General features: G+C 38.6%; 1 protein-coding gene across 1 annotated transcript; it reads left to right on the top strand.

Annotated features, from left to right (window-relative positions):
• Positions 1 to 33,356: 33,356 nt before the first annotated feature.
• WDR75 (WD repeat domain 75) lies at positions 33,357 to 51,211 on the top strand. Its single transcript, XM_082313178.1, has 21 exons — positions 33,357 to 33,464; positions 33,634 to 33,763; positions 34,660 to 34,725; positions 35,402 to 35,495; positions 36,241 to 36,365; positions 36,695 to 36,765; positions 37,303 to 37,419; positions 38,007 to 38,095; positions 38,922 to 39,080; positions 39,416 to 39,475; positions 39,565 to 39,680; positions 40,168 to 40,340; positions 41,137 to 41,300; positions 43,464 to 43,647; positions 45,524 to 45,618; positions 46,041 to 46,136; positions 46,711 to 46,880; positions 47,393 to 47,452; positions 48,562 to 48,705; positions 48,786 to 48,877; positions 50,881 to 51,211. Exons 1-21 carry the CDS (start codon positions 33,379 to 33,381, stop codon positions 51,086 to 51,088), a joined length of 2,499 nt encoding a protein of 832 aa, XP_082169304.1. The 5' UTR covers positions 33,357 to 33,378; the 3' UTR covers positions 51,089 to 51,211.
• Positions 51,212 to 72,089: the final 20,878 nt, after the last annotated feature.

The raw sequence follows: 72,089 nt of genomic DNA on the forward strand, positions 1-72,089 counted from the left end.
TGTAATGATTGCATTTCGATAGCACTTTTCATCTGTAGTTCAGTTGTAGGCGATGTCAGCTCACCCGTAGGTTGTCACCATTTTGAGCTGTTGAAGCACTTGCTCAGCCTCTGGTGCAGAGGGGGACACACAGATGTGCCCTTCCAAGCTTGCAGCGCAGACCAACACTGACATCTGGTGCCAGCAGAGCCATTTTACACTGGGGCAAAGATTCAACTTTACAGCTCACTGAAGAGTTGCTAGTTTGACGCTAAGATAAATCATCACCTCCTATTCAGCACCAAAAGAGGTTGACTACAGGGAAAAGAAAGGAAACAGTAAAAATACCAAGGATATACTTAAAGGCAGGAGAAAAAAGTGAGAGTACGTTCACAGTATTTTTTCTGCAATGCACTTTTTCCAAAATGGTGGTATTGGCTGTCATATCTCAAAATAATTTTAGCTACTGCTGAAACAGGGAGTTGACTGGTTTTATGAGAACAGTATTAGTATTATCTTTGCCAGGATGTGCAGAGCTTGCACACTAGAAAAGCACAACAGTTGTCTGTATTCTGAATGTAAATGCTGAAATTGTGGCTGGCATGAGTTTACCTTGTTTGCATCACCCCCTACATGCCCCATTTTGTCGGCTGGGGAATCACCCTGTGCCAGGACTTTTGGCTACTTGCCCAGAGCAAATTGTCCCTAGGCAATGGGGTGTTCAGCCCAGTCCTTATCGATAAGTCCCACATGGTTAGGGTTTGGGGTACACTTTTCGTATGTACAGGTAATGGCTGTCTTCTTGCAGGATACTGCCTATGACCACCAGGAATATGAAAGACAGGCTGACAAACCAGAGAGGATGATCCCAGTATAATGCAGTGACTTTTTCCAACGCTGTGAAGAATCAATTACAACAGAGTACACTGACTGTCTTAACTAATAAGAAACCAAACTTTTACACAGCATTTGGTTCTGCTACCAACTGCTAGTTCAAATATGTCCATGAAAGATGCACAAACCTGCCATAATTACAAGCCAACCTCACTTTTCTCTCATGCAACTAGCCAACAGAGAACTATTTCCAAAGCTGTTCTGTGCATCAAAACGCTTTGCAACATGTTCTCGTTCCCATAAGGCACTCTGCAGCCAGCAGACTGTTGTAATAATATTATTTGCAAGAACAGACTTGGAAAAAAATGTCTTTTTATTATTGCATCTTTGTGCCAGTGCAGACAGTATCCTAACTTACCAGATGTTTCTTATTTCTCTTTTTTCTAAACTGCACTTGGGCTTTCGGTATTTCTAGAATTTGAAGGTTTCAAACAAAGAGGTTTCTGTTACCTTAAGAAATCCAGTTTAACACTGCCTCAGAAATCTGTGATTATATGAGTAAAGCTCAATTGCGAGAAACGCACCAAGCCTCCATCCAAAGCGAACACTTTGGGTAACTCTTGTAACCCCACCTCCTTAAAAAACATGGAAACAGTAATAAGCTCTGCAAGTTCCATGAATGGAAAAGCATTCATTATGTGCAGTTTTGAGGTTTTGGGAGGGACAGTTGTGCTTGTGGGGCTTTTGTTTTGTTTTGTTTTTAAATTGAAACAGTGAAAAATACTGACATCCCAGAAATATGTAGGGCCCTATATTTTGCACGGAAAAAAACAGAAAAGTATTGAGGATTTTGAATGTGTGTGCAGGGAAGGGGGTAAACCAACGTGTCACAACTAATAAAATGAAGTACGCTTTGGTGTCAGTCAGTCAGTCAGTCAGTCAGTGCAAAGTGTTACAGATTAGTTTTCGTTTCATCTTAACTGAGAAGGCAAGATCTTTTCTAAGTACCACAGCTACTTCAGCAGATGTGCGACTAAAGTTTTCAATTTTCTTGCTTGCAAGAGATGCCAGTACATTTCAGTTCTCTAATCCCTAACAAGCAGCAGCTCCTGCTATAAGAAAATATGAGCAAGTATAGAAAGCATACAGTTTACAGCACATTATTTTATTGACTGCTTTTGGAATTCGGTGTGCAGCCATTACAAGGATAGTACTTGAATTATGGATGGTCTCCAAGCCCTACATTAGCAGTCTGCATCACGTTTGAAAAATAACTGTGACTCAAAAAATGTGGAAACAAAGTGAAACTCTGATTCTCAAGATCATAGATAAGACAGAATGAATTCACTGGGGGAGGGGAATTAAAGCAATCCAAGCACAGTAGCAAACAGTTGGGCAAGAAGCAATGGCAAACGAGAAAGTCTCCACAACTACTGCAAAAGCTCACCATGCTGTTTACAATTTAAAATAGTGCTACATTGCAGTGAAGACTCAATCTGTCCTCTTTGGTTCATTTTCCGTCCCACTTCCAGATTTTCATCATCAGACTAACAGCTTATTAAACCAGGATGGATCATTTGTTTTCTTACTTAATGACCTGCACTACAAACAGGCAGATGCAGCTGGCTGCTTTACCACTTGTCTAACTACAAAATATTGCAGTTGCATCCTCAGTGCCAAAAAAACTCATCTTTTTGAATTATGCCTTTACTTACTGCTTGTTGACTTTTCTATCTTTAAATCTACTACTAAGTATAAACAATGAGAAATCAGCATGGGTAACCAGGTTCTCTGTGATACGATCTTCTGGCATAGTGAAACGAAGCCTCCCTATGGTTTCAAAACATTGCACGACAATGAATAATAAAACATTGAACTACAAATTTACATTAGTTTTTATATTCTTGCAATCTCACATACATTTTTTTTCTTATGCCAGTATGAGTGGAAATTCAGGACGTACCATTACACAATTTTAGATTTGGGCAGAGTCTCCCTGAAGTAAATAGTATCATGTCTGACTGTAAGACTTCCATGTAGTCATTCTTTAAGGTCTCATTTGTGTTGCCTTCTTTTCCTCCTTTACTCACCCTTCCCACAGTTAGGACAAGGGGGATTCCTGGTAGGTCTTTATAAACCCAGATTTCTGGAAAACAACTGTAAGAAGTAGGAAGGGGCCTGCTTGTGTTATCCCACAGGCATTTCCAAAACATGCTCAGTTTTGGGGCCTGTCGAGGCCTAACACTCAACTGTCTTCAGATTTCAAATAAACCAAATAGAAAAAAAAAGTACGGTCTCTACTACAAGAGCTAAAAATTTAATGAATACTAAATTGATCCTGTGTGTAACGTTAGCAAACATCTGTGTCTTTGAAGAATTCCCATTCACAGAAGCTGTCCAAGCTTGCTTCTGCTCCAAACCCTTCTCATCCTGGTAACCGTAACATGAACTCAACTACCATAATAAATACTTGTTCACTCATCTTCTACCTCCTTCTTATGTCCGCTACAACACAAAATGCTGCTTTCTTACCAATGGTACTTGCACAAAATTTTCACTTCTGTGTGACCTTTCTTATCCAGCGCAGCTTGGAACCACCCAGTGTCCTTCGCAGGCTGGGCTGGCAGTCTCTGAGCCCCACCATAGCAGCCACCCTCCCAGCTAGCGCCCTCACCTACAGCTACAGCAAAGGTGACAGGCATGGGGATGGCCCCAGGACACTGCACTTTTGACCAATACAGGATTGTTCCCAGGGCAGAGGCACAATGCCAGAGTGAAACTTTTGCCCTTCCTATTAGTCAGTGGCATGAAGGCCTCGCCAAGGCAAGGTTCAAGTTTCCACTACCAATGACCAGAACTCTTCACAGGCACTGTGAAAGCAAGACAGGTGTTGCTGCTCACTCTGTAATTTCTGCAGTGGGACAGCTGACTTCTGAATAAGAAGTTATTAAACTCAATACACAAGTGGTGTCTAAAAAAGTTGATAGGAACTATAATAAGCATCTTGAGACCAACTTCAGTCTACTGTGCTTATTTTTTAAGCACAGTTTTATCAATTTCAGTTAAACCTGAACACAATATAAACAATAAAATTGTTGGTTTTCGATGGATTTCACTGGGATGTGATTTTAGTCTGAGATGTAACATTTTAGTATCAACTGTTCCACACATTAATGTGTGTGAAAATGCACACATTAATTTCTCAGCGTTCTAGATGGGTTTTAGAGCAAGATAGCTCCAGCTGTCTATACAGCAGGTTAGCCAGCTCTCAAACTCCAAGAAGTGCTTGGAATGCTTTTAAACCAACCTTGTATGCATTTGCAGAAGCCTCTAGCTGGCTTACGACTCTGCCTGAAGTTTGTGCTTTGGGCACTCAGGAATCTCAGACCAGGCCTGAAATGCCATATGAGAACATGGGGATCATAAAAGAACAGCCAAACCCAAACCCAGTTACGCTGCCTTCGGAAGTTGAATGTACGTAGGCAAATTGTTCTCCTGTCTCTACTATTTATATCACCTACCTTGCTCAGCCTTATTTATAAATTAGGTTCTCAAAATTCATTTCTAGAGCTCTGCTGATTCCTTACTTAGAAGCCATGTAGCAGCAGCTATTTTCACTTTGGCTACTTATTCAAAACAGATCCTAAAAATGCAGAGATATGCGCCTCCAAAACCTTCTCTCAACATACCCATGCATTCCCTGATGCACACTAGTTCAAGGGTAATTTGTTACAAATGCATGTAAATCTTCAAGAGATTACCAGGGGAAACCAAGAGTCTGCTGCCCTTACAAGCTTCGCACCCTTAAGTCAGAGGCACAGCATGCTGCCCAATGTAAAATATTTGTTTCAAAAAGCACCTTTACACTTGCACCAAAAAAAATACAGGAGAAACAGGGGGTTTTTTTCCTACTTATGTTCAAATTAAAAAAAAATTATTACAGCTCCTTCATGTAGTTTGGGAAGTGTAATAGCTGTGGAGAGTTTTGTTGTTACTTTCCATGAAAACAGGTGGGCTGACGGTGGAACATACATGTCACCTCATTGCTGATAGCAATGGAAAAATCATCTGCTGTGCGACAGGTGTATTGAGTAGGAAGCTGCATGGTGGGGATGAAAGTCTGGAGCGTATCCACGCCTGGAAGGTTTTATTACATCCATGTGAACAGTGACATGCGGAGGATAGCTAGGGTTGTCCTAGGTTTGACTTCCTAGATGGTCAGAGAAAGTATTTCTTTCCTTACCTCTTTACAGCTGCCCTTTCTGAAAGCAGATTTCTAGCATACTTCAAGAAATAAGACCTACAACACTAGATTTTCTGCCACTACCATTCATGCATTCCTCCTGCTTTCCTCCCTGACATTTGACACAGAAGCCTGAAAAAAAGGGTCTGAGTTTCATGTGGTATCTGTTGCAGAATATAAAAATTTAGTAAACAATGGATTTTTTCCCTTATTTCAACCATGTGTGTTCTGCTCTGTAATCTACAACAGATGGTACTTTTCTTGTTACATAGATGTAGCATCCACTACTTTTAAGGAATTATAAGTGTGTGTTTTATGAGGGAACAATATAATACCGTGAATTCAAGCAAACATCTTTAAAACCAACTTGAAGGGCAGTTTATAAATTATAGGGAAGCAAAAAGCTACCTGGCATTGACGTATACACGGAAGGGCCATTAAGGACAATAGAACAACGATTTGACTACAGCAAGAAAAGGCCAGACAAGTTCAGATGCTGATTCTTTTTGAGCATACTCAACATTTTTAAGTGTTCAGAGACACAATTCCACTTCTATTTTCCACACTAATTACCAGGCTGTTGATGATTTCTTTGGTTTTAATTCAGAGCTTGCAAAAAAAAAAAAAAAAAAAAAAATCAAGCATACCCTTTAACACCTGTAAAAATACTGCAATTAATGGATGCCTAGGAGAGTGGGTCAGAAGAGAATATTTGAACACAGATAAAAGACATTTCCTTTAGCCACAATAGATATTTTTATTAGATACATATTTGAGGTCCTTTATTCAAATCCTGCAGATTTTGAAAGACGCTTTAGACTAAAAGTTAGTCAACTGGGCATTAGGAGATCTATGTGGTTCCTCTGACGTAGGATTAAATGAATTAAGGGTGTAGATATATTTCAGAGACATACTACTTCGAAGCATATTGCTGTTAAAAAATGGTTTTGATTTACAAATATAAGAGGAAAGATTTTTGAGAATTAGATTAAATTTCTGTGGCCATCAGATACTAGGAAGCAACAAGAACAGAAAACCCTACCTATTACAACAGCAGTCACCACTAATGTATGTTTTGAGGGAATTTTTAAGGTATTGTGTCTTTCTGTAAGGGATTTCAGATCCAACATGCAACACAAGCACATATACATTTTGATAGCTTAAAAGAGAAAATGAAATTAACAGCACACATTAATGCACTCAATTGACCATTTGATTTACTTCGTTTTTTAATTCTAAATATATCTCTGCAAGCTTAACATTTTTACTTACCAGTTTTCAGAGAAAGAAAATTCATTGTAGTGGCTGAAGAAAGGTGAGCATTTTGAGAGTGTTTCTTGATGCTCCTTAATCTATGTAGTTACGACAAGAGGTGATCGAAGTCCAGTTAATGAATGACATCAATACTTCTTCTCTCAGAATATACAAATACTTCATTGGTCTCCTACAAACAATGGAGAGAGTTTCAAATATGTGGATGAACTATGCCATCACAGGAAGTTAAAAGAAGCGCTGTTAAGCTTGCTTTGACATTGCAGTCCAGGCTGTGAAAAATTGGTAAGCTACTTCCTTATATTAGAAGCAGGGAAAACTATTTAGCTGTGTTTCCCGTATCTCACATACATATGTGGTTTCTCAAACGCATATCAGAAAACTGTCACTTTAGAAGTGAATAACGCAGATTAAAACAAAGTTTCACCTCCACATCATTTTAGGCTGCCTTGGGAAGCACCTACAGAACAAACTGAAATATATAAATGACGTTTAACCAAAACAACAGAAGTGATTTGTCAGTCAGGTAAACAGATCCGTCATAAACTTCTGATATTAGCAAACCAGTTAAAACTTACTTTACCACTACTAGACACTAGTAAAACAGCTTAGCTTTATTGAGGATCAAAAAAGAAATCCAATCCAGATTAAGAAATATTACTTTAACTAGCAAACACTACTGCTCTATTATGTTTCTATAAAAATTATCTTGTAGACCATTGGGCTGCTTGTAAAAACAAAACTTCAAAGAGATTCAACATATGGTTTGCAGATCAGACAGTTCACAGCTTTGTAGTTAAGAGTTTTGTTTTGATTTTAAGAAACAACTTGTACTTCATATACCATGTTTATTGATGGGCATAGACTAACCATCTGGTGTGTAAGCACAGCCTAATTCTTTAACCCTTATCCAGCCCAGTTGATACATTACCATTTTTCTCCTGTCAATTTATGAAGCTTTCATTCAAATGTCAATCATTCAAATGTCAATTATTCAATAACTAACAGAGCCTGAGATAGGAGGGGAATTCACCAAACTGAGTTTTGGAGAAAATCTGTAGTTACTGTAGTCATTGCCCTGGAATAAGTTCAGCTTTTTTTTTTTTTTTTCCCTTTTTTTTTTTTTTTAATTAAAGCAATTATTCCCATTCTTTTCACACATGTGCAAATCCTAAGTAACAACTGAGAGGGAGTGCAATCAACGGCTCTAATGCTTGAAAACAAAGAATTCTAGAGAGTAACTTCTGCCCCTAGATACTCATCTGAGTATAGCTGCATATAGTAGAAGTTACCAGTGCCCCATTTATTCCACTAGGACTAAGAGTTTACACAGGTAAGCATTCGTCCATGTAATTTTCCTTGTGTTACTGAAAATGAGCATGTATAGATCCTTGGTGGCCCATTTCACAAATGGCTGTAAAATTCAAGAAATCCAGGGGGCTTTTTGTTTTTTCATACTATAGGATTTCACCTCCTCTCCATCATTTCCAGTGAATTAGTTGGGAGTAGAGAAATCAACAATACATATATTAGTTTCATAAAATATTAATCCTTGTTTCTGGGTATTGTTGCGAAGTTTTACTGTACAAAAGAACTCATAATTCATGTGCATTTGTGGGTAAAATCTAACATTAACATCTGCAGAAACTAACTCCAAAAAGATCCACAGGTGTCTGGTACACTAAGGCACAGCTATTACAGCATTCATCTCATGTCAAAAATAATGATTTCACACACTAGGAAACTCAGCTTACATTTGAGAAAAATACTTCTTCATATGATTCACACTTCTTCATATTTCTTCTTGGCCCTCCCACAGAGCTAAGTCCTATTAATTACTGACTTTCTTGGACTAGCTTGTGACAACACTTCTCAAAGACTTCTTAACTCCTACTACGTTTCAAAGCTCCATATCTTCTCCAGAGATGACTTCTCAGTGCAATTAATATTTTAAAAATGTGAATATTTTATCTGTCTGAAATTGCCTACTTATTAGAAAGAGGTAATAATTTCCAATAGTAAAAACCTAGGCTTTGCTGGTAGGTTTTGTCATGGAAAACTCTACCATGAGAGCACTATGTGTTGTTTCATTGTCAAAAAGGACCATAAGCATAACCAGATGGAGAGATCTACTAGAAACCCCTTATTATTTTTCTTTCTCAAAAACCATTTATTGTGGTGGCAGTTTAGCATTCAGTTACCCAGTGATTCTGGGGGTAAATCCATTTTTGTGAGGAAATGGTCCTGCAATACACTTCTGTAAAGTGCCAGACCAGGCATCAGTGCTGACACTTTACAAACACACTGGTCTGGAGCACAAGTCTTATGAGGAGCGGCTGAGGGAGCTGGGGTTGTTTAGTTCGGAGAAGAGGAGGCTGAGGGGAGACCTTATTGCTCTCTACAACTCCCTGAAAGGAGGTTGTAGTGAGGTGGGGGTCGGTCTTTTCTCCCAAGTAACAAGCGATAGGACAAGAGGAAACGGCCTCAAGCTGCGCCAGGGGAGGTTTAGGTTAGATATTAGGAAAAAATTCTTCACAGAGAGAGTGGTCAGGCATTAGAACAGGCTGCCCAGGGAAGTGGTACAATCACAGTCCCTGGAAGTACTCAAAAAGGCGTGTGGATGTGGTGCTTAGGGATATGGTTTAGAGGCAGACCAGGCAGTTAGGTTAACAGGTTGGACTCGATGATCTCGGAGGTCCCTTCCAACCTTAATGATTCTATGATTCTATGAACTCTGAGCTCAATAGCAAATTCATCATAAGCAAGGGTACGATAGTTGTGTTAACACCAAGCATGCAATAAAACTACTTAGTAAGTCCTCAAACTCAGAATTACAGTCATAACATGGCAAAGGGAGGTAGTGCAGAAGGTGATATGTGAACAAATATAAGCACCTCTGCTAAGCATAGGGTAGCGCTGGCATACTAGAGAAAGATTTACAGGACAGACACAAGTCCATGAAAATGCTTTCCATTGATCCACATATGAACTTTTATAAATACTTGAAATCAATGGGTAAATAAAGTTCTTACTGATTTACAAAGCAGTGGCAGCTGCTATGCTATATACCCGGTCCATGCAGTTCCAAGGAATATCAATGAAGTTCAATTTCAGGGTATTTTTTGTTTGACTGACAAGAGCTTTAGATGGTTCCTGGATTTTTTTTTTTTTTTATGGCATCAAAACCAGTTGGACATAATCTCTGGAATATCTACTAGTGTTTATCCAGTTTTATTCTCCTCCTGCAGTTTTATAGCCCCGATTAAGGGCAAAAATGAAACACAACTTTCCATTCCTCATAACAAAGCTTTTCCAAATTTTGTCTTGCTGTGCTTCAAATCTACCCAAATGATTTGTGAAGCAACTTTGAAAGAGGGAGAAACAGTGCCTCAGCACTAAGTTATTGTTACTTGCAATAAGGTAAATCAACTGTAGTTTGAAAATAAACCCTCAACAGAGCCAAAAAGCTGGGTAATAGAAAGAATAGAAAGGTAAAATACTCTACAACAGCCCATTCAAGAGGTTCAAAAGCTTGCTTCATTTTAATGTCTTGGAAAGCTGCTGGTATGTATCCAACCAAGTTTTGCTTGTCTGTATATGAAGCTGAAGAAGGTTAAACCTACAGTGTATGAACACTTAAAAAACTGTTGGTTGCTTGGAAACTTCATGCATAGGGTCCATCAGGCTCTAAAAATCTGTATTATAGGAGCAGACTTAATTTATTGTATTTTTGAAAAAAAATCAACGGAATAATGAGGGGAAAAAAATGAAAACCAGAAACTACAGTACATAGTTGAAGCCCAAATTTAAAATGTTTGCTCAAAAAGGTATAACTAGTTCTATGGTAAAACACACTTAAAGAAAAGCTAAGAAACAGAGGCATCTTCTGTTCAGTGATGTATGGGATGACCTGCAGATTGCTCCTGCAATTTTGCAACAAGTGATTAGTTATGTGCTAAGTGTGGTGGGCTTCCTATATGGCATATATAAAAAAAGAACATTCAGGGAAATCCCAATATTATGAGACTATCCTTTTTTTTTTTTCCCAAACTTTCAAGGGGAAACAATAAAGTAAAATCATTGTACTAGTTTTCTGTTAGTCCCAGTGTTTTTTCTGAGGAAGCATCACACAACCAGTTCAGCTCTAGCATAACAGAAAATAAACTGAAAAAAAACAGAGAAAAAAACAAGACTAAATTGACTAAGTGAAGGTTTATAGAGGAAAAATTAAAGTATCTCTATGGTTTCTTGTAAGAGAAACCAAGGAAGCAAGCAGAATATGACAGTCCAAACATAAGAAAGGTTTAAACATCGAAGGGGAAATGGTAATCAGAAAATACTACTTAGGAACACTGATATAAAGTTCAGAGGTACACACGCTTCCTAATAATGAAATTGAGGGATTTCACTGTCAGCTGATATAATTCCTTCTGCCAGTAAAACTACTTAAAGCCCTGTTAACAAAAAGCAAAACCACACTAATGTGAGCAAAACACAAGACGTGTCATGGACCCTATAATCCTATGCTTTGCAAGAAAGCAGGCTATGACTTATAATACGTAGCTCTCAAGTCTGACTTGAAAGAGATCTTTGGAGGCTGGTTCTGAAGGAAAGAATAGTTCATTTATTAAATTAATATTGTTTTCACATGTCTGACCTTTTACAAACCTGTGGCAAAGTTTGGATTCATGTTTGTATTGAGAGTTTTGCTGGAACCAGAAGTGGGATTACAAAACCAGAAGTAGATTTTTAGCTGTAATCTTTTGCCACTGAATACACTGGGGATGGAAAGAGCTGTAATAAATAGCACAGAATGTTCCAAAGGCTGGTAGAGATGAAAAATGTTGTTTGTTTTGGGGTTTTTTTTATCCTGCTTGGACTAAGCTTTGTAAGCACAGACAAAAATGTGAGCAAGTCGCAGCTGATTCAGATATAAGTAGATTTCAGCTCCAAACTGAAATGCAATGGGGTTTTGTTAAATGCTTTAGCCACCTTTATTCACAATTCTGAAGCAAAGGCAACTTCCTTTCTGTAACTGAAGCCATGGGAACAGATCACAGTAGGACAGAGAGTATACAGAGCTAAGATGCAGTTTGATAATTTTCACATAAAATACTTTAAATTTTAAGATTGAAGAAAAAATATTCAAAAGTTTCCTGGAAAAGAGTTTTGAGAGCTCCATGGGTAACTCCATGCTGAGAAAGAGGGGGAGACATCACCAATTGTCCTGCAGCAGCACTTTCAGATATGTGCAGGAGGCCAAGTCTTCAACACTTGGAAGTTATCTCCAGCTCTAGGACTCTGTCGCTCCCATTTTCATTACCTGATAGTGTTGTCTGAGATGCCACAGATTTCCCAAGTCTCTTCAAAGAGGCTTAAGAAATAAATTCACCAGTGCTTGTCTCAAAGACTTAGGCAGATTGACAATAAATAGTGCCCCATGCTGCAATAATAGTGATTTTAAAAAAAAAATTCTTATATATATATATGTAAAAATTATATACATATATAAATAAAAACTCCATTAACGAGATAAAACTTGGATTATGTATTGCTTCCTCTGCTTTGCAGTAGTGTTTCTAAAGCATAAACTGTAACTAGAAGATTAGAGGAGTTATGGAAAACCTGACCTTTCAGTTGAAAAAAATCCACTGGCTTATTTTAGAAATTATTTAACTGGCAGTTGCTACACTTGGCCTTTTATCTGTTCCACAGCATAAGCTCTGACAGTCTAACACACTCTTTCTTTCTCTCACTGCTGGCCAGTTCAAAGTGTGCATTTTCCAGTGACTATGTAACTCTGTTTTGGACTGATGTCATGGCTGCCGCTCCAGCAGACCCATTCAAAATATAAAACACACACATCTAGAACTTAAGCTGTTATCCAAACCAGAAACGTGATTGCAGAAGCAAGCTACACCACCTTATAAATGGGGTTTGTTGTACAGCATCTGTTTTACTGAGAAATGCTGTAGATTCTTAACACCTAAAAGTACAGACAGTTTAAGAGTATTTAAACTCCAGAAAAACAACACTGTGCAGCATTACAAGAATACCAGATTCCCCCCCCAGACTTTCTCTGATTGCAGCTGTAGCCATAAAAACATAATAAATTGATGCAACAGTAATACTTAGCAAAAGTACTATTCTACCGACATTCTATCATGCAGTCCTATTTTAATTCGCTGTAACACAAGATTAAAGAGTGACAAGGCTGCTGCTTGAAAAAAGCTTAATAAGGCATCAAACTAGGACTAAAATACAGAAGAAAATTTAGTGTTCCTTCAAAATGGAATCTCTTAGGGAATGTTGCACAAAAGGGGAAGAAAGATTAAAAGCTTTTAAAACGTGTACTTGATGATGCTGGTCGGAAGACAAGTTGCCAAAACCCCATTTTCATGCACAAAAAACTCTTTTCACAGCACATGCATATCTGAGAAGAGATGGACAGAAATAATTCAAAGGCATGCTTTGGCAAATGCTTAATGAATATGCTTCCTTTCCTCTTAACTTAAAAAAACATGCCATAGACATGAGGTTCTGCACTTTGTCATAGCAAGGCCAGGGAACAGATAAATACAGAAGAGCTTTACTTTAGATTTATGAATCAGAAGATTAGTAGAATTTCTAAAAAAGAAGATATGTGGTACTAAAACTCTCGGCAAGAAGCAATTGCTAAAAATGCTAGAAAAAACATTTATTAAGGCTATTTCTGTCAATGATCTTGCCCAAATATACACAGGCCTACACAAGTGTGCTTTGAACTCAGATGGTGCTAGCTAATTAATGTAGCTGCCATAGTGGAAGAGTCACCAGGGTTAACTAGCTATCTAGTTTTCCTCAGAATGTAGAGTACACCAGCTCAAGCAAAAGCACATGACAGGTTAAAGAAAAATATATCATTCACTACCAATCCACAGAGGCGTTAATGGATGCTGATGAAGAACTACAAATTCTCAAGCCTGACAATGAAAAGCTGCCTGAGTCAAAGACAGAAAAGGCATCAGCGGTTCATCATTTCTGAACTGTTCATGGTTAGGTAGTGGCTAGTAATGATGAAAATCATGACAAGAAAACAAAAGCCAAAAAATTTACATTTTCATACGGAAATATTTCATGGTGTCATTAGCTAAGTCAACACGTGATATCTGGGACACCTGGACATGGACAGCTAACAGGTCATAACGGGCTGCTGATGGATCTTTAATGCAGATAGTTTCTTAAATATATTAATCAAGGAATTCTAATGAGCAATCAAAAGGAACAGAGATCTTGAAAAAACTATGTATCAACTCATCTTTGGTTTTGTTAACACAAATTTTAAATATTTATGGCTGACTTGTATTGCATAAACAAAGCAACCTTTCCCTAAGTCAACTTTCTGACAAAAGGTTTTTCAAAAGAGGTTCGAAACATACCAATGCTAATTTACACCTAGGGGTAGGAGCTTGCCATATGCTTTCTCTTCCTATCCATCTCAAACACGTTAGGCAAAAATAATAGTCAAGTCAGTAGTGAAAATTTTTCTTTCGCTACAGCCACTTACAGAAACAATCCCCTTTAAACTACTGTAATGATGTACACAACAGCAGTAGAGCAGTCAGAAGATATCCTAAACAGCAGAAGTGAAGGTACTAGCAAGCACAGATGATTTGCTGCCTCTGGTTGTATCTATCTTTGGAGACAGATGGACAGAAAGTATAATACTTTCTTAGATGTACCTTCTTAGGAGCACACCTACTTGTGATGCCAACTATATACATCACACACCTGAATGATGTTTAAGAAAAGAAGACAGTAACCCAGGTAATAACTTTGTTGACTCCAGGTGTCAACAAAGTCCCACTTGAAGAAAAGTTACATGGCACCGATATCCATAAGGGAAGGAGGAAAGCTTCAGAGAGGTCCAGAGAACTGTTTAAATTATAGAGCTAACTTTTCTGAATTATTGCCAGTAAGTGCATTAAACTGAGAACATTCCAACGCCATAATGCAAACTACATGACACGCTACTTCATTTTCCTTCAGCCTCCCATCTCCTTTTCCTCCATCCTCGTCCTTCATGAAGAAAAGAGATGGTCACTAAAGCCTGCTTTCAGATACTTAGGGTTGAAGTATTTCCTTTTCCTTGCTTTGGTCATTTCCTGGAGAAAAACTACACCAAAGTACAAAGCCGGTGACCTGGCACAGCCAGAACACACACAAATCAAAGTGATCTAATTATACTTTTAAAGCAACACATTTCAAAGCAAGGATATCCTAAAACTGTGATGACTGCCTTTACACTGTAGTTTATTTCATCATCCTAAAACTGTAATGACTTTTTTTTTTTTTAAAGAAACCTTCACACAGCAATTCTTAACAAATGTGCAAATATCACTTGTGATTTTTCCTTCTGCTTTTGAGGGTGGGTATTTTGTTTTGGCATGAATAATTTAACCTCTACAGTTCAGATGCCACAGTGTCTCGGAGTTAAAAAAGTTTATTGATTAGCCTTCAATAATTACTCTTATTTCTGCATATTCTGAAAAAAGTATCTGTAAAGAATCAATAAACGAAACAAGAGGAAACTTCACTTTCCTCATGAAGAGGTTTACTACCTGGCTGACACATGCCAGTGACTAACAGAGCATGACACTGACTGATAACATCACCTGACTTTTCCAGTGTCTCTGTACAGGTACAGCTGGAAGACGTTATTTGTCTCATTTACAAACTGAGTAGCTTCAGTGATTTTAGTAAATTAGGTGAAAAAACACCTCTGAAGCAGGAATTCTGAGTAACCCTTAAAGTTCAGGCACAATTTGAGCTGAAATTATCATGTGCATCACATGACAAATTCCATCCTTAATGCTATTAACCAGGGAACATCCAATATTTTGTGCAATAGAAAGGAGAGTGAGTGCTAAGACACTTCTAGAGGAGTGCCAAATAACAAAAACGAGGGAAGGTTTAGCCATCGGCCATGTTTATTTTGCCTTCCCGCTCTTGACAAATGCAGTTGTCATTTCTTCTCCAGAGCAGTAGTAGACCTTCCAGCACTTCCAGCCAGCAAAGAATAAAGTGAAGTTACTGCTGGACTGTTATTTCTATTCAGGGGGTAAGTGCTGACCAGGTACGCTGGAGAGAGTTAGAGTACGATAAACACCGTACAGACTGCAAAGTTGCCCATTATATGTCACATATAACAAGATACCTAGAGACTGGAGAGAACACTAACTGGATAATGCAGCCCATGGATCTTTGTTATCTTTGTTAATTTACCAGCTGTTTGTTGTTAAAAAACAAACCCTAGAACACAAAGCTAAACCGTTCTGGTCCCATTAGCCAAAGGCACAAACACAGACAAGAGCCAAGACAGTACAGATTTTTTAGAGATTAAGCTCAAATGATCAGATAGATGACTGGTTTTCAGTATTCTTTTTTTAGAGCAGTACTAGCTACGTTTGCAAGAAATGACAACCGAATAAAACAGAAAACTGAAAAGAATCTACTGTGGAGTCAAGGAGATTTATTCCATCAGCACATTCAGCATCTCTCAACTACCAATTATATTTTGTATTCTGTATTTTATTTTGAGAGCTTTGAATCAAGAAGAATTTAAATATCAGCTAAAATGATCATTCTTAAAGGCCAAATAAGACACATCTATTTTCATTTATTTTTAATAAATGTCTCAGGAACACAAAACAAAGCTATTCTTTTAGGTATCTAATACTTAAGTGTCTTTTTTAAAATGCCACATTTTCAGAAAGCAGCGTAGGGGATTAAGAGAAAATAATCCCACTACTGACCAAAGCCAGATGGAAGCAAGAATGCAAAATATTTGTGTTAAGAGCATTTTGTTGGAAAATCCCAAACCTCTTTACAAAAAATAAGACATTTAGTGCTCACACATGGAGTCTGTGAAGTGCAAAGATTATCTAAATAGTTTAGTGAAGAGCACTGCAACATGAAAAAAGCAACAGCACGAGGATGGCAGTGCAGTATACTGTGTTGCTCCTCCTGAAATTTCTATACTTTCTCTTCTGTGCATTTGCTTGCAAACATATTCCATAAAACTGCCTTTACAACTGAACTAGTCTGAAGTTTGCAAGGTACAAATTACTTTTGTTTTCAATTTGCCTCCTGAATACATTTATTCTAGCATTACTGCTGTTACTCTGCAGGTGCAAATCCAGTTTAGAGGATTCCAGTTACTCCCATCCCCACCTTTTATGGCATCATCTCAGTATCAACCCCAGTCGTACATCACAATTTACAACACTAACTGCTGTATAGTGCAGTGAAGTCAAAAGAGCTACGTGGGGGGTTCAACAATATTTAAGAGTACCAAACCCCTACACCAAATTGAACACAAAAGAGCCAAAAATTAAGATTTATATCTCTATTTGTAATCTTAAATTTTAAAGCCTGGTTCTCAAAATAGGTGGATCATGTATATTTCCCAGTGAAGACGGGTGGTTGTGACCAAACTCAGAATTGGCAAGTGTCACTTGATATGGCATTACATTAAGTGCTTGGAAGATGCTGGCTTTGCCCTGTTCAATACAGGAAGGTATTCTGTATGTGTCTGGATTATGCAAAATAAGCAGACATCTTTGTTTTCTAAAAATATTCTAATGTTTACACTGATTTTCAAATAAGACCTCAGGAAAAAATAGACAACAAATTCCCCCCCTACTGTTACAGTCACTAATACAAATACCTATTTTGTGGTATAGCTAAAACATCAGGACACCTCCTTGAGTAGGAATACAAGTCTTCTCTTTTTCCTACTAAAAGCCCATATATTATTTTGATTAATAATGTGTCACAGATTTGCTTGGCTGGTCTAACAACATGATGGAATGCTTTTTCCGCTATAACTAGAAAAAAGTTATTCCTATTCAGCAGATGAATTATGACTTTGCTTTCCTCTAAAGAATTGGCTTTGAAATGGGTTTAGGCAACACCTTAAAAATAACGAGGGCTGGATACTTCTTTTACCCTCTGGGAGCGTCAGTTCTACTAGACATCACTCTGAGTAAATGCTGAAAACAGAATCAGGCTTTAAGATGCTCAAAATAACTACAGCTAAAATATTAAAGAACAGTTTATATGCCCAAGTAATCTACATGTATAATACTGGTAAACTACAAGTTTCACCACTCAGAGAAGGTGGGATATGTAATGACTGATGTAGGTAAGAAAGAAATAGGTTTACAGAATACATATTGTTAAAATATATACATTAACCAGTGTAGCTGTAGGCTCCCAATGTACGTCCATGTCAAAATTTTACCTGCAAGTTAAACCCAGCAGTCTGATGTTTCTTTTTTCAGTTCACAAATAGTTCATTATGACTCACAAAATAACAAAAGGAACACAACAGATTCACTGCTAGAGAACTACCAACTACTGAATGCCGTTCTTGTTTAACAGGTACTGTATCTCTTTCACCTCAGAAGGACTTCATGTAGGAAATGCAGAGTAATGCACAGCTAGAAGGAGCTAGTTTATTTAGGATGAGATACAGACTTTGCCCTTCTCCTACCTAAATACCATACGCTTTAAAGTTTGAATATTTTGGCACTTATGTTTCAGTACAGAACAAGAAGTGATACACATCTCCAAGCAAAAGGATTTGTCTTGGAGAAGTAATCCTTCCGAGTCTCAGCTGTATTCCTAAAGGCTGAATGGAAACGCACACAATTCAGGCTTCTCCATAGGTTTTGGCTGGTGCTTCAGATTTTAGGGGATTTTTACTTTTCTTAAAATTAAATCCATAGTCTCAAGACTCTTGACTACACAATGTCTGTAGACTCCCCTCAAATTTCCTAAAGTCAAGAACGCTATTGTGTGGAGAGGACTAAAAGGAATTCATTGAGGTTTTATGGAAGACTGTCTTGAAGACCTCTTGCTTGACCAGTTGGTAATTAGTATTTTATTTCCTTTAAAAAAAAAAAGTCACATTCTGGAAAGCGGATCCTGTGTTTGCCAGGGGACAGGCCTAAAAGAAAAGTTAAGCCTTTAGGCAAAGGGCAAGTTATTCCTAATATTCTCCTTCCTTATGGTAAGGTCTCCTGGAAATAAAGAGCACAGCTGGCAATGAGTTGAAGGGCACTGTTATTTCATGAAAGGGAAGTAGAAGACTAAGTCTTTCATTCAAAACGAAAATGCCACTATTTTGTTTTCAATTAACTGATCAACATAAATCTTACTTAACAGCTGGGTATGACTTATTAGGCTCCAGCCACTCCTCTTTTGTATGCCAAAGCATCTTCCAGAGTGTGGGAAGGATGACTTAGGAGCTGACTTCATGTAAACTCAGTCAATCAGGGCTGTCCGCTAAATCCAAAAACAGGAGCTGGCACAAAGAAAGTAGAGGAATGGATTTTGAAACCATGTAAATAGATAAAGGTGAACTAATAAACAAAAGGGAACAGTATGATCTGATGCAGGTTCCCTAATATATATCACTGGTGTACTCTTCCTAAAGCTGAAATACCCCTGCACCTGCTATAGTGACTATTGAACAGCTATCAGTATCTACACAGTGTATATTTAAACATATATCCTATTGCTGTACACAAATTATAACTTCCTCGCATGCACGTTCTGAGAGCTAATGTATTAAACACCAGTGTGTAACATAAGGTGCTCAACAGTTAGCTCAGTGGAAAAAGTGATAAAATTGTTCCTCTGCCTGCTTCTCCCTCAGCTGGGCAGCTGCCAAGCGGGAGTGCATAGCAGTCACGTAAGTTGATCATATTCTACAGCTCCTGTAAGGATCACAGGAGACTGTCTCAGAGAAAGCTGTAGGTGAGCAAAAACAAGGTCACACGCTCTTGACAGTTGCAGAGCAGTTAAACTAGCATCCATCCCTCTGAGGTTCCCTGCTTTAGCAACTCCATACCTTTAACAGTTTGAACAGGAACCAGGATTTCTAAGGCCAACCCAGACAAAAAACAAACAAACAAACACAAAAACAAACAAACACAAAAACAAACAAACACAAAAACAAACAAACACAAAAACAAACAAACACAAAAACAAACAAACACAAAAACAAACAAACAGAAAGCTGCGCAGAAGTTATTCTTCTACCTCCTTTCTGTCTTCATTCATTTTGAGACATTTTGTATTAGTCCTCCTAGCCAAAGAGCATCCAGCACTTTCCTTCCCTCCTCCTGTCTCCCTCATTTAGGCTTTTAACAAATTTAGACCACACAAAACTGTCTTTTGATTTTTCTTTTTCTTTTCATTTTTTTTGCCTTGGCAAACAAGAAAACGCTGTTGCCAAGGTTCAGGCAAACAGGTCTTCTCTGTCAATATTAACCTAGTTAGTTGAGAGAATATGCCTTACCAACATCATGCCTGCTCTTAGTTTTAGTTTCTTTAACACATCTTAAACTAAATGTATGCATTTAAACTGAATAACTTGAGAAGGAAACGTTACTTAAGAAAATGCAAGTATTACCACGTCCTCCCCAGGACCAGTTATTTCTCTTAGCTACAGCTGTACACGACTGTTCATCACAGTCACCTAATGGTCCATCACTTCCAGCTCCTACAGACAATCACCATTTCCTCAGACTGTTCTCATATGCCTGTACCAACGATAATTGTTTCTGTCTACATGACAGAAATACGCATTATTTGACTTTAACCTTTTGATGCAGAGATCCAGAATATTCTGCATCTGTAACCTGTCCTTCTCCTCATTAATCACGATGCCAGTCTCTGCTATCTGCAAACTTTGGTAATATGCGCTATAGGCATTATTAAACAACCTGTCTTTGCCTCCGCTTGCCAGATCTATATGCTGCAAGAGATTGCTTCAGTTCTGGCACTGTCATCAGGACTTCCCCAGCTCTGGGGCAGTGTGTAAGTACAGCCACATTCAGCAAGTCAGCATAGCGTGCTTCAGCATTTATGAAAGTTGCTCTCAAAGAATAGAAGGGCCTCAGTATCACAGATAAAATGACATGGAAAATATATCTGTTAAGATAGATGCGCCATGAGACAGTAACATTAGTCCCAAGCAAAAATAGGCCAAATCAATTCTAGATAAAAATCTAACTTAATACAAGACCGAGTTTCACATGAAAAAATTTGAACTGAGTAACAATTAAAAATGCTCATCACACACCACTTTTACATCAGAATTGAAGATGCTATTATCAAGTTCACTTATAGTTTGATCTTCACACTTTAAAACTTGTTTCACATGCTTAGTAGCCCACTTTTTATGTAAACTTCTCTGTTTGAATTACTAAGCCATTTTATAGATAAAATAAAACTACATTCTTTTTCACTACATAATTCCCAGTCAAAACATTTCCAGCACTTCCATTTCTAATGGAATGACCTAATGAAGGCATCTGAAAACAGATGCTTTCCATATTAGCCTCAGGAAAAAAGGGCTGGTATCCTCCCAGTCTGCATGACACTGCCAGTGGCAAGGTCCTTTCCTAAAAAGGATTATCACCAAGCTCTCGCTCAGGTAGTTCCACTTTACGCTGTGTAAGTTGCATCATCCACAGGCAGTATAGAAATAAACCTCTGTAAACCTCCTTCTCTTCTCTCATTCAGGATAAACAGTACCTACACCATAAGTAATTTGTCCATTTTGATGGAATTGGGGCATGGTTGCGTGTGGTTCTGTGATTATTCAGTGCAAACTGAAGAGTTAGATGTTCATACTCCATGCTGTAGTAAGATTGCTAGTGAAAAACCTTTGGAAGGGATACAAAGACCCTGATAAAAAGAGGCCTGCCTTTGCTGCCAGGAACATGCTCATTTCGTTATCTGTGAAAGATTAGGCTGGCAATTTCCACTGTTTCATTTAAAAGTTCTCTTTTTTCAGACTATATGTAACTTTATGGCTAATGAAGTGGGAGACAATGGTGAAAACTAGGAACTCTGACTTCACCCGCACAGCACAGGCAGTTGGCAGTATAGTATCTCTTTAACTGTCTCCACAGATTGCCAAAATTCTGGGCCAGTTACCATCCCTAGAAAAAAATCAAACAAAAGTAATTCAGCTTCACACCGTTCTAGTCCTTTGTACTTCTGCTGATTCTGCACCCCAAGTACAAACTGCTTCTTGGTGTGCTGATGACATTCCATAAATATCTTGTCTGTACATTGACCTTAGTCTTCTCAGATCAAGACATTCCTTGTTGCTAAGTCTTGAAAGTTTCAACCTAGGGCCTGCCTTTTCAGTCTGTAATTATAGTTTACAACATTCAGCTTTGAACATTTGTCTTTCCCACTTTTCCAAAAGCCTCACCTTTTTCCCCCAAATGTACTGTTCTGCTCAGGATCTTCTAAGAATTCCTGGTGTACTTAATGAGTCAGAAAGCTGTAAAATCACGTTGAGATTTGTTCCCTCACTTATATGCTCTGTTCACCTATTGCCTTTTCAATATTGCCAAAAGAAAAGACTGTTGATATTTTTATCTTCACACTATGTTGCTTCTCTGTCTCGACTCTCCCCCTATTTTTCATACATTGCTTCGTTTGCTGCTGGAAAACTCAGCTGTCCTCTAGCTTTCAAAATCACAGTGAGACAAAAAACTAATCTATTCAACAAAAATTTTTCCTCTTGTCCTTGAGGAGAGGAGGTTCTTTTTCATCCTTCTGTACCTAATATTAACATGCCTCTTAGGAATCTAGCATAAAATATTAAATACATTTGAAGGAAATGCTTGATAGATACCAAAAGCTATTTTTCAACTTGAAGTTTTGAAGTAAAATTATTATTACATATGCATCCACAAATAAGAAAGGAAATGAAAGCTTTACTGATTTTTTTTTTTCAAGATTATTCCATTTTAGTTTCAGGTGACTGTTTTTGACATCTGGACAATCTGGGTCAAAGCAGCTCTGTACTGGAAGCCTGTGTAATCCAAAGTGTGACAAAGTAAGTATAAACCTTATTTATTTCCTTTGGACTTCCAAGGCAGCAAACAGGCTAGCTTGCAATTGAAGTGTAGATAGTATGTTTCAAAGAGAAATATTTTTGTTGATTTCAGCCCATATCAGAGGGGTTCGTTACAGAACTTTCATATTTATTGCATTTTATTTTGGCTTATGTTTCAGTTTCTTCCACATACCTATAAATCAAACGCTACTCCTCCTGCACACACCCATAACAGACTTACCACCACAACACGGGGAACAAGAGGGTGAGAAATCTTTCCTATGGCATCAACACACGTACCCAAAAAAGAGAACAAGAAGGACAATTACCCAACAAGCCAGTTTGTGCCAGGTACCTGCCTACCCTACACAACTAGCAAGGTCTGCCAGTGTGATGGAAACAAAAATGCTTCTTGTTGCATTATAAGAGTGACACTCAGAAATTGCCCTGCATTGGTAACATTCAATCAGCTTCAAGTAACAGCAAATAGGAAGAACCTGCAGCATTGCCCATGGGAATAGTTTAGAAATACAGTAGTACTACAGTTCTTTTCCTTGTGGGCTCTTAGTAATAAATAGCAGCATCCAAGTAAAAGTAAACTGTATGAAATTTCACTCAAACCATTTAATATGATATTCTTTTACACCATTTGCCTTTTTTTTAATCTAAATTGAAAACTTGTAATCCACAAAGTTAACAGTTGGTTACTTCTGTGGGTCTGAAGCACACCCATTCAAACAAAATGCAGGTGTAAGGAAATTTCAGCATTTGCCATAAGGCTGACAGCAGCCTGGCTTTCTAGATTTGTACAGGAAACCTTTGTTGTATTTGGCAGCCACTCTTTTGTGGAGCTCTCGGGATATTTTTTTTTTTCTGTCTACAGACATAATTTCTCAATAGAGGAAGAAAATTTAGCCAAAAAAGTCAGTTGCAGATACCTCTGCTATTTTACTTTGACAACCTTGATTATTTTGGATATTTCAAAAGCTACACATCCTCTAGGACAAGATGATTTAACACTGCAAACTAACCTTCGGTCCTGCTCCTCAGGCCTGATACTTAAACAACACATTTTATACAGAAGCTGAGTACTTATCAAACTCTCTGCCTTGCTAGCAGAGTACTTTAGTCTCTGCTAGCCAAGTACTTTAGTTCCTCCTATACCATCATGTAAGAGACTAAACATTTCCGATGCCTTTTTCTCCTCCACGCAGAAGGGACTGGAAGCACTGCAGTAACAATATACCTAGTCTCTGGGGGAAGGGAGGGCCTCAATTGCTCAACAGCTAGTCTGCTGGCTGACCAAAGAGAAGATTTTAATGGCTCTGGCAGGAGCTCTGTCTGGCCTTTCACAGCCAGTAACCATGAGCTCTCCTAAATGATGACAGCTGCAAGTCTTAGGGAAGAGCAGAGACAAAATATTTATCTACAAATGTCAAATATAATCTTATTTAATCATCTTTGAAATAGGAAATACCTGCATAATATGTCACTATAACTGATAAAAGTAGGCCAATGGCAGAATCTTACTATAATTAAAGGACTATAGCTACCTAGACACCTATTAAACAGCAGGACACGCTATCCTTGAGTTTATGGAATGTGTTGGGGATGTTTTTCTTCAGAGACAGAGGAATTTGCTAGGGAGTATCAGTTTCTTTACCTCTGATATTGATCAAGAAACTATTCAAAAAATTGAAATTTGGAAGAAAATAATTTGGAAATGAAAAAGTTTAGTATTCGAAGCAGGAGAGGTGTGGCAGTAGCACAGGAAAGACAACGGGCTTCAGAAAAAATAAACACATTTAACAGTTTTATTGCCATTTACAAGCAGAATAGCACTGAAGACAATGCAAAGCCTACTATGGCTCTTGAAGTAAAACTACACAGAACATATCACAAGAATTTATACGAATGACCTTCAAAGAGGGTGGAATAAAAGTTGAAGTAGCAAGGTCAAACTGAAGTCTGCCATGGAAACCATAATAGCTTGAGGTTGTATTAATTTATGCAGAGCAAGCCATGAATTAAATACATAGTCAAGATAGGAGAATGCATTGAAATAAAAGAAAAACAGAAATGGAACCAGCAAAAACAAGCAAATAATTCCAATTAAAAATTTTGGAGGGAAAGGATTTAGAGGAACAGGTGTCTCAGGAAGATTCTCACAGGAATAACATGTATGCAAAACCCAGGTAAATCAGATTAACATTAATTTTATCACAATGTCCAAAGAATTTTAATTGGCATAAACTGACCCAGATGTCCTAAAACAGTACAGCCTGAGGTGTTTATTCATAAAAACAAGACATTTTAGTCCAACAGAAAGAGAGCAAAATTCGATTAAGTACAATTTGGAACAGGAGGCTGACGTAGTGTTCATGAACACCAAGGTACCCCAAATAAATGCCTTCATTCCACAGTGTGTTTTCTCTCACCTCCATTTAACTAATTATAAATTGTATCAAATACCTGGTAAACTCCACCAGTTCTGTAACTCCTAAAAGTAGGTTTCTTTTACAGTGTTCTGGTCCAGATGGACCAGAAGCACGGTTTGTAGCAACCCCAGGTTCTTTCTGCAGGAGTACATTTGAAGGCTGTCATGAAATAGTCCAGAAGTTCATGCAAGTACTCATGCTGGGATCCTTCAATAAGACATGCCATCATTTGAAGGCAGCAAAGATGTTGCTACTTCTGCCTGCAAAAATATGGCGCTATACTTATTAGTTCATTGGAACAATACCTTCCTGCTAAGTCATGAAATCAGCTGGAGTTCATTACTATGAACTTGTTACTGTCAGTGCCCTGCGAGTACACTGCGTGGATCAGGAGCACACCGTGCCAATACAACGCACAGTCTCCAGAAAAAAAGGGCCAATAAAAGCTACAAAACATCAGCAACACAAATGATAGCAACAATTGCTAAAGGCAACATGAACCTACACCCAAAGACAATCTTTGCTGCACCAGCTGCCAAGTTCTAGTAAACTTTGGGAAAGGGTATGTGAAGTATGTAATGCATTAATATGTGCGTAACATTTTATAAGATCCTTTAGTTAGCTTTAGTGCCTATGAATTAAGATTGTGAAAAGAGCAGGCATGCAGCAGTACAACTGAGCAACTGTGTCTGGGTTAGGCAGAAGAGAATTTGGAGGGTGTCGTCCCTAAACCACACTTCACACATTCACATAACCTGCTACTTGCATGTAAGCTAGGAGATATTCTCCTGTTAATTTATGCTTATCAGTCCAATAGACTTTAAAATACAAACTATTCCACTATGACTGACTGTTGTTTCTAATAGCTGAAAAGCCCTAGTTCAGAATAGAGCAGTTTCAGGTGTTTATGTTGTTTTTCTCCTGCTACTTAAAGCAACAGCATTTACTCAGAATAATAAAAACATTGTGCATAAAAAGACACCACACAACTCTGAAATAAACAGTAAATTTGGACTCACTCCCCCCTCCAACATCCTTCTTTCAGTAGAGATCATGGTAAGAACCACTTGGCAACCAGTTTTCCCTGCTATGAAACTCAATACAATGGTTCAAAAAACCCACTCCACAGCTGCTGCAAGAGAAAAACCCAAACCCTACCAATAGGCATCTGGACTTGACCCTTGGAAATAACTTGGGAAATGAGTTTTACCTCGGTTTCAATATACTTATAAACTAGAGTTCTGCTGGCATTGTTTAAGTCAGAGGAGACCTGTAAATAGGAGGAGGTACATACCCTTCAGCAAGCATCAGCCCACGTGTATCAGACAGATGCCAAGGCATGAAAGAAACATCAGTGCAAAATGCAGGAAGAAAGCAGAGGACATATTTCTCATGAGAAATAGGTGTGTGAGCAGAAAAAGCAGGTAAACCCTACTAGTTGCAATATCAGAAGAGGGGAAGTGGGTCATGACCCATTGTATTATATTAGTTGGGACAGGACATCCACCACTTCTGAAGCACCACTCCCACTGATCTTACCTATGAACCTTTGAGGCCTCTCTCAGAGTTCTCTCCCATTAAAGATAACCACCTCTCTTTAGGAATATTTTTAAAGGAATTAATGAAAATACTGAAAAAAATAAGTCTATGCTTACTTGCTGAATTGCTTCTCAAAAAATAGTGCAGAAAGTTAATCCTGATGAACTAACGCAAAAAAGTACCATTTTTCTCCATGAGCTCCAAGTTTTTACAACGAGATTTTTCACAAAGACAGTGAAAGCTGCACCAAGACCCCAGCCTCTTTGGCCTGCTTCCTCCCAGTCACTGGGCACGCAATCCAGTGCTGGGCCCTGTTCTTGCTGGTTTCAACAGGAACGGGATGGGATTTAAAAAAACTGAGTGATTATCAGTAGTAGGGAAGTAACACAAGTCAGATGAAAAGAGAACAGTAAAGCTTACAATCTGGTGCTTTGTGGTTGGAAACGCTAAGAGCAGGAGAACACTGTTTACACACAGTAATGCATAATTACAGCTGGTTTGTATCAGAGGCAAGGCCACGAACATTTGTTAGACTATAAGCACAGAGTTTCTAAAAGACTGACAGTCTCTCCTTCTAATCCAGAATCTTTTTGTAAATATTGCAGTACTCACCTTCCCTAGCTGGACAAAGCTTGCCCTCCTTTGCTTGTCATAAGGAAAAAAAAAAAAAGTCTTCACAGACATTATAGAACAGGAACCACTAGGGATTCAGCAGCTGCTTGAGCTAAATAAGCTCACGAGGCTCATTTGATCCCCACTCCTCTCAAACTGTATCCTTACTTACTAACAGCCACTAATTAAAGAGAACAAAACCTCAAAGCAAGATCTTCACACAAAATAATACATTCTCAAAGTACGTCTGTCCTTTTATAGCAGATTCTCTGCACAGAACAGTTTCAGTTCAGAAAGAAGTTGAAGATGCAGGTTCTGTTTTGCTTACCGGGGTATCTTTGGAATACTCAACATCTGTTTAGGAAGCTAGAATTGCTCTGTTTTCATTTTTGTGGAAAGGAAAAAATGTCCAGCAGTAGCCAATGCCTCATCGATAAAGTAACTTAAAGTGATTTAGTGTCATGGCTGATTATTAAGAACTTATTCTCATTTATTTCAGAGCTTCTTTTCATTACCAGAATCTGGCTGGTAGTAATAAGCAGTTAATAACAATGGGATTGACTGGCATTGCCATCACAGAAGTGTACAATACATAATATCTATTTTTCAATGAGCAAAAATGAGCTGTAAAATGCATGCGGATTAATAGTCTGGCTCCACTCTCTCTATTGGGTCAATCTGGAAGACACTCCTGGCAGTTTATCAACTATGCACTTGCTTGCCCAGATGAAGCCCTGACTCTTCTGTGATTGCATTGGTATAAGGCACATACAGATGCATAAAATGCAGATGATGCACAGCTTTTAAAAACTGCCATATGGGACAATACAGACATAGGACCATATACATGTCCCATACATAGGCTAGAAGAGTATTCACAACCTGCATACAAAAGCACAGCTCTACTTGTATGGAGTTCAGTTGGTGCAGCATCTCCACCGAATGTCCTTCCAAAGGCAAAGGCACAATCCAGTGAATGCAGAAAAGGTCTCGGATCAAGCACATCCGCACCACCACGAGGCGAGTGCCTGCTGGCCTTTTACGTTACAGTTTTTTCTATTTCCATAAAAGGAAGAGATTATTAACTACTAGAAATGGCCAGAAAACAAAGCCTATTCCCTTTTTTCCCATTAAAAAAAGAAAAAAAAATCCACAGATTCATGAAATGGGAAGAAATTTCAGTGAAATCCATGTTGGCAGATTCAAACATGAATTCTCCATTCTGTTTACTTGCAAGGCTTCTCACTGTCATTACCTCCCTACTAGGTAACTGATATCTCCTTATCATAAAATGTTGGTAACAAAAATTCCAACCAGCTCTATTGACAAACTAACTATAGTTCACAAATTTGAGTACTTACTGGCCAGTATTTTCAAGATACTTAAAGAACTTATAAAATCGAATTATCATGGGATGATGTTATAATCAAGAACTCTGTAGTATTAAATATTCTTATAACCTCTGAAAGAGAACAGTACATTCAAAATTAACTATTTAAAATTAAACTGAAAGTATACTAATTACTCTGTTTCACAATTTACCAGAGACCAAAGCATACAAAGAGATGAAACAATTTCAAAGGCCAACTTCAGACTCGCTATCAAAATTCAAATTTCCATTTATAAAGCCTGCCTCTACTCAATCTTGCCATATGCTAACTTAGTCTCTCAATTTAGAGATGTCTCAAAACAAAACTTCTGTGAAAAAATGGTTAGTTTAAATGACTTACATATGTTTTAAATAAAAAATACTAGCTAAAATAGTTCCATTACGATGTTCTGCACCAGGAGGTGCTGGTCCATTATGATCTCAGTAAGAAAGGTTCTCAGACTTTGTAAGGTATCATTTACAATGCTATTTTTAAGGGCTAACACTATAAAGAGAGAATAGTATAGACAATCTTAAATCCCTCTAGATGGTGGGAACCCCTGGAGATGTAGCATCAAACAGGCCTCCACTCCATGGGCAGCATGCTGGGCAAGCCCCCTCCACAGAAGAGATTCCGCCCTTCCAGTCATGAAGATCCTACCACAGGATTTTCTTACAAGACCACCACTCTTGGTCATTTCCGCTGCCGAACAGAAGGGATGTTCACATGAGAACTTCTTGCTGCATTCCTAAAGGCAAGGCCACGCAGGTGGCATAACCACTGGTACTGAGTGGGAGCTGCCTGCCGGCTCCTCTGGTACAACGAGCTGGGTGAGTTCATCCTGCGGCCGAGGCATTTGTGCCACACAAGACAGGCCCGAAGGCCAATCTGCACAGGCAGCGCAGTGCTGCACAGCACCAGCCTCGGCACGCTCAAATTAATTGTGCCGTGAATCACTAACTCCTCAGTACACAATGGTCTTCTGGTCAGGGTCACTACTGCATATGGTAACAGTCATTAAGATGAGCCTTTACAGTTTAATTCTTCTTATGTTTTTGCCTTGTGATGAGATGATGATGTTTTCATGGTCTCATGCAAGATGCTGTCATCTGTTGAACACTTGCTAAGGAAACAAAAGGAGTCACTATAGGTCACAGCCTTCCCTCTGACTGCAGCAGATGCAGTAGCAGAACACGAGCATGCTGTTTATGGCAAGAGTGGGTTGGAACAGAGATCTCTAAGGGACATCACAGCTCAAGCACGTTCCACTTTTCTGGTATACTGGGGCTTTACATACCGAGTTCTTCATGTTGCAGTTGTTCTTCTAGCACACTCTAGTGTTCACAGCAGCTATGAATTGTTATTGTAACAGGGACATGATCTCATTAAAATCCAATCTTCCTCTCTAGGAAGAGCTGCTTTCCCTGCTTAAAAAAGAAAACTACTGATGTGCTCCACTGTAGGAGCTTCCCATAACAGCATGTGTCCCCATCGCATACTCAATCGCAATCTCTGTCACGTTAAATTTTCTTTCAGTAAGTAGATGAGATGCTAGTTTTCATGTACCACAGAAAGGAAAACAATATAATTTCCCTTCAAATAAGTATATTCCCTGTCCTGGTTTTGGCTGGGATAGAGTTAATTTTCTTTCTAGTAGCTGGTATAGGGCTGTATTTTGGATTTAGGATGAGAATAATGTTGATAACCCAGGGATGTTCTAGTTACTGCTGAGCAGGGCTTACAGAGAGTCAAGGCCTTTTCTGCCTCTCACCCCGCCCCACCAGCGAGCAGGCTGGGGGTGCACAAGAAGTCAGGAGGGGATACGGCTGGGACAGCTGACCCCAACTGACCAAAGGGCTGTTCTACATCATGTGACGTCATGCTCAGCATATAAAGCTGGGGGAAGAAAAAGGAAGGAGGGGATGTTCAGAGTGATGGTGGTTTGTCTTCCCAAGTAACCATTACGCGTGATGGAGCCATGCTTTCCTGGAGATGGCTGCACACCTGCCTGCCCATGGGAAGTGGTGAATGAATTCCTTGTTTTGCTTTGCTTGCACGTGCACCTTTTGCTTTACCTGTTAAACTGTCTTTATCTCAACCCATGAGTTTTCTCACTTTTACCCTTCTGATTCTCTCTCCCTTCCCACTGGAGGGGAGTGAGCAAGTGGCTGCGCGGGGCTTAGTTGCCGGCTGGGGTTAAACCACAACACACAGTCACACAGTGAATTCTAAATGCAAACAGATCTCTGGCCAATACATGGACCAGTCATTGCAATACATTAAAAAAAAAAAAAAAAAAAAAGTTGTAAAAATTACACCTTGTAGTACTTACAATCACTTCTGAAAAAGTCACAAATTAATTCCTCCTAAATAACCATCAGGCTGAACACACTAGAATTCTTGCTGAATCAAAACATTACTTTTGTAGAGACAAAGGCAAATTTCTTCAGACTTGCACAGACAAACATGAATTTTATATACTGGAAATGTACATTTAAACAAATAAATCAGAAAACCATGCAAAGCCCCCACTTCAACCAAACGAAAACAAACAACAGGTTAGATTAGTTTTGCTCCTTAGTCACTTGAATACCACAAACCAGACACTTTCAGCATCTCCTACTACCTCAACCCCCCAAAACTGCTACAGGTAAGTTTTGGTTCTTTATACACCAAGCCACGTTTTCCCCAGTTAAAAATACAGGTTATGACACTGAACTAAAAGGCTAAGTGCATTTAAAAAAACAAGAACAAAACTTTTTTTTTTTTTTTTAACCACACAGGACTGCTAGTAAATTTATGGCAACCATTTCATCTTTGAATATAAAAATCTTTTAGACTTTTCTAAAATGAAACTCTGAGAAAATACGATCAGTTGTTTCATGAAGTGAGAACCTGACCATAAGTTGTATACATAACCTTACATTCATTAAACATGAGACAAGGTTTTCAGGATCAAATTTCTTTATTCATAACATCATAGTAGAAAGACACTCAAATGGATGAAAAATATGTCAGTACAAAGTTTAAATAAAAAAAAAAAAAAAAAGAAAGGAGTAGAAAAGGAACACATAGCATAGGGTAGGAGCAAAGATAGATAAAATAAACCATATGCCACCAGTACCAGTGCAGAACACTGTTCCCCCACAGCACAGTCACTGCTTTCAGCACTGGGTTTCTCTGCTTCCAGCAGCACAAGTTAATTCATATTTTCCTTCCCACGCTTAAGCATTAGAACCCAGTAATCCAGCTACAATTAATGTGGTTTCAGTAGCAAAAGACGATTTGGTAGTTACAATATACAGGTTTTTTTTCATCTGTAGATGCACCATCTAATTGTTCTAAGTAACGATGTCCAAAGATATTAGTAGCGCTATTCTAAACATGGAACATTACAGTGAATTGCATTGTATCACTATAGTAGACCTGATATTTATCCTCCTAGTTTGGGGGTAGTCTTGAGTTCTACGTGGTTTATTATCGTCAAAGCTTATGACTGACTTCTTGAAATGATAAAAATAAATGTGCATTACACCAGTATAATAAAAACACATGCATTAAGATGCACAAGGTATTTGCCTTTCTTCACCAAGGAAAAAGTTAAACAGGCCAAGTGTCTGGGTTTTAACTAGGCTTGACTAGATTTAGCGTAGGCTTGGACTCAAGAGATAAGACAACTTTTCCCATTCACATAATTAATGTGGATTAAATTAAAGGGAGTATCTTCTCTTAGAGACCTTGCTTTTTCCCCCATGATAGAACTGTGGCTTTACTCAGGATCTGTGGCTCAGCACTCGGTCATGCCATACTGTCCCACACAGGAAGAACATTAGAGCGCGTCTGCCTTCACTTTCTAAAATGTTCACCACAATGACAGCAAGACACAGCTGTTAAGCTCAAAAACTGTAATTAGGCAGAACTTGTAAATTCTGCTCTCAGCTCCAGAAAGGGCATACTGTTTAATTGTTAAAGCATTTGAGATTAGGAGCCAAGTTTCTGCATGTGGTATGCTCTCTCACACCCATACCCAGTTCCCTATAACCACAATAACTCCAACGCACGTGCTACTCTCCCCACATGATCCTCACTTAACCTCCAAACTAGAATTAAGTCAGCAATTACGAAAAGGACATAGCTTGGCCTACAGTAGGATGATCACAACTAGCCCTCCGGAATACACCTGTTGCTGTTGTTGTTATTTTAAGTGGGACTGTTTAAAAAGCAATTACAAGCATACCAGAGATTGTTTCAATAGTGTAGACAGCAGCCAAAAATACACAGCTGTGCAACAATTGTAACTACTGTGCTAAAGCAGAAGGGAAGGGCCCACAAGTCATAAATCATGCCTTATTCCAGACATTCGGATCTCTTCTGACAGTTTCCTTCAGACATGAGAACTTTATGTCCTCAGTAACGCTGCAAACTCACAATTCGTCCAAATGAGTGAATAACTGGGGTTTTAACAAAGCATACCTATCCAGTTCTTCTGCTCAGACTTTTCTGCCCACTTAAACAAGGGAGTTAGGCGTTCTTCCCCTCAGATTATCATACCCACGCAATTCCAGACCCAACCAGAGGGCTTTGCCTTGCAGTCGCCTGCCAGCCTGTGCAACCCCCTGTGGCATCGGTTCAGCAGCCACCCCCTAGGGACCAGAAAAGGCCTGCGTGCTTGGGTGACTTAGAGTGAACAAGAGGTGCCGCGCACCCGTAGGCGCCAGCCGGCCGACACCGCTAGAGCTGAGCGGTACCGCTGCTCTCCAGCTCCCTCCGTCCTTCCAGGGTGGGAATGGAGGAGAGTGGCCGGGGCCGGGGGGGGGAGGGGAAGTTTCTGCGGGAGGGCTGGACTCGGCAGACGGCCGGACTCTCCCCCACGGGCAGCGGTAGCACCCGCCCGGCTTCCCGCACTCACCGCCTCTGAGAGGAACGCCCGACGCTGCCGTTAATGAACGGCAGACCGCCCTGAGGAGACGCACGAGCAGCCCGCCCTCAACGCGTCACAGCCGAGGAGCCAACCAGCGCCTGCACGAGGCTGCCGCAGCCGCCATGTCGGCGGCGGGCGGAACTTAGCGAGGCGCCCGGGCACCATAGAGTCGTGGAGGAGGGCGGGGCGAGAGCGGCCGCGCTCGCCAGGGCGGGGGTGAAAGGTCGGGGGTGAAAGGTCGGGGGTTCCGCTGAGGGAAGATGGTGGCGCCGGCGACGCTCCGCGTGGTGCGATGCGGCGGCAGCACCCTTCACGGGGCCCGGGCCGTCTTCTCCGCCGATTCCAAGCAAGTGGGGCCGGGGCCGGGGCCGGGGCCTTCCATCCTCGTGGGGGGCTCCTGAGCTCTGCAGTGGGGGCGGCTGCTGGCTGGTGTCACCGTGGCCTGCCGCTCCCCGGGGGGCACTTGGGCCCCCTCTCCCGCGGGCGGCGGGGTAATGGCTTTCCTCCCCCTCTAGGTACTTGCTATGCGCCTCTGGCGACTTCGTGAAGATGTACAGCGTGGCCACCGAGGAGACGCTGCGGGTGATGGGGGGCCACGCCGACCGGGTGACGGGCATCCAGCTGAACCCCCACAACCACATGCAGGTCTGGGGGGTGGGGGAGTGGGGTGTCTGACTGGGGGGGGTGCTGGGGGTGCTCCTGCCCCCTCGGCCGAGCTCGTGTGCTTCTGCGGGGGTTGTCCTAGGCGTTTGGGGGTTGGCTGGAATTTGGGAACGACCTGGAAGCTGAGCTAATGTTTCTCTGAAATCTGCCTGGAAGGGTAAACGTTATATATGTTTTCTACAAAAAAAAAAAAAAAAAAAAAACAAACCCTGTGAAACATGATGCGAATTACACTCGTTGAATTGAAAGACAGCAAAATGGAAATATCAACAAAATTTCCTTTTTTGTGACTATTAAAGGGGGAAAAGAAGCATGTGAGAAAATCAGCAACGTTTACTGAGATTGGTGTTTGCCTCTCTCTGTCTGCTGGTACGGATGCAGATTTGACTAAATCGCTGCAATTGCCCAGTGGCTCTTTGTCTATTGGCAGCCTGCCTTCCCTGTTCACTGCTGCTCCTGCTCTGGCTCTCGGTTTGCTTGGTTTTTTTTCTGGTACCTTTATATAAACAAGGATTATTTGCCAAGGTGGACTGCATCTGCATGTTATCTATGCGAAGTCTGATGCAAATGTTAATAGATGTTCACGTAATGGATAGCTGTGCATATTCTCGTAGTCTTAATTGATTAAGCACAAATACCTGTTGTTTCTTTCACACTTCACGAAAATGTGTATTTCAAACCAGAATAGTAGTGTTGTATTTCCATTGCATTTTGTTTGAAGGCAGCATGAAGCTGGTCTGTGTCCTGTATTTTTGATGATTCAGCTACTCAGAATCGCAGTTCCATTGATCAATCCTTTGACTTTTAAGTTGTGATTTTATGTAAAAGCTGGCTTTGATATATAACTTACATATGTGGTTTTTTTTTTTTTTCCTCAGTTATATTCTTCCTCTCTTGATGGCAGCATTAAGCTGTGGGACTTCATGGATGGGATTCCGATTAAAGTATGTTGAATTATTCCTGTTGAGCACATGTCAAAATTATTCTTGACCCACCAGTAGTAGAATAAGGATTTCTGCAGCTATTACTACAAATGGTCACAAGTCAGTCTGAGATGTGTTGTTCTGCTATTAACACAGCCTGAAAGTCATCTGTTTATGGCAGTAATAGAATGTGGCAATTGATGTGAAATTCATGGTGATGCAGAATTGCTGTGGGAAAATGATGGGACGTGTACTGACATACTAACTTTGCTACTTGCTGCAGTTCAGAGTCCGGTGTAGCTCTTAGGGAGTGTGCTGCAGTTTGTGATATGCCAATAGGAATTGACATGACGGCTTGACAATGTGGGCTGCTGACTGTTCTGTTGCTCCTGTTTTCTGCTAGATAGAGGCACTTTCTTATAGGTGGGCCTTCTCCTTTGTATTAGGGATAAGGTACTTTCAGGTTTTTCAGTTAATCTGATGTCTCAGATTTTATTAGTACTGTTTTAACGTTTGTATTAGTTCCTGATAGAATAAAGGTCTTTTTATTTGTCTTAGAATTGAGAATTTCAATTAATACATCAAGGTTTCTTTAAAGCATGTGTCTTCCTTATTGTAAAAACTTAGCATTATTCACTGTTGAAAACCATACACACACGTGTAATAATTGTTGACCTCCTCCTCTTTTTTTCTTCAGACCTTCACTGTAGGATCCAAAATTCTGGCACTGTATGCACTTGCTAGTTCTGAGGACTCTGTGTTTGTTGTAATTCCAAAGAGCGGTGAAAGAGGTACAGTGTGATTAGCATCATCTTTGCCATCTATAGTCATTCTACGTCTAAGCTACTGTCATGTCAGTGAATGGTATGCTGCAAGAACGTGCTTTAATATATTAATTTTGAAAATATTTCTTAAATCCTATGACAGATGTCTGCAATCCTGCATGTTGTACCTTTTTTCTGTTTTCATTCTATGATGTCTATGTTTTTAATATTTGTCTAGAAGAGTGCCTGTCTTCACTTTTGAAGCATACAGTGCATGTGTCTGATGTTGTAGATGCAATCTTTAAGCAGTGCTTACCATGATACAGTGTACGCTACAGTACTTGAGACTACTCTTCCACCTTAAGCAGCATTAACATAAATGGACTTGTCGTACTTAGCAGCATGCCTAGATATTTTTTTCCTAGAATTTTGTCTGAAATAAATATAAATATAGCTTGACCTTATTCTTACTACATTGCTACTAATGTCACTTCAGAGCAAGAGCAAATATTATTCAGCTTTGCTTGGTTTCCGCTTGCAGTTGCACTGGTATCCATTATCTAGTCCTCAATCTTCAATACTATTGTTTGAATCAAAATATCTGAAACAATTATTTTTTTAAAAGTATTACAAACTTTTTCAAACTTACAAAAAATATTGGAAGGTACTAACATGTTAGTTTTAAGGTAGAAGGGCTGTAAATCTCCTTTGTAAGGGGCATACATAACCTTGTTCATAAAAGCCTTTTGACAACAGATTTTTCTTTGCTTAGATACATTCCAGCTGGTCTCAGTTAAGCTGACAAAAGCAGCGGGCCAAGATTTGGAAGCCAAGGAATTGTCGGTGGTTTTGGATGGTGTAGATGTATCACCAAAGCGTATTGCATTTGGAAGAGAAGTATATTCACCTTTTGGGGTTTTTCCTTCTGTTGGGTGTTGGTTGGTTGGGGTTTTTTTCCTCTCAAATGAACTATATGCTGTTTATGCTTTTATACAAGCACAGCAGCACTGAAACAAAACTGAAGTTAAATGAATCTGTGTAAGACCTATGCTTTCTTTATTAAAAAAAAAAAAAAAGAAACAATGACACTTGTAATAGGAAAATATTTACTTAACATCAGCTTGTGTTCCCTCCAATTTAAGTACTTTGTAGTGAAACATGATTTTTTTTTTTTCATGTATAAGAACATGATCTGTATGTCCTAAGTTCTTGTTTTACTATAACAGGGTGAATATGTGGCATCAGTGAAGGATGTTAATCTCCAAGTTTATTTTTTTAAACAGAAGCAGTTGAACAGGTAAGAATGAAAATGTCAGGTATTGATTCAGTCTGATATATCATAAATGTTTGTTACCTGGTGATGTGTGCACACATAATTTTATATTTGTCAGCAACCATTTGGTTTTATGTTGGAGAAGATGTAGTCAATACATAAGAAGCTTCCCGTAGAGGCAGACAGTGAGGTGCTGCAGTGGCATTGGTAGCTTATCTTTTCAGCTCAGGCATGTGATTTTTTCAGGTAAATGCTTAGGCTGATGCTGGACTGAAACAAGTGACATAGTTTGGGCAGGGCCAAAACAGGGGCAAGAAGGGGGCGTGGAAGTAGAGAGAAAGAAGGAAAAAATCTTTCAGCTTGATTGAAGGCAAAGAACTAATGAAATAAGAGAAAAATAAGTCTGTCACTATTTTTTGAAGGGTGCATGTAACTATAACAACTTGGAGATGTTTAATTCTGCTAGTCAGAATTATTTTTATGTGCATTAGCTCATCCTTTTGAAGCTTTGTTTAAAAAAAAACAAAAAACCAATTAAAGTTACTTTCTTAACTCTTGAAGGTTCTCTGTAAGTGCAACGAAGACAAAAAGTGGAAACAATCACTTCACTTGCATAGCGTGCCATCCTACGGAGGATTGTATTGCAACTGGCCATGCCGATGGAAAGATTCGCCTCTGGTATGCACATTTCAATTCAGCTGTGTACCCCATAAAGTGATGTGACCGTAGGAATTAAGTGAAACCTGAGCAAAGCAGCCTAATTTGTCCTTAGCGTTGGCATTTTCAGAAGCCATAATGAGCAAAGAATGGCAAGCCCTGTGAACCTGCAGTACTGATGTTGACTTCAGGGTACAGCTTCAGTTTAATGTCAAATGGGAAAATATTCCTGTTAAGCTATGCTCCATGAATCTAAACTGTATTTGAAAAAGGTAATGCAGGAGCAGCTGAAATAACTCTTTATGGGCAAGTAAAGTCTTAGGGAGAGCACACTAGTGGAATTGCATGGTGAAGAACAATATGCTTGCCAAGTCGCTCTGCAGCGCTGGGTTGCTCAGTATGTGTCTAAGATTTGCAGTGTGCACCAGGAAGGCACCAAACACCGGCTAGCATGGCTCCTTCCCTCCCTTTGCATCACTTGAGCATAGAAGAAACTAGTCTAGAAATTACAGGAGAGGATGGTATACTTGATTCAATTCAGTATTTCCTTTTGTTTGCTCTCTTGTTGCTGTTGTGCTTAAAGAACTGTTCTATTCCTCCCCACATAGGAGGAATTTCTGCCACAAGAAAGAGTACACATTTTCCACACTGCACTGGCATCATGATACTGTCATGGATCTAGCTTTTTCTGTGGAAGGTGAGTTTAAAAAAAAACCAACCAACCAACCAAACAAACAAAAAAAACCAAACCCAAAACCAACCTTTCAAAGTCGATGGGTTGCAGCAAGGAGGGAAAAATCAATAGAAGTTTGAGTTTGTCCACTTACTAACCAATTGATTTCTAGAATTTTAACTATGTCCAGGAAGCATCTGAAATAAAAATGGAAGCAGTTGTTATTTTTTGATATATTTTGATTGACTTTCATAATATCAAATATCTACCTTGTGTGGTAGAATGTAAAATCTAACCCATCCTCTTACCTTTTTTCCCCCACCTCCACTCTCCCCCGTGTTTTTCATTGGTAATAGTGATGAGTTCTTGCCAGAGTCTTATTTGCATCCAGATAAAACAAGGCAGTCTTGTCCGAGCTCAAACCTAGTGGCAAAAATACAGTTAACTTTCATCTGAATTATGTGATCTGAACTGTTCTCCTTAGGATGTTTCTTACTGCAAAGTACTTCTGATAGAAGGAGAACAATTCAGCTATATTCTAACGAAGATTCAGAAAGTAATGGGATCTACTACTCCCAAAGCATTGTTTAAATTTTACTGTAGGCACAAATTCTTGTTACTTAATCCAGGTTTCTCTAGCAATTTAACATGGAATAATGAGAAATATATCTATGTGTATTGCCCAGGCTAGACATGAGGAATAATTGCTTTGTATGTGACAGTTTTAAGAAAGGTTTTTGAGAAATCTGTGTTTGTCATTGTAAACACATATGCTGATGATTTTTTTTTTCTTTTTTTTTTTTTTTCTTTTAAACCAAAACCTAAAACTGCGGTTTCATTACTGGAAAAGGAACCGGCTTGCTGAGCGGTGGAGTTGAATCTGTTCTAGTTCTGTGGCACAATGAATCAGACTGTCAGAGGGATTTCCTTCCTCGTTTGGGATCTGCTATTGAGTACATCTCCGTGTCATCTGATGGCACACTCTGTTGCACCTTGCATACAGACAACAGTAAGCCAAAACATATTTTAGGTATCACTTAATGCAAAATGGAATACAAATCTGTATGAGCTTTATTTTGTTAATTTCAGATGAATTAACTAGATACTGCATAAAAGTTCAGTATTGATCTGAAGGAACAGATGCTTGAAGTGATCTTTTGCCCTTTCATCAGTTCTGTGAATTTGCCTGATGACTGCTGTAACTTGGCTATCTGCTTGATGTCATAAATTGAGAAAAGATATGTTTATAGGATTAAGTACAGTTGGTTAAGGTCCCTTCCCCACCATGAGATGTGGTTACATTGCAGAAGCCTTTTGCAAGACTTTATCTGCTTTTCCTTTCAGGAATTACAATAATCAACAGCAACCTAAGATTTTGCAAAAGTATTCAAGGGCTAATCAAAAGTAAGTGCAACAAAATTTATTTTCCACTTAGAGGGCAGAATGTGTCACTTCCCATCTTAGGTCATTTGTCACCTTATTTTTGTTTCCAGGTACGGATATCAAGACTGGTCTAGTGGTTGATCCTAGAACCAAAGCTTTGGTCCTGAATGGAGAGCCTGGCCACTTGCAGTTCTATTGTCTCCAAAGTGACCAACAGCTGTTCAGTGTAAGTTGGATGGGCTTGTACTAAAACTTTTAACTTATTCAATCATCAAGTAAGTTATGCATCAGAGTTTATTTGAAGACTTACTAAGGCAAACAAGAAAAAAAACAGCAGCTATACCACGAGACTGGATTCTAAGCTGAGATGTTTTCAGCTTTGTCGCAAACTTCTTCTACTTCTTAAGCACAACTAAATGTTGACAGTTGAATAAATACTTCAGAACAGTGTGCTGCTCCTGTTAAATGTCAAAAATATCTAGGTAAAATCCCTCTAAAATATCTTGCCCCCTGCCTTCTTTCCTGCACTTAGCATTATTGTAGAATGTGCTTGCCCTAATTATGCTTTCCCCACTTTTTTTTTTTTTTTATGCCACAGCGCAGTCAGTTCTAATCAGTGCTTTCAGAACATGCTTTCTCCATGGTTTTATGAATAGTATCTCTAAATCTACACTTGAATTTTGAAATTTAATTTTGGTCTTCTTGTTTTCCAGTTGGATATTGTGCAACGACAATACATTCATCAGGCAGGTTTAAACCAAACTGACTTGGTAAAAGTTGCATTTAGTGCACAAGGCAAGTGGTTAGCAACAGTAGAAGAGAGAGAAGAAGTAACTGACCCTGAGTTACAGTTGAAGCTGTGGTTTTATGATGAAGAAACACAAAGGTAATGATAATAGAGCTGGCCTTCTAGGTGTCAAAATCTAAAGTATTACACAAATATCTACACAGGCTTTGTCTTGCAAAGGCAGAGTGTTTCCAGATAAACTAATAAAATTCTAGGGAAGACCCTAGGGAGAGTTTACCATGCATGCTACATGCATCTGAAACAACGCACGGAGCTGAAGTAAATACAGATTGGAAATAATTGCTCTGAATCTAATTTACTTATATTAATCACACAGGCTGTTTTAACCGTGGGACTTAAATTCACTTATTTACTTGGTACTAAAAATCATGGACTTGATGGAATGGTTCTGTAGCTTGTTCAGTTTTCCTGCCTCTGTCCAATCCATCGTTAATTGATTAGTCCTTCTAGGGTACAGAAGGTTATGACTTTATTGTTGATATTTTTCTTTAGCTAACAGATGCATCTGGTTCATACGCTTTCCCTGATTTTCTTATTTACAGAAAAAAAACCAATATTTTGACTAGAAATTGTTATTTTCTTAAAGAAGAAACAAAGCAAAATAAAGCTGATCTGTGTAGTAGCTATGTGACTGGTTGTCTGAATACTGGAAAGGCTGCCCAGAGTTCAGGCTGAATATTTGAGTGATGCTTGCTTAGTATGGAAGTGATTAGGGAAATCCAATCTGTAAATGTGATACCATTTAGCTATGTAATTAGGCAGAAGTTTCTTTGATTCCTCTTCTCCCTGCCCCTTCTAGAATCATCTTAGACTGAAATATTCCACAAGTTCAAAATGAAATAAAATGGCAAGCTTCTGTTTTCTTTTCCTATAGCTTTAAGCTGAATACTAGAATAAATATGCCCCATGAGGACCACATAACAGACATGTGCTTTCGTGACATGGATGAACTGGAAGATGAATCTCTGATATTGGTAACAGCTGGCAGAGATTGTGTGTTTAAAGTCTGGGTGATGGTAGAAGACACTGATCCGGAGGGTAAGTATGGTCAAAACTTACTCTTCCTTGCTACTTTCTAACATGCTATAGAAATTCTGACCCTAACTTCATCCCTTCAGAACTACACCTCGAGTCCCATGCATTTATCTATTTCTGCTGTTGCATGGGGTATTGTGACCATCCTTTGTGATGGAGTTGTCTCCTAGTTCTGCAGTATTATGGATTGATATGGAGGTTCCTGAAATAGCAGAGACCTTGCTGACCCTGCTGCAGAAGGGAATGGCAGCCTGGGTTGATTTGGTTAAAGGGTTATTTGTAGTAATGCTTTTTCCATGCTGGGAAAATGGATTTTTGTCATTCCTCTGTGTAGTGGTTTAACCCCAGCCAGCAACTAAGCACCATGCAGCCAGTCACTCACTCCCCCCTTGGTGGGATGGGGGAGAGAATCAGAAGGGTAAAAGGGAGAAAACTCGTGGGTTGAGATGAGAACACTTTAATAATTGAAGTAAAATAAAATAGAACAGTTAAATAGGCAAAGCAAAAGCTGTGCACGGAGACAAAGCAAAATAAGGAACTCATTCACTACTTGCCATGGGCAGGCAGGTGTGCAGCCATCTCCAGGAAAGCAGGGCTCCATCACACGTAACGGTTACTTAGGAAGACAAACGCCATCACGCCCAATGTCCCACCCTTCCTTCTACTTCCCCCAGCTTATATACTGAGAATACTCATATGGTATGGAATAGCCCCTTGGCCAGTCTGGGTCAGCCCCCCTGGCTGTGCTCCCTCCCAGACCGCCCCTGCCCCGTGTGCATCGGGCAGAGCATGGGAAGCTGAAAAGTCCTTGACTGGTGTGAGGGCCACTTAGCAACTACTTAGCATTACTTAGCACTACTTAGCAAGAACCAAAACATCAGTGTATCATCATCGACATTGTTGTCATCCTAAACCCAAAACACAGCCCCTCAATGGTATCTGAAAGAGGTTTTTTTATTTTTTTATTTTTTTTATTTTTTGATTGTAAATTGTTCTAAGCCTAGATTATATCTTAACTTAATGAGCAGATACTTTGATCTTGAGTACAGTGTGGGCTGGGGATGAAACCTACTGGGGTCTGTTTCCTTCAACAAGATCGTTTTGTATCTGCTGACTGGCCTCATCAGGGTTTGTTGTGTGTAATTTTTTTGCTTGCTTGTTTTCTAAGTGACTATACAGGGTTCTGTTTCGTGGCATGTGTAAAAGTACAAATTAGTGCTGACTTCTGTGGTGTATTTGCCCAGGGGCGGCAGGGTAGGAATGCTCAGGTAGAAAGACTCAACACGCTTCAGGCTTCTGTGCAGCAAATATAGTAAACTAATTAGTTCACACGTAGAATACACTCTGGCATGTTTTTATTTGCAGCAGATCTCTCACTGTGCCTCTAGATGGTGCCAGGCAGTTTAAAGTAGTGAAGTGTTTCTGGTTTGTTTTTTACAGGCAGTTCTTTTAATCATCAACCCGTAGCCATTATATAAAGGATATCTTAGCCTAGGGTGAACTTATTTTCCTTTCTTTCCTCATCCTACCCATATGTTTCAAAAGCATGCTGTTTTAATTTGTTTATACTGGGAAATGTATGTTATGTGGTAAGTACATCACTTTGCTTCTGTTTATTTTATGGCAATTATCAACAATGGGAAAGGTATCCCAACTGAATGCACTGGCAGGTTAACCAAGACAAGGAAGCATGCTGACGGGTCACTTTGCGATCCTCAAACTTTATGTAAATAAACTATGAGCTTTGTTGGACTCAATTGCAACCTGTTTTCAAATTTTTAGTAATGCTCCTGTTCTTGGTATAGTTTTAAAAGAACAGTATGTTTCAGAACACTAAATGTTGAATCTACTTAAGTATCTTTTTTTTCTATTATCATCTAATGTCTGCCTATTTGAGAGCACAGTTAACATAGCAGGCAAAGTAAACATGAATATTGTACCATGTTAGTTGCAGGATTCACTGTTCAGATGCAAAACTGAGGACAAATGGAAAACCTACTAGATGTTTCTTGTACTAGAACAGGACAGATTCTCTGTACCCCTTAAAAATGTAAGCCTTCTGAAACAAAAGTCTCTTGCTCTTGAGCCTATTTTGCAGCACTAATACTTGAATTCTTCTTTCTTCATGTATAGGCTTGAATTAACTAGCTCGTTTATTCATTGTAGCACAGCAAAGTGTGAGCTGGAGCTGTGACTTTGTAGGGAGCTACCACAACTACCAAGCTACTAACTGCTGTTTCTCAGAAGATGGCTCTTTGCTTGCTGTTAGCTTTGAAGAAACTGTCACTGTATGGGATTCAGTTACGTGGGATCTTAAGTGTACGTTTTGCCACCCACCTGGAAAAATAAGGTATGTTTTTCATCTGGCTTTTTATGTCTTGAACTCTCGGAACAGAAAGAATCAATTCATAGTAGCCCAAGACCTTGTTATATGTTCATATAAACATTGAATTTAACAGTCTTAAGTTCACATATAAAAATACTCTAAAATGGCGTTTAGGTGGCTGGTAACTTACTGTTAAAAATACTAAGATCAAGCTTTGCAGTTTCATCTTCTTCCTTGCTTATGACTCCTGTACCTCCCATACTCAAATACGTATTATTGGGCACACAGTAGTGTGTTAATAGCCCTTCTCTTTTTCCCCATTAATCTAGAGGTGAATCAAAGTACTGAGAAGTATAAATATAAGAAGTTTGTGCTTTATGCATGTACGCATGCATACAAATAGAAATTATATCAATAAAACATAAAGCCATATTGACCTTATTATCTGCATTATAAAATATGTATCTTGATCCTTGCTGACCTCTGCTGGAAAATCCATATTTGCCTGGCAGACTATCCCGGCATGCTCCATTGTGTGCTGTCATGATAAAAGACATCCTGAAGGTCTAGATACCATTCTGTTGTTTAAGGACAATGAGAAATGGCATAGGTTGATGGTAGAGAGAAAAAAATAGAAACTTAGAGAATAGGACAGCCTTAATATTGAGCTTCCTGGACTGTGCAAATACACAGCAGTTTCTGATCCAGGTAAAGCATCATTTTTCTCATGATACTCTTGGAAAAATAGGGCAATAGGTGACCTCACTGGTTCATCTACTTAATCTCTGTGCCAGATCTCTATATCTAAACAATTTCTGAAACAGGAGGATGCTACAAACCTACTGTAGCATTCTCTTTCAGTGGTGAGGTTTTTCTAACTGCTTCTCAAGCTTGCTTCTCAAAGTCATTACTGCAGTAATGTTAGAGGTACTTCATATACCCGCTTCCAGGAAACACCTAAAATGGAAAGCAAAACATTGCATGGTCACAATGTTCTAAAGACTCCGACATAAAGAATCATAGAAAGATACAGAGATTTTTCGCTTCCATGTTTTTGTGTGTATGTTTGTAAGCTTTTCTTCTGTGTGATCAAGTCCGTTTTATTTATACTGGTTCTCTAAGATCAGAAATTGGGAAACATGATTCTAAAACTGGTCTGCAGGAAAATCGTGGGAGGCATGTCAGGCACATCTGTACTGTATCTGTGGAGAAGGCTTCTCTTGACAGTTTGGCACAGTGGCAAGCTTTTCCCAGGCAGCTGCTCCTTTTGTAGCCCTTACTATATACTATATTAAAAGGAAATAAGTTACTCTAGGACTGTATTAATTGTGTAACTTCAAAGGGCTATGTTTTAATATAGAAATTCCATCCCTTATTAGCTTTTTTGAAAACGTTCTATAACATCAGAAATCAAAAGGGTGTTCTATTTTTCTCAAACAAGAGAATGAGAAATTAAAGTGAAAACAAATCACACGCTTCCTTCAATTGGAGCAGCCTGTAAGATTTTTTTTTTTTTTTTCACTACTCCTCTCTTTCTAGTGCTTAGAGCAATAGTAGGAATTCTTTAAATATGGAATTTATTTTCCAGTCCCAATGTGAATGCTTACTAGTAGTTATGCATTTGTAACTTATTTAAGAGCTTAAAATCACTCCTTGAAATCAGAATGTTGTAGGAGCATGTAATCCTTATACTTTTAAATGCATACTTTCAAATCTCCCAGACCTATCTGGTTGTTGTGTGTGAAGTTTCATGCTGTAGAGGTGAAAGCAAAAAGCAAACTTTTGATTGAAATATCAGAATTAACTGAATGTTTTTGTGACTTATGAATCATTACTACATAGAGAAACAAAGATGAAATCTGAAGGTCATTAATTTTGTTTTGATTTTTTACTTCTGTAGGAACATCTGCTTTGGGAGACTAACATGTTCCAAGTACCTTATTGGTGCCACTGATTATGGCTTTCTGTGTTGCTGGAACCTGCTCAGTTGTGCATGTAAGATCAGCTTAGATGTATGCTAGAGTGGTAACATTTAACACTTAAATTTACTATGAAACCTTAACATAATTCTAGTTTGATTGCAGACTGATCCACTACAAAATGTCCTGTGGAAATGTAATGATTTTCATACTTCAGTCAAGATCGTATCCTGTCCAGTGTGCATGCGCTTTATGTGCATAGTAAATTCTAAGTTAGATGATTGCTAACACAATAACGGCTAGTATTTCCTGCATTTGTAGAAGCAGTTGATAATAGTTGTGTATTTTTATTCATCTGGGAATAAGTGAAGTTGCATGTCTCTTCCAGAGGTTAAGGCCCTGTGTGTCGTTCCCATTTGACCTTTTGTTTGGCAAAGTAGCGGGATAGAACTGAATGCCTTCTCTTCATGTCTGGCTGTTGCTGTGTTTGCTTTTCAGTGGAATGGAGTGCCCACCTCAACGTCTTAGTTCTGCAACCTGATCCCCTTTCAGAACATATTGCTGCTGTCTCATGGCTCTCGAAAGAGTCCAGCTGTAAGTACAAAGGCTTCTTTGACAAGTAATAGTCAGTGGAATTTAAAATTGTGAAAGCATAATTTCTAGAAAAGGTTTTCTTAGAATTCAGCCCCATGAAAGCCATAAGACAGACCTGAGTCTGTGTTTCCACCCGTGGAAAGCTGGGCAATGTCTGACAGCAGCAATCAAGTAAAGTATGTTGGTTCCCCATCTTCCAACAGTTAGTTTGTGGGACAGGATATAGCACAGGATTAACCATGTTCTCTGGGTGAGGGTCTTGAATGTTCTTGAATGCAAAACTGGTTGAACTGTACAGCTATATTTTTAGAGCTTTGACTGTAAATTGTGATTACTGTTCCTAGAGCTACTGTTGTACAGAAAAGTTAATTTCCAAGTATGTTCTCTGGATTGGAATACTATGAAAGGTACCTTCTATTATGCAGTAAGGTTATCTAATTATAATTCCTACAAAATAGTGCTTAAAGGCAATCCTGTCCAGCTCTTACTGGCTATGATACACAGGGCTGCTTTGACAGCTATCCAGGAAGGTAACAATTTCATGATTTAAGAGAAGACATTCTTGGTTTTGCAGTGTTTGTGTTTAAACCAAATGAGCCACGGCCAATCTATATCCAGAGAAACCTTTGTAAAGAAAAGATCCAGCTTGCCGCCTTTGTTCCAAGAGACGAACCCGAAACGATTGGCTCAGAAAAATACCTTTGGCTAAGAAGATCCCAACTATTTTTTCTTACGGATACGCAAGTAAGAAATAGTGATGGGCAGGTGGTTCCCGAGGAAAAAGTATTTTCCTGAATGTGGATGGATATCTACATTCAGAGTTCTACTGTTGAGTGTAAGAGTTTCTTTTTGTGATTTCAAGGCAGTGTAAGCCATGCTTTGTTCTTTTTCTTAAAAGCTTTCAACTGCCGAAACAGCTTAAGTTCAAAATTAATTATTTACTGGTTTTCTATGGCTGATAGTTTCTGCTGCCTCATTCATACAAGAAACTAGATAATTTGGGAACACTGCCTATGCTATTTAACTTAAACAACCACTTAGAAGCTGTATTATTGCTCATTATCCAAATGTGTCATATGATGCTCGCTTTTCCCTGTAATATGTGGGTGTAAAGTAAAGAGGAAGAGATGTGTTTGCCTCTTCCACTGGACTGACAAAATCTCTTGGGCCAGTTGGAAGCTTCTGTAGGTAAGGTATGGAAATCTGGAAAGCAAGTTTTACATACTATAACTCTGCTACATCATTCTGTATTTTAGGAGCTAATGACGCTTAGCACAAAGTCTCTAGAAGAAAGACTTACACCGTCAAGCAAACAGGTACCTCTTATAGAAGTTCTGGCAGAGATGTACAGAGCAGTTCAAAATTCTATTGGTGGTTAGTTTTTCAGATTCAAATTCCCTTCTGTCATGAAAATGCACATCAGATCATTAGATGGAGTCATAGGCACTTAGCTGAAGGGGCAGTAATCTCTATTTGTTTTTTCTTTTTTTGACAGATTGCTGTTTGTAAAAACCTTTAAAAAAAAGAGGTATTAGTAAGCTACTCTCTCCTTTTCTCACTTCCCCTGAACAAAAAAATTATACTTTTCTAAAAGGATTCAGGTTACACGAATGAAGCATAACCACTTGACGTTTGGATAAGCTTTTCCCTTATCTTGGTTTCTTTAACACTTGGAACCTTGAGTGTGGCCTGAACTGTGCTTTCTGGTGAGGATGAACAGTTGTCAGTCAATCGTGGCTTATCAGTGAGAACGAATTTCAAAATTACATTCCAGTATGTACTTCTGTGGAGAAGTCGTCTAGGAAATTCAATCTTTTAAATTCATGTTGAAGAAGCGTTTCAAACCCACAGAACAGAATAAAACAGTAGCACTTGATCGATTTGGTTGGTTAGATAAAATAGATCAATGTAGAAGTTAGTGTCTTTCTAATACAAAATCCAATGGGAATGTGGTTATAAGCAATCACTTTCTTTGGAGGGTGGGGGAATAATTCGGTACTCAGATTAAGGTATATTGATCTAGGAAAATGCCAGAAGGGAAGTTGCCATGTTTTGCTTCCAGTTGCATAATTAAATCACTCAGCAGATGATGCTGGGGTATAAATGATCTTTTAGTTGTAAGTGGAATCCGAAAGCCATACTTCGTTTTTCTGGCACGTGCACCAGCTTCTGTATTTGGAAGTTAATTGGTACATCAGCCAACTACAATCTGGTGTCCTTGAATCCAGATTCTGAAGAGTTTTTTACCTCTGTATAGGATTCTCTCAGGATGCCTGGCAGAGAATGACTACAAAGAGCCACATGGCCCAGTTGATTTAAATTTGAGTGTAGAGTTCTGGTTGCTTCTGAATTTTGGTAATTCAAAATGAGATAGAACTTAATTTATGACACTAAAATTCTACTTAAAATTTTCACCTTTTTCAAGCTGGCAGTAGAAGAAAGTCTTCCTGTGACCCCATTTAGCTTGCTATTGGGAAAGCACAGACGTCAGCAATCACAAGAGGATATAGACCTTGGAAAAGTAGTTGTTCGTCATAAGCATGAGCAAGACTCACCTGCTGTCAAAGAGGTAGGAGTAATTACAGTAACTGTACAAACAAAATCATGACAAACAAAAGCTTTCATAAAGTTTCTCTTTTATCTTTTCAGCTTTTGCACACTCCAGCACATGTTTTGCCATCTGCTTCCTTCCTTTGTCCTATATTTATTAATTCATTGCTCATCTCCAAAGAGAACAAAAGGTAAGAAAAATTGAAGAACTCTCCTTAGTTATTGAAGTTATTTTAAATTATGTATCTCTTTGTTTAAAGTGTAAAAGCAGTTTTCCAACACTCTTCATTCTTCTATTGACATGTTAGTAGAACGCTTTATTGTGGCAAGATTTTTTTAAAACAACTCGACTTTTGGGAGATAATGTGGACTGGCTGTTTAGTCTGAAGGCTCTTTTGTTGCTGTTATTTGGCATAACGTGCTCATACACAAAATGTTGCCTTGGGTAATCAAATGTTCGTTATGAATTTAACTTCATTCCAGGGATTTCATGGTTTTATTGGTATTTTTGGATAAATGTCAGATTCTCAACTTTATTTGATATTATGATGACTTCCTGCATAATTCTTGGTTTAGGTTTCTAGATAAACCAATGAGTTAGTCCTTAGGTTTAATCTTAACAGTTTGTTTAGAACTCAAATTTCATTCCTAATTAAGCTACAAAATATGAGTGTATACTGTGAACACAGCTAGCTAAGCTTGTCTTACAATGCATTAATCCCAATTTAATGGAGTAGTTTGATAGGTACTTAATGTATTGTAGCTTGCTTCTCTGAGATCAGTGTTTGCTTCTAGAAAATGAATGCAGGCACAGGGGTTATGACTGTAGTCTTGTATTAGGGTTAATATCTGCCACTTGCACTGAAGCCAATTAAATGCTCGCATTTTTTTGTGCAGTCTATTCTTTAAAGTATTATAGGAAACTCTGCCAAGCCAGAGATGAAAATGTGTCATTGTTATCAGCTGCCATTCTGAATCTGCAAAGACCAGTGAGCAGATGGTTTATACTGCCAGGGTTTACCCAGAAAAAAACGCCAGTTTGAGTAGTTTTTGCATGTGCATTGTGTTCTGCTGTGACAGCAGTTCTACTATATTGTGTTGGCCAGCATTGCTAGCTTTCTTACTGTATGACACAATTAAAAGTCTTTCTTTTTGCCACATCAACAAAACACTGGCAAAAATCTAATACAAGGCATATATAGAAACTTGCATGTAGTTTCAGTACTGAAGGATTTGGGAGTTCAGTGGCCTGTGTAAATATTTGTGCATGTAGAGCTTGTACTTTGACACTGTTAATTACTATGACTGAGCATTTAAAGTTACATATAAGGGCTGTAGGATTGGGCTCTTGAAGAATGAGAGGAGTATATCAATGTATAGATTAATTTTTATATTTTCCTTGGCAATATAATATTAATGTATTACACGTTTCACCATTACATTTTGAGAGTGATAAATAGTTTGTATTTGAACAGATGATTTTTAGGAGACTGGTACTGTTCTGCCATGCAGGGTACTCCTAATGATATCTGAAATATTTATATAACAGACATTTGAATTAATACTATTAATTACCACATAGTAAATGGTAACTGTTCTATGTAATTCTTTGGAAGTATGCTTTCTACTTCAGCACAAGTTTAACTTGTGAAGTCAGAAGGGAGCAGCCAGTTTAAGCACCTCCCTATGTTTAAAAAAAAAAAACAAAAACAAACACCACCAAACAAAAACCTTTTTCTTTTCTAGTTACACTCTAGGTGTTGTAGCAATTTTTAAGACTTAAGTGACCTTTTTCAGATTTGAAAGAGAAGAATGGCCTTCTTGAATATTGTCTCATCTACCAGTGTATTCAATGTTTCTAATCCTGTAGGAGTGTGAGATTGTAACTTTTTACAAATGCTGATCTGCCTGTTCTGACATTATGTATTCTACTTGGAGAAAGAAAAATATTTTGTTAGTTCAGTTTACTTAAAACAGAGGACAGCTATTTGAAAACTGGCTAGTAATTGAGATAGCAAGAAAAGTATAGTAGCTTGTAAGTAGCCTGAGATTAAAAAAAATAAATAAAATCTAATGTTTACTTAGTTATTTGCATGATAACTTACCTCTCTCCTATAGTATGTGATCCTATAGTATGTGAAAGTACCTATTAATTTCATTAATCTGGTTGTTGCCAATCATCTTCCTCTTACAGTGCTGAAGAAGTTGCTGATGAAGTAGAAATGGAAAGTGAAAAAACAGAGGATGATTCAGATGAGGAAAGAGATGTTACTGAAATGGAACAAGAAGATACAAGTCCTATGGAGTTATTAGGAGAGATGACATGTAAACTGTCTAAATCCCAGGAAAAAGAGCTACGAAAAATAAGAAAAATGGACTACAGTTGGATAGCAGCTTTCTAAATGGACTGCAGTTGGATAGCAGCTTTCTAAATGGACTACGGTTGGATATCAGCTTTCTAAACAGACATCTTGTGTTTTTTATACTGTAAGCTGAAGCTTTCTGGATTAAACATTCTTCAAAAAAAAAAAAAATCTTTCAAGTCTTTTGGCCATAAATTTTAGCAGCCTTTATTTCCGTAAGAAGGGAGAACTGGGGGAAGGGATTAAAGTTTTGAAAAGCTGGTTCTGTTCCTAGTTTATTACTCATTCTCTGTGACCTTAGAAAATGTTTAACCTGTGGGGTTTTCCCCCTTGCAAATTTATTTGAAAGGCTAATAGTAAAATTGAGTTCATTATCTAACTTGTGATCAGTTAGCAAAGTGACAGCTAAGCTGCTGAAAATCTCCTCTACTGAGGCTGGGCTACTGATGCCAAAGCAACAGCAGCAAACAGCTTCTGTTACTAAGACTGCTTAATTCAAGATTTGGCAGGGGAAATCAGGATGGTTCTTAGTAGTGCTGTATACAGGTAGGTAACAAGTCTCCTCCTCAGAAGCTCCTCTAGCTGTTGGGACAGATGACAAATGGTTTAATACACCTCGTTCTGGAATATAGATACCTACATGTTTGCTGGTGTTCATAGAGTACGGAGATTCCTAGGCATAGGGGACTTACTTAGATGTACCGGCACATAATGAAACCTTTCCAAATATCAGGAGAACTGCACCACATAGAAGATATGTCTGGTTTTGTGACAGCCATCTTAGTAGGCCTCTCGCACATCAGCTCTAGTTTCTATATATCACTTAACTATACAGAGGGTATAGTTAGTTTTAAGTAGTAGATTTGAAGGCCTAAAAGTGGCCAAAATGTCTTCTGAAGGATATTGGAAATATAATGAAGAATTCAGAAGGAGGGCTGCAACTCATCTGTGCCTGCTTTGGAATGCTTTATTTTTAAAACAGTTGTTTTCTACTGTTCCTCAATATTTTTATATTTTTTTTTAACCTTGTGTGTATCTCAGTGGCCATGAAAGTTCTCCATATTTACTGTGATGCCCTAAGTCAAATCTTAATTTGATTTTTTTGGCTTCTGCTTCTTCCTTCTAAAGGCTTCTTTATAAGGATTTTTTTGGTCTTTATGAGAAAGATTTGACATAAAAAGAACAGAGAAAGCAAATGAAGTTAATGTCATGATTTCAGTTACATGATGAATACAACAGGTAATAAAATACCTCTGCAACATGTAGAGGTCAGTGTTCAGTAACTCTGGGGTGCCTCAGGCATCATCACAGAACAGTGAGTCTCATGGAAGCAGTTACAGCTTTATTTGGGCTGAGGGACAGACCATGCAAGGGAATTGCTTACTTCCAAAATTTTCCACTCAGACAAGCAGTCAGATAAACACGAGGACCTGAAACTTCAGCAGCTATGGAAAGCACTATGAAAAACAGCTAGAGAGGCAAGGCCTTATGAAATACATCACAGCAGCAGGATTTGACCAAGATGCTGCTTCCCTGGGGCACCACATACATAGATGTTGCTCTAAACGCAGAGGAGAGCGGACCAGTGATTTTCACCCACTGGTTCCAGTCAAGCGTAGATCCACAGAGACTGAAAATCACTGCTGTGCACTGGTATTTCGTGGTCCCAGACTGGTTACTAATAAACAGCAGCTCCAAAACACGCCCTGGTCCTCGGTGGACAGACTTGGCAGGAAAGCTTAGTTAAAGGCTGGTATTACTAAAAAGTGATGGCTATATTTTTTCAGTTGTTAAAGAATAGGGAAAAAAAAAACCAACAAAACAAAACTGCAAATTGCACAGCCTGTTTTAGCATCACCTGGATCTTGTATTTCACGTGTATTTCTGCCTAACAATCATTTGGCTGTCTGACCTTGAGGGAGCCACTTTCAGATATTTCAATCTGCCAAATCCCAAAATGCAATGAGCCTTTTAAAGCATGCAGTAACAGCCAGAATTAGAATCAGCAGAGAATAGGACAGAGGAAAACAACAACTTGAAATATAACTCAAGGGGACTTCCACAGACCACCTAGGCCACCCTTCTGCCCTGAAGCAGAGTAACTGAGGTGTACTTATTCCTGACAGATACTTGTAAACCTCTGATAAAAGTCATGCTATGATCTATGTAATCTGTTCAATGTTTACCTATTCTGACAGTGACAGTTTTTCCTAATAAAAGTAATCTTTCTTTCCTGCAAAATTTCTATTCTATTCTTCCATGTTTGTTGTAAACTCCTTTGATAATAATCTTTAGGGAAAAAAAAAAGAAAGCATGCTACTCTGTTTCCTTTAAACAAAAAAATCATCTCCTTTAACCTTTGTTTTTTGCTTTTCTCTAGGCCCTTAGAAGCATCAGAATTATCTTCCAGACCTTCTTTGGGCTAATTGCTTACATGTCAAATATTGTTCTGACTAATTTATTATAATTTCAAGGGCAAATTCTGTCAGGGTCGTTCAATACTGATAAATGTTTCCAGATAGTCCTAAAGCCTGTTCTTTCTCTGTTCTGGCTTGTATTCCTTGTTGATTACCTTTAGTACCTGCCGCAGTCTTTTTTTGGTGATGGCAGAAGCAAAGGTGGCAATTTTTACCCCAGCTAACACCGCAGCGTTACACAGCAAACACCGCTTCAGGTGTGGAATCTCCGCAGGGCAGCACTCTCTGTGGGTACCCCAGTTCAGATCAAACGCTGCGGGCGTTAGTTTTGGCCTCTGCACAGCATTTCTTCAGGGAGTTAAGTAGTAGATTATAATTATGTAAACTGGAATTTAGCCAGAGCAGCAGGGTCACTCACCTCTAAGGTTGCAAAAGGCATTTAAATAATACCCTGAACAGCTCAGGATTTTAACTACTCTACTAACTTAGCATGTAAAGGGGAGAATTTGTCACAACAGAGTATCTTCACAAGAAGAAATCATTATTGGATGGCAGAAATCGTGAATGAAATTTGTGTAACCGTAAAGCAACTCGGCACGAAATCCTGACTTTTCAGAAATCATTGACAAAGCACCCTTTGATGTTATAGTCCAGGGTCACAAAGACATATAACCAACAAGATGAAGTACTAAATCTGAAAATGCTGCTATTAAGTGTGTTCTCAGTGGTACGTGTGGTTTGAAAGTGAATGTATTCCAAGCTACACATAAAGAACTTCTTAATATTGTTCATAATAGGCCAAATGAAGCCCTTTAGGCAAATAACATAATGTGGCTGTAAGAAAGAGTTACCACACAGCTCTGGGAATGTGCGTATCAGCAGTTTCTGAGGTCGCAGGTTTCTCAAATGCTTTGAACATGTAAGCGGCCACCATGGAAAGAAGCATTCCCGCCTTCCAGCTAACATCCGCTGCTCGCTTCTGCATCACCTGTGCCAACACAAGCGGTCATTGCCTTTGGTGGGAACCAGGCGGGGGGGGAAAAGAAAATCTGGCTTACAACGAAACAAGATAATACACAAATAAATAGTTTAGGATGTTCACAGAACTACAGCTCCACTGAGAACAGGGAAGGACTTTTCTTCAGGAGGTTTTTGTATGCTCAGGCAATGAGGTTTTAATGTTATACACCCCAAATCCCACTCTTTTCTCACAGAGCCTGTCCCTTGCGCTAGGAGAGCCACAACCACGCCTAGGGCGTTCCTGAGAGGTGTTTGATGCACAAGACGCCTCAGCTCCAATGCAGCAGCTCCCAGTTTCCCCTTAAACCCTCTTCCTCCTCTCCCAAACTAATGGGCTAAATAAAAAAAACTTCAAATCAATCAGTGGCCTGCAGTTCAAAGAAAATACTTCTAGCTTTATACTAGCACGGCATTAAACTTTTGAGCTGGAATCTTTTCTTAGCTTCTAAAATGAAATCAATTCAAGAATTATGAAGTTTTTTTAACATGAAGTATCATTATTGGAGCTATGACCTTCGTCCTCTGTTGACCTTCACAGATGCAGCTGTATTGCTAGGAATTAGGCTTATCTTTCAAGAACAGACACTGCAGCCATAAACTCATCTAATTTCTTCATGAGAGCAGGAACAAAAGAATAGGTTTCGAGCCAGAAGGTACTAACCAGGAAAGCAAGATATTTTTTTTTGCCGATTTTTCAAAATGGCTTTCTTATACTGCTAAGTCCTTTATTTTAAAATAGCACAGAATTTAAATTATCTCAGCCATAAGGCTGGTTATCAGTTTCTGTTACTGATGCCTCAACTTACGTTTGTTTGCAGTGCTACTTAGTTTATTATATTTTTAGATTTGAGACTGTGATCAAAGCTTCAGATAACCTGGCTATTTTATTTTCTTTAGTGACCAAAGGAGTTTTCATTTCTTCCTCAAACCGCTAAAAGAAGCCAACAAACAAACAAACTTCCCAACATTATCTGAGATGTCATCTCTCTCATTCTTAGCCACCTACTTTACAAATAATAAGGAAAAAGTAACTTGGCACTCTTGTAAAGTTTGTTACTCAAAGGCAATATGCAATTTTCGCCAAAGTCGTATGCTTCTACTATAAAAGGTTTTGTTCGGGTTAAGTTTCCTTGGTGCTTTGAGCTTCCCCAGGGCCCTGCTTGTCTCTTCCAGTGGGTTCTAGCTCTTCTAAGGAAGAAATACAGGGGAAAGCAGAGAGATCTTTCACAGTCCTCTTACTTTCCCACTTGGAAAATTAAGCTTAAGGTAGCAAGAAGTTCAGGGGATTCATTATAATTATGTTAAATATGACTTCCCAGTACGAAAGACAACTAAAAGATCAAAGACCTGGCTTGGCAGAGGAACTGGAGTGGGTTTGTCACCTTTGCTATACGTATTGCGACCGATCAGGAGCACACGCGCTGCTGCGATCACAGCTGCAAAGACAATGAAGTGCAAGTCCCAAAGCACATCGCTTTAGTCTCCTTATTTTCCATGTGAACCGACAGAGGCTGCAGATTGCTCTATTTCCCATGTCATTTCAAAATCAAAGAAGGTCAAGTATTAAAAGTATAAACAAAGGCAAGAAGGAATGCATATACTCTTAGTACAAAGAGACTATTTAAACCCTGAAATATCCCATACTGAAAAGAGCCCTTTTTCGCTTGGCATAGTGCAAACGAAAGCTGAATTTCTGAGAACTATCACATATGCTAGGAAAGGAAAATTTTCATAGTGCTTGCTCCATCAATCAGTACGGTATGTTATTTCTGGACTGCATACTCTGTGAGTAGACTCGGGATACAGTGACAGTTTATCTTTCCTTCTCTATGTGAAATCCACTAGCTGATCCCAAGGATTAACTGGAAAGAAAAACTCACATCACTTGCAAAATGAGAAAAACCACTTCTAAATCAACTGGTTTAGATGAAGCCAGAAAACCGCCCCAAATGCACATCAGTGCAAATCACTTGGAAGCAATAAATAGTATCTTTCCATTTAACCAACAAAGAATGTTCCAAAAACATTTTAACTTTTAATAACGCATTGTAAGTAGAACTACTTACAAAACAATTAAAGATGGGCTGGGATATACAAATAGTGGAGGTTTCCTGCTGCCCTTTCTCAGCTCAGTAATAAACGAAGTCATTTACAGAGTTGAGGCAAAACAATGCAATAGACCCCGCAGCAACGCTGCAAAGATATATACTATATATAAAATAAATAATAGAAGCATGCTTGAGGTCTCAACTTAAAGATGGCTGCCAGTTCAAATACGGACATTTCAAAAGAGAGACCTGCCTATTTACAAGAAAAAAATATTCAGGAGTTCTCAAACATTTTTCCATACTACATACAACCGCATGATGTAGAATACAGAAATCCTACATTCAGAAAAATATATTTTAAGCAGTTTATATGCTTAACGCTGTTAGTCAAGCAAGAATGAATCTCACAGGTACCTGCTCAGATTGCAAGAATAGTGTCAGCAAGAGAAGGAACAGCAAAGGGGAACAGACAAGAAAAAAAAGAAGAAAGAAAGAAAGAAAGAAAGGGGGGAGAGAGAGAGAGAGAGAAGCATGCCTAAAAGCTTTAGGAAAAAGAAAAAAAAAAAAAAAAAAGGTTCTATGCACAGCACAGTGTTGCTAGTTTTCCCATTATTTTGTGGCTTTGGGCTTCACTTGATCTCCAGTGGCTACTTTTCATCTACCTGGCGCATTGATGTCTCTCTTCCATATGAATTCTCTGGTGCCAAGCCACAGACTCCTCTTCAGTGGGACGCTCGTGGTGATTCTTTCCTCTTACAAACCACTTATCTCAATTAAGTTTCTGTAGTGTAACCTCTCATCCAACAGGGTTAAAACTGACCAAAGGGTTCAAAAGTTATTTGGAAGGGGAGGGGAGGTGAGGGAGACAACACACAGAGAAATTGCAGGAAGTTTCATTTTTCTAATGGAACCAACCTGGAAATCAATTCTCTCCTTTTGTGTAACCCTCTACTAGTCAATCACGCCAAGTCGGAGAGGCGGCCGCTGTGCCTTTCCCCTGTACTCATACGCTTGACCACCTGTAGTATTGGGCGACGGAAAGTGATCCGGCTGATCCTGCACTAACGCACAGGGACCAGAAGCCCACATCAAGACCCCACTGACCTATGGACTTTAAAATACATTCAACAAAAAGAAATCTAACAAATTCAGTCTAGATGATTGTTTCTATGTAAGAATAATTAGGAAAAGCAGAAAGGAGGCTTCATGCAGCCATTTCAAATGGACTTGAAAAGTTACTAAAATTTTGTAATCATTTTATTACAGTAATTCAGATTAGCATAAAGATGTTCAACCAGAGACAACTCAAAAACTTTACAAGTGCAACACAGCAGATCACGCAATAGAAAACAACACTATATAACAGATTAGGTTTGACTGTGGGCAACAATTACTTTTTTTTTTCTTTTTAAAATTTCTATTGGTGTAAGGCTCTAGGTTCCGTGAATTTGGAGCAAGCTATTAAGAAAATAATTAAAACAACAACAGAGATCAAAACAGATGAAAGTAACGGGACAGCAGATGCTAAAGAGCACTATTACAGAACAAATTTATGAGATGTCAGTAAATCTGTAGGAAATAACTATCAGGTCTATAAGCCTCCAACTGATAATCACAGGAATAAAAATTAAAACAAACAAGGATCTTTAAAAAAAAAAAAAAAGAAAAAAGAGAGCGCTTTACAGAGAAATAAAGGGTCTCCAAAGGAAGATACAGATAGCATCTGGGAACTGTTGTTTTTTGTTTCTGTTTTAATTTCCACATATAATCAAGCTCTGGCCATCTTGTCTGTGGTACTCACAATTGAAATGCAGTTTGCTTTTGCACAAGCAAAGCCCTGGCAGGAATAGTGAACTTCTGTTGTTTTCAAAACACGCTCGCTTTTCCCACTCACAAGTCCTTGCTGATCAAACCAAATGCTATAGACATGAAGCATTCACAGCTACTTGGTGCTGGATATCCACCATGAATTGTGGAACAAGCCATTGCGCTCCGTTTAATGTGCTAAATAGTCACTAACGAGAAAACAGAATTGAACCATAGAAGTAGGCTACTTACTTTCATTAAGGAATCTAAACCATACAGTTGTTTTCAACATCTTTTTTAAAAAGATTCAAGAGTTACTAAGAAACCACATCTAGACTAATGCAAACATGGCTCTGATCTAAATAAAATTTAAAATATTAACAGCTTGACAGACCTCAGAAAACTAAATCTTTTTATGAGCCATTTGTTTTAATTATTTTCTCCATAGGAAAAATACCTGTCCACTTAACAATAGGGATTAGGATAATTTTCTTAACATTTTACTGAAATAATCACTTTAATTGTCATTTTCTTTTAAGTTTCGTAATAGCTATAGGCTCAGATCTATAGAATTTAGGAAGAATGAAATCAGCAGGGTCCCACAGAAATTATCTCAGAATCTTTAGGTGTTGTTATTTCTCAAGAAATTAGAAGAATAAGGAATTTCATAGTAAACATTAAATTTAAAATGATAAATTCAAAAGTCTACCTTTTTATTAGATCCAGTCAACATTAATTATTTCTCAAGTAGAATCTGAGAGGTACAAAGCAGCTTTTTTTATCCTGTGTTCATTTTCCAAATTCAGTTTGACTATTCATTAATGAGATCACACTGCAAAGAAAGAAATGTGAACCAACCCATTGTGCAAGTTTGCTAATCCTGTATTTACTACTTGCTCAAACTATCAAAAAGGTTAGGTGTTTCATGTTCATGAAGAAAAATTAGCATAAGATGAAGGAAATATATATTTAAAGAAAGAAAAACTGGAATATTAGAAATCTTTCTTTGGAAAAACTTGAACAATTGGGAAATGCTGAAGTGCCCTGTAGGAAGGTGTTACTGAGAGAGATTCGAAAGAAGTGGATATTTCTGGTGCTATTTTCTGAAAAGCAATAGTGAAATAGGGCTACATTGTGCATATTTCAGATCAGAGGGGTTGAAAGGCACAGGCAAACATTATGGTGGTCCAAAAGGCAACCATTGCTTCTTCTGACGAGGTGAAGCCTGCCTCATGCTACGGGGGGTGGCTGCTGCTTAAATACAGCCCAAACATCGCCCAGTGCAAAGGGGGGTTTGTGCATGGTCGCTGACACAAGCAGAGATGAGAGTCAAAAGCAAATTTGTTGCGTTTTTATACTCGGGGCCTGTAAGGCCAAATACATATCCCTGATATGGCACAGAGGGGACCCTGTGAACATACTTGTCTGTGCATTTTGCTGTCACCCTGACGGAGACAAGATCCATCTTAAAAGCAATTACTGGAAGCTCAGTTTTATGCATTTTATGGCATCGAGAGTAAGGTACGAACCAGAAGGTGACAACATCAGAAAAAAACCCAAGCCAATTTCCCATCCGCCTCTCCCCCTGCCCCCAATTTGGAGAGCAAGAATATTTGTCATTTGAGATTATGGGCTTTGAAGAAATAAAGTTTGTCAACCCGATGTCTTTCGTTTGCTCACTTCCTGAGTCCCTCATGAGAGTAGTAAAAACCAAACAAACATACGAAACAGCTGTGTTTGCATTTAAACAAACATTGATTGATTGGAGTAATGAGTAACCTCAAAAATAGTTTAGAAAGTTCATAGCATCCTTCAAATATTTGTAGACTATTAGAATTTAACTAATTTAATTATGTATGTAATCTTTTATTACAACAGTATCTGGAAACAAGGAGGAGAAGGCACACCACATTTGTACATCTAGGTATCATGGACAGAAATAAGAGATGAAATGCGAGTTAAACGCTTTGAAAAGTTTTCTTGACAGTAAATGCCTCAAGTTTCCAGAGGACACAGTTCAGTTACAATTCTGCTCTTTCAAGAGAAAAGAGAGGAAAAATCTTGTAGAAGCAACCCGACAGCTATGTCTCTGGCTTGCTCCATTACTCCACCTCCTGCAAGTCTACTGATAGATCCAATAGATACATGAGCAGATGTTAGTATTTACAGCATATTCTCTTTAGAGAAACACAACAAGTCCTACCCAATAGCTTAGAGAAGGTATGCAGACACTGTCTGGAGCCCCAAGAATGGTTCAAAGGAAAAACGCAGCACTCATTACTAATATAATACTAGCCCATGGCCGTGCTCAACTAGAGAAAACGAAAAGATGAAGAGAAAGGAAGTACACATTTTAGACATGCATAGTACATCTTTAAAGGAATTTGATATATCAATAGCATATTCCATAGAACAAGACAAGAATTTCTTAACGTATCTTTTATCAAGTGTCATTCCTGGGATGTCAGATACCACTGCTTGGACAGATTTTACTAACCACTTGTTCCATTAAACTCTTTCAATAGCATACATTGTTGCACTCTGAAAACAACTGGTCATTTTGAAAGAGGAAATGCAACTTTTAGGACTACTTGTTTTTTTTAATTCTTCTACTTTTCTGAACATCTTAGCCAGAAGAATTTACTAGGAAACTATCTTCTATTTATTTACCTTAAATTTCATGCCTACAACAATTTATATTCCTGTAATACTTCAGCCACTTATTTCTGACTTTCTTCTACAGAAGTTGTAATTAATGTAAAAGGATCCTTTAAGCACTCCATAAATACAACACAGCGCACTGTTCCACAGCAAAGAATCTGTTTCCTTTCAGCATTTTGCCTTGTCCGTAGCTTAAGCAATATCAACTCCCAACTGTGTGCTAACAAGAGAAATCAGGGAACTCTCTGCAATGCACCAATATGCCCAGAAACCACTGAACTATATGGCAGGCAAGTCCAAAACATGTATCTCTTTAATCAATACCATGTTTCTGGACTGTACACTTATTTGCTGAATAAGTTCCACTGCTATTTATAAAATAAAATAAAGTAGGTAATCAGAACCAGATGATATACACAGAACATTTATGATTTGTTTGGTTTAATTTTTCTAAAACTCTGGAGCAGATACTATTATTTAAAAGGACAAAAAGAAAGTAATTCTAATCAAATTTAGCTTGCACCAATGGTAGTTTAGTGCACTAAATAAATAATTCCACCCAAATTAAGCCTTGACTTTAGACACAAAGCTGTACGTGCAGGGAACGCACAGCAGTAGACCAAGGGACGCTGCTAATTAACTAAATCTAGTCAGAGAAACTATTCACCTTGCCAGACATTTAAAGTTGTTCCTACAATACCAGATGCCATTCTAGTGTGTTGATTTTTACCAATCCGAATAAGATCTAAATCTTTCTTAGTCTTCCTCTGTTCAGAACTTTAATGATATTAAAGCTACAAACTAAAAGACCCCGTCCTTCCATGTGAGTTAGAGCACATAAAGTTAGACTAATTTAATTTATTGGGACAATTCAGATGTATTAGAAATTACTTATATACACATTGACAAAAGTCAAAGACTTCTATAGCCCTTCAGAGAACAGGAAATGGAGGTAGGAGAGGAGGCAGAAACTTTACGTCAAGGAGGTAGGCACCACGTGTTCTGAATGAGCTTCTGGTCTTCCAACACCACATCAGTTGAAGACGTTCCAAAAGACTGAGCATGTGCTACCAGTCTATTAAGTTTAATGACATTCTTTATCTCCTTGAAGAACTGAGTTCCCAGATCTACCAAAAAAGAAAGCTTACGTGGACAGCAATTCAGCTACTTGTGCATATTTGCATCCATGTTTAAGATTACAAGCGAATGCCATTGAAGCCCATGAGGTCAATCAGATGGAAAAGTTGGGCAGATAGCGCCCTTTTGCTAAGCAAAAGTCTCAACTGAACAAACACATACATGATCTTTCTCGGTTCACGCTTGTAGTGTATAACAACAATTCAAGGTAATCAGGCATGCAATTATATTTGTACTTTGTATCTTTGTATTTCCTAAGGTTGCGTGGCTTAAAAGAATTTACAGCTTTGAAATAACAGTGCGTATCTATAGATGCTTTTTCACATTTTCCGTTATAAATATACCTCCCTATCTCTATGCATATGGAATTAATCCTGGTGTGGTAACATCTAGAGCCAGTTCTCAGAGTCATGAAAAATATAGATTACCTCATGTCCCTGGGTTGCACTGTCTCCAAGTAACACACATTATCGAACATACTCACGCAGCAAAAGCGGTTATCTACTGCAGTAGTTCCTAAACAAGGAGCTAAGACCTGTAAATGCAGCAGGAAACCCAAACCATTTAATTCTAAGAGAGGGCTCATACCCAGAAATGATATCATGCGTCCACAAACCCAAAAGTGAGGTTGCCACTGAAATCGTGTAATTTGGTATTAACTTTCCGAATCCTTCAGGAAGCTAGTGTGAGACGTCACTAGACAATATTTCAGCCATCAAGGAATTTGTGAAACATAAGCAGTTATGAATGATTAAAAAAAACAACAAAAACAACCCTGTCTGAAAAGTCCCAGTTTGCGCCAGGGACTTACTAAAGGCTTGTTTCTTGGGATCATTTGGGAAACCATCAGCACAATTTGAGGCTTCTCTGCTAGAAAAAGTTAAGGATCCTGCCGAGAAACTTGTTTCACATGTCACACTGTTGAAAAGCTTTTAAACCTACAGCCTTTTAAGAAAGACGGGGAAAAAAAATTATTCCATATTTATGTAAAGGATTAGGGATACATGTAACAAAAGAGGCATCTTGTACTGGGTGACAAAGGCCTCTTACTGCATATCCAGTTGGAGGTGCCTATTTTTCAAAAAAAACAGCGATGCCTCCAAATACACTGGTGATGCTTCAATATAAGCATTTTTCACTTCTGGAGAAACTAAAGCAATCCCAGTTTATGATCACAGACTCAGAAAATATAAAAATAGTGCCAGAATCAAATTATCATGTGAAATTAGACGGTTTTGAGGCCTGATAGATCCCAAAGATTAAAGCTAAAAGCATGATCCACAACTATTTACACTACTAAGAATGCTGATCTCACATGGGAAAAATAATATTACTGAGGACAGTACACCAAAGCAGTTTAGAGTCTACTTTAATATTTTGTGGTTTTTAATTTCTCACACTTTTTTTAAAATTTATGTTTTTCCATGTGAAATAATTTTTCTTTCAGTAAATCAAAGCTGAAAACCACTCCAAACTTTGCCTTAATCCCAAGAATATATTCTCCAGATCAAAATCATATGATTTAAGGGTCATTTTTATTCCTTAACTGTTACTTCAGAAACATCTGGTCATTGAACCAGTCACAAGTCACAGCACTTCTCTCCTGCTACCAGTACCTAAACCCATGAGAAAGCTGACACAGCAAATATGTTGTGGCTTGGATCGTTTACAAAAGGGGATCTTTCATGCTTAGCAATCTTCACAGTTGTGCAGCGAAAGGACAGTTGGACTAACCACAAACTACAAAACAGCTATTGAGTAATGCACTGTCTTCATTTTAGTGCTCTCATGTCCGGTTTTTAACATGTTTTTCAGGTCCTCCTTTAAGTTTTCATACACTATTTATTTCAAGTATTCTGCCAAAGAACGAACCACCCAGCAGAAAAAGTAAGGGAACTGGTTTTGTAGTTTCACTGGAATATATTCCCACAGAGACCTCCAGGGCCACAGAAAGGACCAAAACAAGAAACAAAACCAACCCTTAATCATCTACTTCCCACAAAGCATACCTTGCGCTGTGTGGCCTCACTCCACTGAAGCATCTTTTAGACCGTCTCAAAGTGCAGCTTTTGTTCTAGATAAAATCTTTTTTTAGAAAAGAACTATGAAATATCTGAGAAGGAGAAAGCATGAAGTATGCCTCTCACGGAGTACTTTTATTTTCCATTTGTGAACTCATGGCCAACTATATGACCGAAGGAAAAACATACTATTTTCCCTATTAAAAAAATAGGCCTATACCAAGGATTTTATACCATGCTTGAATTCCAAAGAGGAAAGACATTCAGAGATTAGCAACAGACACACCTCTTTTCATACTGACAAACGGCGACTTGGTTAGATTAATCACATAAATTGCTTTGGAGTCTTTGGAGCAAATATGAAACAGGAAAAGTATTTCCTTCCTCTAGTTCCTCAGAGCTGACTTCCTTCATGAGATGAGATATATTCATACGGCTGGGCATGGAAACAGCTCTTCTGCCCTCAGCCACACCACATAGCCATCCTGACAGAAAATACATTGTCTGGGAGAAAAGGAGAAAAAAAGAAAGGGCAGAACATGCAAATTCACCCTGTTCACTGCTGAAGGAGAACAAGGGAATGATGACTTCCATTAGGCTCTGGTTGCCTGAAACAATTTTAGTTTTCAAGTTTTTCTGACCCTTACTATGAAATTAGCCCTCAGACAGATAGAGCCACTAAGGAGTTTGACACGTGGGAGAATCAGACTATGCATCAGGCTTAATGGAGTTCATGTTATTCCCCTTGGATTTGACTCCAGCAAGTATGGCAGTCTGAACACAAAAGTCAGTCTGAAGGCAGGCCGAGATGTCTGAGGGCAACTGAAGAGGTAAGAAGAAAGCACAATGTCTAAATCGGACTCCTTTGACACTTCATTTTTATTTCTCTTTCTAAAACTCCTCTCTTGGACTGGCCTGGAAAGAAATGCATCTTGCTAAAGAATGAAGGGTCTGTAAGTAGAAGGAAAAAAAAAAAGGAAGGTTTAAAGTAAAAATATAAAATAGAAATATTAACAGCACCACATAACAAGTAGTTAGACACTAAGAAGAGATATTTAGGTGTTACACCTGACTGCGATTCTGCCCGAGATGGAGGTTTGGGGCTGAGGGGTGAGGTTTCCCTGTTCGGAGAGGAGCCTTTGCCCATCTAAGTCACACAGTCAGGAAAACAAAGTTATTTATCTGCAATAGCGTACATCTCTGCTGTTGCTGTTACCAGTGTAACGGCAGCCTGGAAAGCAAAATACTTCTGCTACCTCAGCTCCTGACCACAAGGAACTAGAGTATGAAAGAAAACAATTTTTGTCTTAGTTTTGTTCTTGAACCTAACCAGGACCCAACCCCATTAAAACAACGTCAAGTTAAATAGCGTTTTAATAAAGGGTTATAATAGAGGTAAATACCAATACTGAAAAACAACTACACTCATCTCTTTCCCTATGGAGGCACAGGGCTTCTTGAAAGAACTACAAACATAATGGCTCAAATGGATCATTCGGTGTGAATGCATTACAAAATTGAAGCCATTTTAACCTTTTCAGGAAACAGAAGCAACATTCAGCTCACTCAGCTTTTGGACTGAGTGTGAATTTCAAAAGCAAAACGTTCACAACTGGCTTTCTGCAAATAATCTGCAGAACCAGCAATTTTCACTGACAGCATTAAGAGTCCCACAGCACAGGAGGGTCACACCACCACAGCGGCAAACGCTGTACAGCTACACAAGTGATCACACACAAGACACTGAGCTATTCTGTGATTCAATCAGCACAAAGGTAGTAATATTACTGTCCATATTTTTTACTAGTTAACACTGAACTCTTATTTTGAGGATGAAACAAATATTGACTAATACTTGGATCAAAAAATTGGGATTATCATGGAACCTTGTCTATGTTCAATGGTTGTCTATATTGATAGATTTTTACAGTACAATATGCAGAACATGTAGATTTTTATAATATGAGTAATCCCATTTCTGTTTTTAATTCATTTTTTTCCAAGTATTTTAGTTACACCAGAAGCGTGATGTTAAACAACCTGTTCAGACAGCAGCTTAATCCATTAAGCGTAAAACAACAGGCCGGTTGTTTTTATTAAACTCTTACCCATAGGAACAATGCAAGCAGCAACAAGGGTATGATCCCAAGAGGCAAAATTATACTATATAGGACTAGACCACCCAGATGATACTTAAAACTGAAATACTTGGAGATCTATCGGACTAGAATCACACTATAGTCATACAGCAGGTAAGGTGTGGCGATGACTGCTTTTATAATTCTTTGCAGAAGTAGAAGGAATTAGCAATCATTAGCAGCTGTCCTTATTCTGAAACAGCAAACCATATTTTCTTTCTGGCAAGCAGCTGAATTATTAGTGTTTGTAAAGTATACTGAGATCTATCAATAGAAAGTGTACTAGGAGCGGAAAACACATCACCACCCATGTGTTACACAGACCTGCATTAATTTTACTCCTTTGAAACCTAGTTTGAATTAAGAACTACATAAAACTTTGATGTAAAGCAAATAATTGTTCTGCTCAAAACACAAGCTGGTTTTGTGCTTTGAAGATGCGTGGCAGTAAAGAGTGGGAAGTCACAAATTATTTCCATGGGAAACAAACGACTCCACAGTACTCCTATCATTGCTCAGACATCTACTCCTGGGTCTTCTGATTACATTGTGAAAGGATGTGAAACCTCAGAAGTATTATTTCTTGTATATTTTTTCATGTCATGAGCACAATGAATGTGATTGCTCCCAAGGGCAAATCAGAGAGCATGCTTATTGCTAGAATCAGAATGCACTAAATTCAGGTTTTGATCTATTAAAATAGACTATTTACAGCTAAGGTTTCCTTTTTGAAGAAACTTCCCCTTCCGAAATCTCAAATTTTGGCACATTTAGAGTTTGATAGCACATGTATGCTTACATGAGGACACCCTATTATGCATGGTGCACATATTATAGTTTTGGTACTAAATAGCAAAAGCTGATATAGCATAACCTGTTTTCCCTTGAACATGTAGTTCTCCAGCAGAGAGGACCACCAAAACTTAGCTGAGAAACCCACTTTCCCTGTTTGTAGAGGCCCAAGTATTTTCAGGACTTACTTAAAAATTGCATTTCTGACGCTGTAGTAGATAAATTGAATGAAAAATAACTTTCATTCACCAAAAGGCAGAAACAACACCTGACTAACTTTAGCAGATGACACGTAAGAAAATGCATTCTTACAGCTTTATAGGCAGACAGACTATATGCTTTTACATACCTTACCGGATTTTATCCTGTTCTAGTTAAGTTTTCATCAAGCACCTCTCAAAGTATCTGAATATCTTTGCAACGTCTTCCTGCTCAGTGCCTCTTAGCAATACGCAGCCATTTCGTAGGTGCTGCCTGTCATCCCTGCGTTTCTGGCAAGTGTCTCTATGATGTGACAAATAACTTTTGGCCCATAATACCAATTCTACAAAACCACTTTCTAATTAAAGTGTCCTTTGAAAATCCCTTCTTATCCTAGCATCTGAAATGACTTGAAACTAATATTAGACATATATTTACAACTCATAAAATATTTATCTTCAATTTTAAGCTTGTCTTTTTTTTTTAATTTCTAGCCCACGCTAGGAAAAAAAAAGTAACTTCTCTGAAAGAATGTAAACAGGAGCTAGAGGTTCATTCCAGACCATATGCAAGGCAAAAGAGCACATTAGCTCTTTTCAAGGCAAAAATAAATATCATGTGAGGAATGTGCCAATTTTCCATAGATAACCAATAGACAGCAATTTGACTTCCTAATTGCATTTCTGTTTTTCCAAGGACAGAGGAAAGAGAAGAGCTTCAAGGAAATGAAACTCCCAAATGTCAAGTATCAGCATGATTACATTTGCTATATCTGTGCTGAGAAACATGACTTTTCTTTCTAAGTAGAGAAATAATAGCAAATATTCTAACAAGTGATCCTGAGGTAAGGGGTACCACATGAATTTTCTGGTTCACATGGATGTAATGTTTTGTAGTTGACAGATCCTTGTATTAAAAGTCATGGTAAGCCTTCCTGATGTTCAATATGCACTGGAGCAGGCTCCTCAACGGCTAATGCATCCTTGCTATTCACAGCCTCTGAACAAGGAGATGAATCTGCTCTTCAGCACGTTTCTTCCATACCAGTGGCTGCATGGAAGACATATATCTCATGGCTGAGTTGAAGTTCATTGTATTAAAATAAGCATAGACTTGGTACACTACAGATGGTACTTTATACATCGCTGACCTCATATCCACATCTTTTTAGTGTGCATAGAAATGCTTTACTGTACCCCGCATCTCTCTAAGGAAGTATTTCCACTATTTTGTCAATAAATCAGTATTTGAAGCCTAACAATATATAATGAAGACTACTGATTTTCCATCAAAAGTAGCTTAAAAATTCCCAGTAATAGATACACTATGACAGGACTGTGGCATAAGAACGGAGCCCCGTGTCACGCTCTGTTTCGAGGTGCAGTGCTCCAGGGAGGACAGAGGGGAAAATGGTGAAGGTGTGGACAGGAGCTCTGTGCCTTTTCTTAAGGAATCCTTTTAAAGTGCTGTTACTTAGGTGGAAGCTCAGGGGAGGAACAAGCTCAAGCTAGGATATCAAGCTAAAGATGATCAGCAGGTTTGAATGTTAACGTAACCTTTAAGTTGGCTGACTGCTAGTTTATAGAGAACCTTTGTATTCACTCTGTTACAGAGCAGGACAGCTGAAATTTCCACCTTGTGGTAGTTGTTAAACAGAAGTTTTTCAGAATCTGACAATTTTTTCTTGCTTTTCTGCAATGGGTGATTAACAATCTGTTCTCAAAACATGAGAGCTTCTTTTAGAGTGTTGGTTATTGCAGATAATTTTTTTTCTTGTGTCCACTCCTACATATCAGCCAGTTAACAGAACCTAGGCTGTTTTGAAGAAAAAAATTCTTCTATGCATATTTTTCACTTGTAATCTCTCAACTTAAACTGCATAGTTTTCCTCGCTTCTCTTTAACTCAGGAAACAGAACCAATAATAAGCACTATTACAGGGAAAGAGAGAAATCATTATTTGAGTTGGAGAGCCATTAGGTTCATAAAGCTTAGATCATTCTAGTGATTGTTCCCTATTATTCCTTGTATGTGAAGCCTAACTTAAAAGAGAAACTTGAACTTGCAAAAAATTTAAAAATCCTAACCACTGGATTATTACTATTTTACCTCAAAGCAACAAATTGTTTCCTACTTAAGGAGATACGTTACTGTGTTCTGCAACAGCAGTTTTGTGACTTGATAATCAGAATTCAGGTTTGTGATTTAATGCAATTCAAAATATTTATTAGTAGTAATAAACCTGTCTTACAGTAGACAACACACATTTCCTTACCCTGTGAGCAGAACTTCTACTCATGTCAGTAAAGAGTCAAAGTCTGCAGTCAGAAAAAGGGACTGTTATTCTGTGATCAGCTGTAATTGTCATTCTAATAATACTTTACTAGTAAGCCAAGCAATGCTTGGAAGTTCCTTCTCATCCCTAAAGGCAATAGTCCATGCAGGGAATCTATTTGTGTAAAGTGCTCGCTGCAGTAGTTTAAAATGAAAGTTTACTTGAAAAATAAAGGTTTAGGCCTCAAATCAACAGCCTTATCAGATTTGTGCCATCCAACCTTTATGTTAATATCTGCCTCATTCTAATAATAAACATTTTCAGAATCTGAAACGAAAGATGAGTGGTAAGGGCAATATTGTTTTATCTTTTAAATGCTGGAAGGTCCTGTAGAGATTTCTCTCTGTTTTCATTAAACAGTGTTATCCAGGTGAAGTTATTTCAGAGCCTGCTTTCAAAGGGTGTTTGGTTTTCCAGGCATACAGAACCACCTGCATGTACAGTTTGAGTAGCATGATGTTTTACATAGAAGAATAAAACTAAAGTAGGTAAAAACAAGTCATATCTTAATCCAGAAGCACGATGTGTGTTGGTAAGGGACTTTCTCACATGGAGGGGAAAGAAAAAAAAGAAAAAAAAAAACCACAAAAAAACCCAAACAAAACAAAACAGAAAGAAAAGTCTGTCACTGCCTACGAATTTCACAAGCACCTTTGCTAAAAGAATCTAAAATAAGTGCAAGATATTGTAAAATCGTTACCTTTACTAGTGCTCTGGTTTGGCACCAATTTCTGTTTAATAGAAGCATCTGTTTGAAACTTGATTGGAAGCTCCAAACACTTCAAGAATTTCTCAAGGAATGAATACTGCAGTTTCAAGAGTAAATTTTAGTTTTTTCCTCACAAAAAAGATGCAGGTATAATGTCAAATGTCCTCTGTCAGCTTCTCAGAGACTAAAATAGGGAGACATTCAAAACAGCCGTGGCAAGGCTCCAGCAGTAGTAGGAGGAAAGCTTTGTCACGCCTGCCAAGAACCTCAGCGACAGAGAGCAGAGGGCTGAACTTTGCCTTACATAGTGGCTGACAAGCCCAGAAGTCTGTAAGGCTTTCATATTTTCATTTGGCTTTACTTGCTTACAAAAATGTAAACGCTGTAGGAATCCAGAAAGAAAAGCTTTGTAAGTTCCTAATTCATACTGTGTTAAGCCAGTAGTTACAGGTCAGCTTTCACTATGGTATCCGGCTACTACGGATTTCTTTTAACATACCTTCTCATAAACACTTCCCCCCCTCCCCATATTGACCGATAGGGTAGCTTTATTCATCTCTTGACCTAAAGGGCCCTGCTTTGCCAGAAATAGCCAAGAGAAAAACCTCACGTGACATGCCTCACATTTGCAGTTCACTGCCAAAGCGTTTAATCTTGCCTGTGAACAGCTGAGTGAACATAGGAGCCCCAAAACCTTCAACAGCCATTTTCCTAAGTTACCTTTGCCAAAGGACAACTGATTTATTCTTGGAGGGGGTTTGTTTTCTTAATTCTTTGGTTTGTTTCTATTCTGGTGCCCTGATGTGACATAACATTCATTCTTACCATTTCATTTTCATATATCTTGTACCCGCCAAAATACAAATCAGCAGGTTGGGACTACAGCATTAAGGAAGCTTTGTTGTGAATTTGGTTCAAGTCACAGAACAGCTTCAACCAAAATAAACAGATCTTCCTCTTCACTTGAGTGAAAAAAACAAATAAGTTGTTTGGGGTTTGACATTTAAAAACATTTTAATGTTCTACTTTGTAGAGTTACTTTTATTTAGAGAATGTTGGTTTTTAAGTCATTCTTTGGATAAAGCTCAATATTTTGGCTTTCCCAAAATATATTTTGGAGTGTATGTTCTTTTGTTGTTAATTTTTTGTTGGTTTTGCCAAGAACATTCAAGTGTTTGAGGTTGAGTGAGACCCATGTTGGGTTTTTTTTTTTTTCCCCCCTTCTCAAGAAATCTCTTTTCCCCCAGTTCAGTAACTGAACCAATATCTAGTTTTATTGCCTAGATGGAAACTTTACTTTAGTTCTAGATCATGGTCTGAATCTGCAAAGGCATTTAGGTGCCTAACTCCCATAGGAACAACAGGAATCACTAAATTCCACTGAGAACTGTGCTGATTATTCTTTGCTTTCTCAGTGGGCACTGTGCTATCAGTTTGGATTCTTTCTGCCTTTCGTTCCCTGCCCCTCCCTGCAAAGGAAATACCATGAAATTTTCCTCCAGAAGAACATGTTTCATTTCACAGATACTGGAAATTGCCCTTTACAAATGGGCTGGGCCGTCCCTGCTGGGTCGCTTCTGTGGGGAGCTGGAAGGCCACTTGTTGGGCCCAGGCCACCTCGCAACTCTGTAGATTGTAGAAGCTCCCAGGGGCAGCATCTTACACACAGGCTTTTCCTCTCTGTGCAAGGAATGGAGTGGGCATGTCAAGGGGCATCAGATGTGCTGCATCCTATTTTCTGTCTGAAAAATTGAGG

Source organism: Platalea leucorodia, assembly GCF_965183815.1.
Source record: "Platalea leucorodia genome assembly, chromosome: 5".
Classification (NCBI taxonomy): domain Eukaryota; kingdom Metazoa; phylum Chordata; class Aves; order Pelecaniformes; family Threskiornithidae; genus Platalea; species Platalea leucorodia.

Excerpts from the sequence above, each read along its gene's own strand:
- WDR75 (XM_082313178.1), top strand. The coding sequence starts at position 33,379 with ATGGTGGCGCCGGCGACGCTCCGCGTGGTGCGATGCGGCGGCAGCACC. Across the intron at positions 39,081-39,415 it reads CACCTTGCATACAGACAACA|GAATTACAATAATCAACAGC; the intron begins GTAAGCCAAAAC and ends TTTTCCTTTCAG. Across the intron at positions 46,137-46,710 it reads GCTCTCGAAAGAGTCCAGCT|TGTTTGTGTTTAAACCAAAT; the intron begins GTAAGTACAAAG and ends TTGGTTTTGCAG.